This window comes from Camponotus vicinus, unplaced genomic scaffold (assembly GCF_025532165.1).
Source record: "Camponotus vicinus isolate PSW18456_S1 unplaced genomic scaffold, iyCamVici1.0 SCAF_6, whole genome shotgun sequence".
NCBI classification, from domain to species: Eukaryota; Metazoa; Arthropoda; class Insecta; order Hymenoptera; family Formicidae; genus Camponotus; species Camponotus vicinus.
Genome location: NW_028141978.1, coordinates 13,836,489 through 13,908,577, shown reverse-complemented (window position 1 = coordinate 13,908,577; position 72,089 = coordinate 13,836,489). Strand labels below are relative to the sequence as shown.

General features: G+C 31.7%; 6 protein-coding genes and 2 pseudogenes across 11 annotated transcripts in view; 6 read left to right on the top strand and 2 right to left on the bottom strand.

The window, feature by feature from the left end:
- The first annotated feature begins 2,035 nt into the window (after window positions 1–2,035).
- Window positions 2,036–3,152, top strand: LOC145973642 (uncharacterized). The gene has a single exon (XM_083103166.1). It carries the CDS (start codon window positions 2,043–2,045, stop codon window positions 3,150–3,152), a length of 1,110 nt encoding a protein of 369 aa, XP_082959292.1. The 5' UTR covers window positions 2,036–2,042.
- An 8,972-nt stretch (window positions 3,153–12,124) lies between these two features.
- LOC145973645 (cytochrome P450 4C1-like) lies at window positions 12,125–17,712 on the top strand (annotated as a pseudogene). Its single transcript, XR_014439526.1, has 9 exons — window positions 12,125–12,253; window positions 12,703–12,888; window positions 13,980–14,073; window positions 14,597–14,699; window positions 14,862–14,967; window positions 15,211–15,317; window positions 15,397–15,465; window positions 17,042–17,214; window positions 17,397–17,712. The product of XR_014439526.1 is annotated as a cytochrome P450 4C1-like (transcript).
- Window positions 17,713–20,739: 3,027 nt separating this feature from the next.
- LOC145973366 (uncharacterized) lies at window positions 20,740–25,433 on the bottom strand. 3 transcript variants are annotated; one of them, XM_083102673.1, is made up of 3 exons: window positions 24,960–25,433; window positions 23,958–24,852; window positions 20,740–21,391 (listed from the first exon to the last, which is right to left on the bottom strand). In XM_083102673.1, the coding sequence occupies exons 1-2, from the start codon at window positions 25,375–25,377 to the stop codon at window positions 23,963–23,965; spliced, it is 1,308 nt and encodes a 435-aa protein (XP_082958799.1). In that variant the 5' UTR covers window positions 25,378–25,433; the 3' UTR covers window positions 20,740–21,391; window positions 23,958–23,962. The 3 variants fall into 3 exon arrangements, with proteins under 3 accessions (XP_082958799.1, XP_082958800.1, XP_082958801.1); XM_083102674.1 differs by lacking the exon at window positions 20,740–21,391 and adding an exon at window positions 23,231–23,341; XM_083102675.1 differs by lacking the exon at window positions 20,740–21,391 and having other exon boundaries at window positions 23,963–24,475; window positions 24,614–24,852.
- On the bottom strand, window positions 21,142–23,588 carry LOC145973258 (uncharacterized). Its single transcript, XM_083102516.1, has 2 exons — window positions 22,254–23,588; window positions 21,142–22,143 (listed from the first exon to the last, which is right to left on the bottom strand). The coding sequence occupies exons 1-2, from the start codon at window positions 23,586–23,588 to the stop codon at window positions 21,142–21,144; spliced, it is 2,337 nt and encodes a 778-aa protein (XP_082958642.1).
- Window positions 25,434–27,592: 2,159 nt separating the features above from the next.
- Window positions 27,593–35,948, top strand: LOC145973641 (cytochrome P450 4C1-like). 2 transcript variants are annotated; one of them, XM_083103163.1, is made up of 12 exons: window positions 27,593–27,695; window positions 28,604–28,928; window positions 29,447–29,556; window positions 29,801–29,891; window positions 32,084–32,269; window positions 33,612–33,705; window positions 34,231–34,333; window positions 34,500–34,605; window positions 34,849–34,955; window positions 35,042–35,110; window positions 35,356–35,524; window positions 35,707–35,948. In XM_083103163.1, exons 2-12 carry the CDS (start codon window positions 28,775–28,777, stop codon window positions 35,931–35,933), a joined length of 1,416 nt encoding a protein of 471 aa, XP_082959289.1. In that variant the 5' UTR covers window positions 27,593–27,695; window positions 28,604–28,774; the 3' UTR covers window positions 35,934–35,948. The 2 variants fall into 2 exon arrangements, with proteins under 2 accessions (XP_082959289.1, XP_082959291.1); XM_083103165.1 differs by lacking the exons at window positions 27,593–27,695; window positions 28,604–28,928; window positions 29,447–29,556; window positions 29,801–29,891 and adding exons at window positions 30,219–30,278; window positions 30,871–31,120.
- A 2,737-nt stretch (window positions 35,949–38,685) lies between these two features.
- LOC145973257 (cytochrome P450 4C1-like) lies at window positions 38,686–48,988 on the top strand. Its single transcript, XM_083102515.1, has 14 exons — window positions 38,686–38,812; window positions 39,740–40,035; window positions 42,168–42,277; window positions 42,511–42,601; window positions 43,087–43,199; window positions 44,989–45,196; window positions 46,395–46,488; window positions 47,006–47,108; window positions 47,264–47,369; window positions 47,642–47,748; window positions 47,828–47,896; window positions 48,142–48,310; window positions 48,496–48,675; window positions 48,750–48,988. Exons 2-14 carry the CDS (start codon window positions 39,882–39,884, stop codon window positions 48,914–48,916), a joined length of 1,671 nt encoding a protein of 556 aa, XP_082958641.1. The 5' UTR covers window positions 38,686–38,812; window positions 39,740–39,881; the 3' UTR covers window positions 48,917–48,988.
- A 4,273-nt stretch (window positions 48,989–53,261) lies between these two features.
- On the top strand, window positions 53,262–65,049 carry LOC145973640 (cytochrome P450 4C1-like). Its single transcript, XM_083103162.1, has 13 exons — window positions 53,262–53,356; window positions 54,290–54,586; window positions 57,165–57,274; window positions 57,511–57,601; window positions 60,110–60,295; window positions 61,090–61,183; window positions 61,710–61,812; window positions 61,967–62,072; window positions 62,343–62,449; window positions 62,526–62,594; window positions 63,648–63,816; window positions 63,996–64,175; window positions 64,250–65,049. Exons 2-13 carry the CDS (start codon window positions 54,433–54,435, stop codon window positions 64,414–64,416), a joined length of 1,536 nt encoding a protein of 511 aa, XP_082959288.1. The 5' UTR covers window positions 53,262–53,356; window positions 54,290–54,432; the 3' UTR covers window positions 64,417–65,049.
- Window positions 65,050–70,616: 5,567 nt separating this feature from the next.
- Window positions 70,617–72,089, top strand: part of LOC145973250 (cytochrome P450 4C1-like) — a 9,064-nt pseudogene continuing 7,591 nt past the window's right edge. Inside the window, exon 1 of the transcript XR_014439392.1 lies at window positions 70,617–70,644. The product of XR_014439392.1 is annotated as a cytochrome P450 4C1-like (transcript). The remainder of the gene's footprint in view (window positions 70,645–72,089) is intronic.

Sequence of the window (72,089 nt, the reverse complement as noted above, 5' to 3'; positions counted from 1 at the left end):
CGTTCGAAGAAACTGCAAGCACAATTGTCCGCAGATGCTCTAATCGTAAGTTTGAACAGATGTGTAATTGTACTGTATCTTCGTTACGTTTCGTCCGAGATATCGCACCAATTCATTCGGCGGTCGAAGATTGCCGAAACTGTCGAAATATATAGCGCGATTCCCCCTCTTTGCATACGCTACCCAATGAGTACCTGGTCCTTCGACGCTATCCAAATTTACGATGCCGCTCTCGTTTCGATATATACCACCGATCGGTAAAGAATCGCGCATGAAAACACCTCTAAAATATGGAATGCGCATACGTTTTGCCAGTTGCGGCAATTGTACGTTGGTAGTTGTGCCCTGCGGCATTTTTAGCGTCTCTTTGACGTTTTTTTTTTTTTCTCGTTGAGGCTCCTCGTCCGTATTTGTAAGGAGCGAGATATAACCCGCGACCTTCCATGGCGCGATTGTGACGTAGCATCTCTTGCAACTGACGTTGCGCGGCTTTTCCGTCGTTCACCGCCTTCGCTACACCAGCCGCTCCACCGATCAGGGATCCGAGCGCACCCAACATTGGTAGAATCGGCAATACACCGCCGCATTTCGCTACCGGAAGTATCCGTTTTTTCACCGATTTTTTCTTCGTCTTCGTCTTCAGACCCATACCGAGCTTCGTCTTGGCTTTCATCGCTGCCCAGACAGTTGTGGCGGCGGCTCTCTCACCGAGAGTCGAATCTTTCGCAACGATGCGATTCCGCGCTTTCTCAGCGAGTATCCTATCCGCCGCGTGTCTCTCGGTGAGATCGTTGCTCCGAGAGTATGCTATATCGTGTTCGCGACACGCCGCGTCCAATGGGTTGACACCTCGATCGCCTCTGACTAATCGCTTTTGCAACCGCGTGCCTGGTCCGCAAAACTGATAGCCGGGAATATGGAATTCGATCGGAAGTGCGTTTATCGCGTGATTTAATAGGCCTCTACCTATTTTCGTTGACATTCGCCGCAATTCTTTATCAACGGCGCCGGACCGTCGATGTGCGTTTCCTGACACGGCTGATTGTAGTGTTCGTAACAGCGACGATACGTCTGAACCTCCGGATCCGCTTTTATGTGTTCCGGAAGTTTGTCCCACACGTAGTGGACGTAATCACCGCACGTTCTCAATAGAACTGCTTTCGACACAAATTGTAGCTGTTCGACGCTCAAATCGCGAATATCGGAAGGATTTGTTAGCAGGATGAACATTTTTTCTCTACTGAGCGACTCGTGATTTCGCGCATCTATAAATAGGCAGGCGTTCGATCCAATCAGCAGTGTTGAAAAAATGAGATTCGTACGACAACCTTTGACGATATGCGTGACAAATTGCGACGACAGATTACGATCAATGGAGGACAACGCGGAGATGCGCAGGCATGATACGATGCTACCGACTACTATACGCGCGATCGTTTGCGGCCCCTCGAATTGTGGTAAAACCAACGTTCTGATAAGTCTACTGGAAAGTCCGCATGGTGTACGTTTCGAGAACGTGTACGTGTACTCGAAGTCGCTGCAACAGCCGAAATATCGATATCTGGAGAATTTGTTGACGCCGATTGACGAAATCGGTTATTTTACGTTCTCCAATAACAGTGACGTCATTCCACCGAGCGAGGCACGTCCAAACTCGATTTTCGTCTTCGATGACGTAGCGTGCGACAAGCAAAATACGATAAAAGAGTACTTCTCAATGGGTCGTCACTCGAACGTCGACTGCTTCTATCTCTGTCAGACGTACGCGAGAATACCAAAACATCTTATACGCGACAACGCGAACCTGCTGATCTTGTTTAAACAGGACGGTAACCAACTTGAAACACGTGTACAACGATCACGTGAATACCGACATGTCGTACGGGGATTTCAGTGAATTATGTCGTACTTGTTGGCAACAAAAGTATGGATTCCTAGTGATAGATAAGGACAGCTCATTTACGAACGGGCGATACAGAAAAGGATTTAACGTGTTCGCGATACCGCAAAACGATTAGTCGCTGCCGACACACTCTATCGACATGGCTGAAAACGATAATATTCGCGAGCGTGAAAAGATTGCGAGGGAGATTGAGAAAACGAGCGAATCGATCCGCAAGAAACATCGCGCTTTGAAGACCGGTAAGATCGACGACGATATCGCGGTCAAGACCCATTTTAGGCCTATTATCGAGCCACTACAAAAAATCGTCGACAACTCTAGCTTAATCGCGGTGAAAAACGAGCCGGAGAGTAACGCTGACGCTATAATTAAAACGTTACCCATCAAGCGGTACAAGGAGGAAGAGGAAGAGGAGGAGGAGGAGGAGGATACGACACCGAAAAAGAGACAACGATTGAAGGCGAATCATTTATCGACACCGCATACATCGGATGAACCGCTGATAACCTCCACACCGTCCGCGACAACGAGAATCGTACAACCCACGATACCCGAATCACTCGCAATCGAAAATGTTTTCGAAACCACGGGCAACCCGCTCGAATCACCATCTGTTCGAAACATGTTACAAACGTTGGAAGGTCAAAAAATGTTACGAGAGCACTTCGGGCCACTGGCACAAAAGTACATGGGCGCTCTCCTTAGTGGCGATAAAAAAAACCAGATCGATCACGTGTACGGTGTCTATTTCGACGAGAATGAAATGTGGCTCGGTAACAAACGATTCGACATCGGCGCAGATGACTCTATAATCATAGACAAAGTGAGGTACATTGGTACACCTGGATTATACGAGTTGATCTTCAAGAGAATTCCCGATGATGACATATACACTGAGGACGATATGCAAAAATATAAGAGCATATTAATGGCGACGAGTGCGCATAAACGTCAATATGATGCGCAAGGTCAATTAAAGAGCAACAGGGGATACAAGTATAAACACATAATTGCACCGTTGATGTCGATCGAGTTGAAAAAGAAAAAATGCGGTACGGGAGTATTCATGCCTCGCGCGATGACGCTAACCGACAATAAGATCGATTACGTGCACTGGGACGATCCCAACGAGCTAGTGGATCGTCTACGATTGCTCGATGCATCGCGCCGAGCTGGCCACAACGCTCACGACAACGAGATCCTGTCGATTATAGAGGAACTTCGCGAAGTCGGCCTTATTATAAATTAAACGGTGTCTCGACGAAACTAATCAGTCGATCGACGTCACTCGCATCGAGAAAAAAATGCCCATCAACAAATTTGGATTATTCGAACAGAGAAATGAAGCAATTAGAACTAGCGATCATTGGGGTAAATCGGTGACAAGTTACTTGCGTCAAAACGCTCTGTGTCGCGTCGCTACGTACTATGACGCGAGGTCGCGCAAGATTCGCCGTGTAGCGCAACCTGAGGCTGATACCGATGCAGTCAACAAACTGTACGTGGAACAATGCGTTAAAACGTTGAAGAATCAGCAGAAAGAATCAGACGAGAAGCTGACTGCGTTCGAGAAGGATGTGCGAGCTTTGCAGACTGCGATAAACGAGCTTCGGCGTGCGATTAACACTAATTCAGAAACGGCTATCAACCTGTAATGAGCGGCTGTAGTGAACGGTTTAGGAACGGCTATTGTACAATTATTAAACATCTACAAAGGTTTATCGAACGGGTTGGGAACGGCTATCGAACAGCTAGAACGACTATCGAACAGCTATGAACAGCTATCGAACGGCTATCGAACGGCTATCGAACAGCTACGAACGGCTATCGAACGGCTATGAACGGCTATCGAACAGCTATGAACGGCTATCGAACGGGCCAGGAACGTCTAGCAACGAATGATAAAACGCACGGTGATACTCGAGGCACACATCGTTTGATCGACGAATCGAAACAACGATGGATCGGCGATCGGGAATAACCGAGGAAGTGAAGAAACAACATAGTTTAGAGAAACGGCAGTTGGTGAACGAATTGCACGCGCCGGCGAGAAAAAATTTTCCCCGAAGACACGTCATAGTGCGGGGATACGATGACCTGTGTCAAGCTGACATTGTCGAGATGCGTCCGTACTCTCGTTTCAACAGAGGTTACCACTACACACTCACAGTCATAGATGCGTTGAGCAAGCACGCGTGGGCCATACCACTCAAGAGTAAAGGTGGAAGCGAGACAGCTGACGCTATCGCCGAGATAATTCGAGATAGCAAAAGATGTCCGAAAAACTTACAGACTGATATGGGGAAGGAATTTTATAACGCTGACGTGCAACGGCTCATGCGGAAACATGACATCAATCACTATTCTACATATTCGGTATTGAAGGCATCGATTGTTGAGCGATTCAATCGCACGCTGAAAAACGACATGTGGAAGATGTTTACGCTGAACGGATCTTACAAGTGGATCAGCGCGTTGCCGCGATTCGTATCGGATTACAACGCGCGCAAGCATCGAACGATCGGTATGCGATCCGTCGACGTTACTCCCGCGATCGCTGAAAGACTCTTGGCTACTGTGTACAACCATGTAAATATCGCGGGTCCGGCGAAATTCAAAGTAGGTGACTCGGTACGCGTTAGCAAGTACAAGACAGTTTTCGAGAAAGGTTACACGCCAAATTGGACAACCGAAGTGTTTAAAATTGCAAAAGTACAACATACTAATCCCGTAAGCTATCTACTGGAGGATTATCGCAAAAAATCTATCGCTGGAGCGTTCTACGAGTACGAGTTGCATCGCGCGAATTATCCGAACGTGTATCTCGTGGAGAAAATACTGCGTAGGAGGGGTAACGAGGTTTACGTGAAATGGTTGGGATTTGACAATTCGCACAATTCTTGGATACATAAGGACAATGTGATTTAATTCATACAAATTGTATTTATTTTTAAATTTAAGAAAAAATATGTACAACATATAAAAAATATACATGAAATATATAAAAATACAAAAATCTTTATTAATACATCCTTTCCAATAATCCGTATATAATACAATATATGAAATACATATACATATGAGATATATATACAAAAATAATATCTGACATTATATCACATACTATATTACATTACATTATATATATTATATTATAAGGGTATCCTATAATGTCCCCATGGTAATGTGTCGGTCGAATCAGGTACGATATACCGCTTGTCATCGTACGGACTCAGAGCAATTTTCGTCTCGCGGACGGTATACACTTTGTGCAATTTCGATCTTATGCAAGATTGCTGTCGTGTCATTTCTATTTCGTCATTCAGACCGCGTGTAATCGTCGAATGTTATCGTTCTCGCAACAACGTTACTTTTGACACCTTTAACCTTCTTCGTATCCTTTTTCCCGTCCACTCTCATCGCATACATTTTTGCTCTAAGCCCGACGAATTCGGTCATTATCGCGCCATTATTTTCATCTTTCATTTCCCGGTACTTTTTTATTCACGAGCGGTATACCGTACGCGTTATCAATTGGATAATCGCTCGTATCGAAACTAGCGATATCATGTTTCATATTTTCATAGACATCTTCGCACTCAATGTGGTATATAAGACTGTCTGTGTCGGTGTACATTACCCGGCATTTATCACGATATAGCGGTGACATGTACTCATGATGAAATTCGTACAAGCACGTTTTAGAAATGTCGAGTATGCACATGCCGACATAGATTGGTTTATAAAATTTCACTTCAAGTTTGCGTAATTCTATGGCAACCAAATTTTCCGAAAAGACGCTTCTACTATGAAAATTTGGTTTCGCTATCATTGCTTCTGCTCCGTATCGTCCGTCCCACTTTGTTAATAATTTTACATCGACACGATTACGCACATTTTCCATCGTCTTACCAAATACCGCGTTATTCATCAGTTTATATAAATTTTTTTCAAAATCATTTTTCGCGAGTGTTCTAAACTGTGTATTTAATTCGATATAACTGCGAAGCCACGGAGATTGTGTAAATTGTAATATGCGATGTATTTTTGTAACGCGAAGGTCGTGTCGCGTACATTGCTGTAGGTTACGGTAGTGTATCACGTAACGCTTCTTATCGTATAGCGTTGCGAGGAGTTTGTCTTGCCGCTTGCCGGGCGGCTTGTCGCGTGTCGGGCAAAACGGCAGGTCAATGTGCGTATCGTGAAGATGTTGCGGGTACTCGAGATCGACTTCGAGGATATAACCCGTAGGCGAATCTAACGCGATCGATGCTACGTCAAAATTCGACACGTCGTCGACCCATCGAAAATCGGCATAGGGCAACGGTTGACACATTGCCCATCCCTACAAATTATTTACATCGAAATACATCAAGTACGACGATGGTTTCGATGGATCGTACGATTGTTGCATGTACTTGTTATTAGCGCGCGCGTATCTGTTGGAACACTGACTCAGACCACCGCGTATACCGCGTTCGATAAACATGACCATGTCGATGTCGGTAAGCAATTCGAATGTAATCTTTGTATGCTTTAACATGGCATCCCACGTGTATCCGGGAAGAGTATAATAATACGCGGGGTCGAGTCCGTAACTTTTGATGCAACTATCGCGAAAGTTTTCAAAAATATCGGCTAATAACAAGACGTCGATTTTCAGGTACAAATCGCTATACTCGCCTAGCGTTCGAATGGAGAATCGCGTCCAGATGTTCTCGGCGTGCGCGTAATCGCTCTCGGATATAGTTTCACCGGTCAAAGAACTGTAAAACGATTCGCGCGGTGGTAAACACGTATCTTGCAACCTATCTACAGAGTCGACGTATTCGTACGAAAAGACGCCTTTCCGTGTTAATAAACTGAAATTTTCTGCAGATAAATTTTGAAATTCTGATTTTAAAATTTTGAATTTGTCTTTGTCTAGATAAGATGCCAATTTGTCGAGACTTGCTGTAAGAAATTTGTACGAATCGATAAAACTTAATTTTATATAATTTTTCCAATTGTCTTGTGCAACTTTAACAGTTTTTGTAAACGATATATATTTTTCCTTGGTTATTGGAAGTAATTCGATTTCCCCTTCGAACGCTGTGGCTATATCCTCGATAATGAAATGCGCGTCGTAACCTGATAAATTGTGGAAGACTATCGGAATATATAATGATTCTTTGTAATTTAGATTGCAATTTGAGTGCGCGGGACCCCTATATCGTCCGGTCAAATGACAATGATCGCGTACGCGTGTATCGTCTTCTTGCGTAAACGGTTTTTTGCAAATATGGCAATGCGTTGCGCTGTGAAATTTTTCCCACTCGTCCGATGTTAAATTTACCATGGAGACATTTGTAGTCATTAAAATAGTCTTTACACGTAACGCTAAATTTTTAAGTTCTTCGGCGAACCACGCGATACAATCAATACTGCGGCGAGAATGCTACGCGGATAACGAGTCATCGAACGAACAATGCATATAATACGCTATACTAAATACCTTATGATGCTGATAATTTTTTTCTTCGTCAGTCTTTGTCAACGCACATTCCAAATCGGCATAGATCACAAATGGAAGCCGCTCTTTCCTCGTGTAGTTGTTGAACTCGAGCCACTTGTCCTTATCGCTCGGCAATCGAATAGCGCAGTCGTTTATTTTTCCGCAGTCTACCGTATGTGACTGCAACTTGTCCTCCGATCCGAAATAGTGCAAGCATCTGTAAAAGAATATTTAAATTAAAGATTTATGCAATGCATTATATTTTATAATTACATAAATTATTCAAATTATACATACCGATCACAGATATATCTTTGGCCGTTGTGTTTGCTCAGTTGCGAGCTCACGAGCCGGGATAAGTTCTTGATCCATGCGAAATGTCCGACGCTGTTACCGTCTTCCACATACAACAGGTTGACGTGTTTATCCCGTTTCTGCTCCGAAAGACGTATCGGGACAATGCTGTTTTCTTTCTCGATGCTGTACACGTTGATGGAGATATTGTTTATATGTTCAAACTTTTTTAGTTGGTTCAACGTCATCGGAAACTCAATATTTTGTACATTTAACACCGTCGTATAGTGGGGATATGAAGATTCCCGATTCGTGTCTCTTTCAGCGGGGTATAGAGCGGCCACCACTGCCCACGCGAAACACGCATTGTCTCTAGATTGTACATTAATTACAGCTCTCTTCATCATAATTTCTCGCAGCAATTTAATATAACATCCCGCGCGCATAGGATTATACTTATTTATATTTACAGTTAAATTCTGTATTCGCGACAATGCCCAGCCACTATCGCGTTCCTGAAATTCTTCTAGCAATGCTAGGGTGGGCTCGATAACGCTGCGCTCATACCACTCGTGTAAATCAGACGTGCGAAAGAGTTCACAGTTTCTCGTATTGATACTTTTATTCGCACGCTTATCACCCGACACAAATTCACCGTTGAATATAGTGTTCAATTTTACACTGTTGTATCTTCTTATAACGTCTTGCACTTGCTCGAGCACGATGTCTTTGGCGTCCTCGAGAAATTGACGAGGTTCGATATGGTTTGCGTTAATCACAGCACCGGTTAGAATACGGTTATCGAACGCGGTATCAATCTCGCGCCACACAAGTTCATTTTGATGCGCGCTACATCCGGTACCCGCGTTATTGTCGCCACTGTAATTACCACCACTGGGCATAAACTGTCTCTGCAATCGAGTCTTTGCACCTTCGAGTCGCGCGATTCGAGCAATCAGCGATTGTCGATTCCCGATCGATAATCGCGGTCGTTTGATCCGACTTTGCTCTTCCAGCGACTCAATGTACTCGTTGCATCGTTGTAGCCATGCAAAATATTCGCCCAAGGTGGCAATTTGGCGGGACCGCTCCACCAGGTCGCGTTCAGTCTGCTCGACGTTTTCCATTTCTTCACAGAGTGCAAATTGGGCACATATTGCACGGAAATCTTATATACAACGGCTCGCTACAACTTGAACAGAATCGGCCATCCATCGCATCAAGTGTCTCAATTTTATGCTTTCGAACAGCATACATCATTTGGCTATCCACGCCTTGCAATGCAATCATACACGAAGGACATACAGCTAAAGCACCACCCGTGGAATAATAAAAGTATATGATACAAAATTTTGTACTACGTGCGTTTAAAGCATTAATTTCCGCAACAGACACTATTTTCTCTCTGAATTCCGTGGAGTTCTCACTGCAGTGACTAATGCAATCACTGTCAGATGACAACGCGTGATCTTCGTCTTCCATTTTTATATTATCACACAACACTGACAGAACACTACTTTCTGACAGAACACTACACTTTTTGACTATACTTTTGCTATACCGACGTGTCGATGCGCTTTCAAATCACGTACTATGATCTTGCGCTTCGATCCTTCTTATATTCAATCAACAAACTTTCAGAGATTGTTGGAGGCACAAAAGAAAAAATTTTTTTGTAACTGAACCTAGGGTTGAAAATGTGTTGTTATCTCGCTATGATTCGAAGATTGCTCGAAAACGTCGGACCACGAAATATCTCAAAATATAAGTTTATGACTAATATTGTATACTTGCGATAATACAGAGAGAAAGAGAGATAAAAGGGATAAAGAGATAGATAGAGGGATAGAGGGATAGAGAGGGAGAGAGAGAGAGGGATAGAAATATAAAGGGATAAAGAGAGAGAGCGAGAGAGAGGGAGGAATAGAGAGAGACCCAAAATCTTCTTCATAGGAATACCGCCATTTTTGTTTATACGTGCGTCCCCCGCCCCGCAGCACCCGCGCCACTGAAATTCCCTCCGTCCCACGTGACGACATCCCCCCTCCATCCTGCGTGACGTCATTCCCCCGCGCCGCTGAGATCCCCTCGCCCCTCAACCCCCCTGAGATCCAAGCGTTAGAACTCTCCTAGTGCTAACTACTGACCTACATAAATTTCAGTTAGTTTTGTCATAAAAACATAATGCTAAAAGATTCATGCAGCAATATATAAAGTCTCATGCAATGATTGCGAAGCGTCATATGTCGGTTAGATTAGTAGACAAATAAAAAAACGAATTTCGGGATACCGAAACTATATCCAGAGTAATACTTCGAAATTTTTAGTCATAACCAATCATAGACTCAAATTTGGTCATGATTTTAATTGGGGAGAATCTGAAATTTTGGACAGAGAGTCCTGATTTGACAAAAGATTTGTCTCTGAAATACTGTTTATCAAACGACAAAAAATAGCTTGAATTTGCAGAGTAATATAGAGGACTTGCATCACGCATTTGCAACGATAATCGATAATTTATCGAAAATATGAGATGTTTGTTCACATATTTATATGTTTGCTATTATCAAGTCAACCGAGTTTGTTCTCGGTTGAGTCTATGTTTACTTCCTAACAACCGAAGACATATTTATACATTTCATCATCGAATCTTAAGCAAACTTGAAAGATACATAATGGTATAGTTAAACAGTTAATTAACGCTACAATTGACAACAATATATTGTAACACGTATATTTACGCTACGTTAATCTAACGTTATCTATCGAAGACAGATATTTTTATAATTTGATGCGTATAACACTTTGTAAGATATATTATTAAAGTTGCACCGAAGAGGGATCAAAAGATCATCCGAAACGTTCGCTTTTCTCAATGTAATTATATTTAATTTGAAATATACGAAGGATAATCAGAAGGAAGGAAGTATTGTTTCTTCCTTGCGCTCCAACTATTGCACTGTGTCTCTAATTTGCCAATTTTGATTTAATCTTTAATTATCATTATTTGAACCAATTTTCAATTTTATTTAATTTTTATATCAATACTTATAATATATTTTTCAGTGGAACAATGGAAGTTATTGTGTACAGTATCTGACAAATATTATCCTATTTTCAAACTATGGGGATTGATCGAATTTATTGTGTCTATCCGTCATCCAGATGATCTGGAAGTAATAAAAAAATTTCTGGAAAGATTTAATTCTCTATAGATATTACAATTTAGATTTACAATTTAGATTTACAAGATCTACTATTTCACAAGATTTTTGCTGACAAAAATATTTCTTCAAAGAATAAAAAGATCGATACAGAACTCCATACAGATTAGATTAAAATATGAGATACAATTAATAAATTATTTGTGTATTTGAGATTGAATGCTACTAAATAGATGTTTCCGGTGATTTTAGAAGATACTAAGCACATCGATAAAAGTCGTGCATATAATGTATTACATCCCTGGTTCGGCACAGGTCTCCTCATCAGTACAGATACCATAATAATATTAGTATATAAAAACGTACAAACTTTTTTATTACAGTTTGTTATCGTGTATTAAGGGATTATTCTAGTCTAGCGGAAAAATTAATTTTTTTTCCTATTTTGCAAATATTTGGTATGGAAAATATGCCTGTAAGAAGATTTAGTCCAATTCACAAAATTGATAAAGTTATAGCACCTGGTATGGAGCGATCTCGGCACTCGAGCCGCGCGGCGCACAATAGAGCATTTTGTCATTTATATTTCGGTTAAGTTCAGCTAATGAACTGCTTGAACGTTGTTTAGGAGCAGAAACATAAAATAGCAACGAAAATTTTTTGAATTTATTGATTTGGACTTTTGCCTCAAAACATCTTCATTCCGGGGCAAAGATGATTGAAGTAGCAACTTTTCTGACAGTTATTACCTTCAATGAAGAATTTATACCAATTTTGAAAGTTATGAACGTAATGAGAGTGACTATTGGTCATAGCAAACGAAGATGTACGCAAATTCTCGGAACAAAGCTCGTATCACCTGCTCAGAACGGCATTCAATTGACTTCGTTAGAGACGAGAGAATAAATCGCAGGGAAGAGAGAACTGCTCGGCAGGACTTCTATGAGCAGGAGGAAGGTCCCCTCTATAGTCCTGCACTAACTGATTGATCGTAAATTATCTCCATGTAAGTACTCTATATTCAGTACAAAAAACTTTAAACATGTTTTTCTCAAAATCATGTTTTTCTTTTTGGCTCTCATGATATTTCAAAAACCAGTTGATCAATTAAGCCGAACTTATGCATATGTACATCTTCAGCATGGTGAAAAAATGATAAAAATCGAAATTTAATTTTCTAAATAACGTCATTTTTTCAATATTTTTTTTTATTTTGGTACTTGCTATAGCCAAACTCATAGTAATTAAGAATCTCTTTGGTTTTTTGTTTCACATAAGAAGAACAGCCGGAATCATGAGAGCTATGGATCAATTCTTTTTTCATGATCTTATTCAATTTTATATATCGCACTTATTTAACATTATTTTTTAGTGAAAAAATTTTGAAACATACTTCAAGTATGTATAAATATTTGGGAAAAAACCATATCTTCAAAAAATTAATACATGTCTTTAAACAAATTCGTAAATATAGCATACAAAAAAATTCGAGACTGGAATACTTCATTAAATTCGCAATTTTAAATCAAACATCATTACGTAACAGACTTTTGAATAAATTTTAGTATATTTTTTATTTACCAATCTATAAAAGATTTAATTACAAAATTATAATTAAATTCAAGTTAATACTTTCAACATTTATCGTAGAAATTTCATGAAAAGATATATTTAAAGGATTATAAAAGAATTTTTTGCGACATAAAAAGAAATAAATGTAGAATAATATTGTTATTTAAGATTGGGCAATAAACATTAAACTAAGAGAGACAGTATAACATTTATAAATCTTATTCTATTATTTGTATTTTATTGTATAATTTTGCGTTATCTTGTTTTTGTTTCAGGCGTTAAATGGCAAGCACGGCGAAAGATATTAACACCTGCATTCCATTTTAATATATTGAATCAGTTCGTCGATATCTTGATCAATGAAAGTAATTGCATGACAAAATCTTTAAAGGATGTCGGAGGCACATTTGTAAAGGATTTATTACCATTTATTAGTGAATATACGTTAAATGCGATATGCGGTAATATTATATAAATGATTCATCTTTTTATCTACATTAAATACGTTATTGAGGCCGTGTTCACTGCACGTGCACGAAAAACCTGACCTATTTGCCAACATTGTACGGTGCGCATGGTGCTTGAGGCTGTACGCTATTTTATGTTTATTTTTTAATTTTTTTAAAAACAGAATCAAAATTATTCACATGTTATCTAATCTATTTATTTTATTTTCAATCATTGTTTCAGTGATATCAATTAGAAGTTGTTCTCTTATTAAATAAATTATATTCAAAATAGCGATATTGAAAAATATCATGCATAGTTCTTATAAAATCTGGGTAAATATTTACATTATCTTTACATAGCCAGCCCCAAATGACTTGACTTTGACATATATTATTAAGATCACTGCCCTGAGTAACATCCAAAAGATTTTAGGCGTCGTTCGTTGTTTATTAAAAAATTATAAACAAAAAAGACACGAATTTCACGTAATCTTTAAACATCTTGTGCATTTAATGGAATGTTTTTTTTACATATACGCGGTTATTTAATTATTTATTTTGCGTTTTTAAAAATAAGAAATAGTTATTAATAAATATTAAATTATTCAGAAGTGGTATGGAGTGGACCTCGTTTAGTGTGGAAAGTTGCAAACCTATGTGGAAGCGTACAATAATAGACCTCGCTTCGCACTGACTCAGGGGTGGTGTGGGGTGGACCTCGCTTCACGTGGAAAGTTGCAAACCTATATGAAATCAAATCTATGTGGAACTGTACAATAGAGATCTATTATTGTATGATTTCACATAGCTTTGCAACTTTCTACGTAAAGCGAGGTCCACCCCACACCATCCCTGAGTCAGTGCGAAACAAAGTCTATTATTGTACGCTTCCACATGGGTTTGTAATTTTCCTCACAAAACCAGATTCTCAATTATAATCGATGTATATGCAAAGGTCAAAGAAATTGAGATGTTTTTCAATATGCTTATTCCTTTATAACTTTAGGAAGGAAAACGTTGTTTCTTCTGGCATAGACAATCATATTGTGCATTTTATGTCCACGAATTCTGGAACACTCTCTATAATAATAAATAAATTTTAGAAACTGCCATGGGCGTCTCTTTGCAAAAACTCGGCGAGTTTCAACAACAGTATCGAAATGCAATCCACGAAATAATCGAAATGATAATTTATAGGTAATTCAATATATGAGAGTATAATAAATAACTGTGTGACATGTCTGTGACATGTCTCCCTTAAATTATTATAATGTTATAGCTATACATTTTGAAAAATAGATTGATTATTAAACAGTCATATGAACAACTAGTGTTTATATCAATGTTAAATATCGATTTGTTTAAGTCCGCAATTAGCAATTAACATGTATTGTACATACTCTATTAAATGTTTTAATTAAATTGCTTTCAATCTTGAAACTATTTAAAAATTTAAAAAATATGAATTGTATGGGCAAAATTTGTAGATTAAAAAATATTTAGCTTTGATAAAAAAATATTTAGCTAAAACGAAAATACAATGCTTTTAGAAGGATCTACATAACTTTTTCACACATAGTTTTAAATTTTTCATATATTGTCTATAATCTATGATTATTTAGAGTTAAGATTACTCTATTACTTCATGATAGCTTTAAATAATGCTTTTACAAAATAACATAATTATTGAAATTATATAACTTAATGAATTTTGTTTTAGAGCATTAAAGCCTTGGTTTCTTAGTGATTTATTATTCTCATTATCGCCACAAGGAAGAAAACAAACAAAGATCTTGAAGATATTGCATGGATTTACAGAAAAAGTACGTTATAAATCATGTTATCTCCTTAAATCCTTCGAGCATTTTAAAAAATTACAATAAATCTTGTAATATTAATAACATATTACATTATTAATATTTATAATGTAATACAATATGCCATTGCTATTTAATACAAAAATTAAATATCGTACTCGTGTATAGGTCATCGCGGAAAGAAAACTTTATCATGAACGCACAGGTAATCGATTCTTAAAGAATCTTGAAGGTGATAAAGAGATGGAGGCAGAAGATATTGAAGTATTTGGAAGTATGTAAGAAATCAGTGTTTCTCAACTTAAATTCGACTTTGCAATCTAAAATTATAAATTATACTTGCTCTATTTACACTAAATATATGTATAATTACATACGAAATGATGCAATACATGTTCGCTATAAGAATAAATGATTACTATTTGTAAGAAAGTTTAAATTTTAAACTAGAACAATGTTATATAATTAAAGCGCAATGTACGCAAAAATGAGGTAATCGCTAATTGTTTATTTCTAGTTAAAAAAAACCGACTAGCCATGTTAGACCTTTTAATAGCGGCATCTCGAGAAAGTTCTTTAACTGATTTGGACATAAGAGAGGAAGTCGATACTTTCATGTTTGAAGTACGTATATGTAATATATTTTTTAATTTTTTGTACATATTATCTAAGCACATATAACAATATGACGATCTGATTATAGGGTCATGATACTACAGCAGCGGGTATAATGTTTGCTTTATTATTATTAGCTGAACACAAAGATGTCCAGGTATACCTCAATATCTTATGACATAATATTTAAATATTTAATATTTAAATATTAAATATTTAAATATTTAATATTTAAATATAATACACTGTAAACAAGTACTTGATATTTGTACAACTTTGAATAGAAAGCGCAATTAAAATATTATGATATTGAGGTATACCTGGACATAAGATATTGAGGTATACCTGGACATCTTTGTGTTCAGCTAATAGTAATAAAGCAAACATTATATATATATATATATATATATATATATATATATATATATATATATAGGGTGGGCCATTTTAATACGTCCACGGGAATATCTCCTCAGGTAAGGGGATAGCGGAAAATGCCTCAGACAAAAGTTGTATGGTTTGAAAGGGGCTATAAGATGGTGTCATTAGTTTGACCTTGGAAAGTCGTTTGAAGGTCACGTAAAGGTCACTTTCAATTTCTTAAACGGGACTCCCTACTTTTTATTACATATTCTTGTAGCTTATTTCAAGAGCTTTCCAAAACACTATAATAAAGTATTTTTTTATTGAGTACTTTTCGAGTTATGAGGCTTGAAATCATTTCTTAATTTTACATAAATCATAAAATATCTAGCAAGACATTTTTTTTTCGTTTATCTTATCTTAATACTTTTATGTACAAAATAATGAGAGGAATCGATTGATGTAAAGAAAACACATAGTTGTTTTGAAGAAAAAATATGTAATTTGCAATTAACAATTTCATATCTTTTCTTAAAAACAACTATGTGTTTTCTTTATACCAATTCCTCTCATTATTTTGTGTATAAAAGTATTAAGGTAAGATAATCGAAAAATGAATATTTTACTAGATATTTTATGGTTTATGTAAAATTGAGAAATTATTTCAAGTCTTATAACTCGGAAAGTACTTGATGAAAAAATATTTAATTATAGTGTTTTGGAAAGCTCTCGACCTCAGCTATAAGAGAATATAATAAACAATGTGGGTTGCCATTTAAGATTTTTATGGTGACCTTGACCGCGCTTTTCGAGGGCATCCCAAGGTCAAATAAATACCATCAGCTAATAGATTTTGTTAAGCCATTCTTTTCTGTCTAAACTATTTTTTCAAAAAATTAATATTTTCTGAGATATTTAGCCGTTCCGGAACTTTTGCCCTACCCTGTATTATATACAGGGTGTCAAGCGTATATGTACCCAAAAAAAAACCATAAGTAGATCTCGTTAAACTGAACTAAAAAGTCTTTTATCATTTTGTAAAAACTACGTAAAATTTCGAGATATTAAGAAAAAATATGTAATTTGCAATTAACAATTACATTTTTTTTTTCGAAACAATTATGTATTTTTATTATATCAATTGATTCCTTTCATTATTTTGTACATAAAAATATTGAAGTAAGATATACGAAAAATGAATATTTTACTAAATATTTTATGGTTTATGTAAAAATTGAGAAAATTCCGAAAGAATTAAAACTTCTCAAGACAAATATGAACAAATATGTTTTGATTTATTATGAATTTATTTATATTTATGCATATAAAAAAAATTGAAAAATATATTTTAATTATTATCGATGATATAGGAACGTGTGAGGGTTGAAGTTAATACTATGATGCAAGAGAACGGAGGGAAACTTACCATGAAATCATTGCAAAATTTATCATATTTAGACAGATGTTTAAAAGAAACGCTACGTTTGTATCCCAGCGTGCTTTTAGTATTACGAGATACTGCGGAAGAGAGATGTAAAACTACGTAATTAATCACTTTATTTGATATGTTTTTGAATATGTCACATAACACGAAGCATAAATTATAGAACGTAAAATTTAATATACATATTATATTACATTTTAAAAATACAATATTATGTACATATTATTTTTCTCAAAAAAATCTTATTTTTATAAATTTTGAAATTTTATAATACTTTTCAGATTCATATGTCGTACCTGCTGGAACAATCTTACATCTTAATATTTATGGAGTTCACAGAGATCCTAATTTTTGGCCAAATCCAGAAGTATTTGATCCAGATAGATTCTTGCCCAAGAAGATGCAGAATCGTCATCCTTATTCCTATTTACCATTCAGCGCAGGACCAAGAAATTGCATAGGTGAATTGGTCGTGATTTTCATTTCTCTTCATGCTGATAATTTTTGACAGACTTTGAATTTTATGTATTATTAGGTCAACGATTCGGCATGTTGGAATTGAAGGCTATGATAGCTCCTTTGGTGCACAATTTTCATTTGGAGCCGGTTGAATATTTGAAGAATATTCAGTTGAGGACCGATATAATACTTCGTCCTTCTCATCCGGTTCATGTGAGATTCATCCCCATCACATGCAAATAGCCGTTTAAAACTAATGCAAATACTATATCAATGTAAGATGTGCAAATTGCGAGAAAATCGTTATATATGTTATATATGCAATTATAAACAAAATACACATTGTATATGAACATTATATTTAATTGTAAAAGTATGGAGATGGATATTGTTTGCTAAAAAAAATATAGATATTTTTCAATACTTTTAACATTTAAAAATCAATATAGTTCTCATTTAAAAAATAATTATTTGACTAGAAGGTGATTAAAATTTCTTATAAATTGCGTGGAAATGTCGTAAAAATACGATCCTATTATTCCGCGCCATCCTTGCTAAAATGGCCGACTGCTTAATCACGCCAATCGGGAGCTTATTAGACGATTTTCTTTAATTAATATCTCTAAATTTTACATGGTTGTTTGCAAAATGGTATTTAGAACTTTTCAGTTTAGTTTAGCGATATCTATTTATGGTTTTTCTCTGACACACGATAACTGGGACACTCTGCATATATATACAGAGTTATGATATTTAATATGTATTATCGTAATTATTGATTTCATATTTAGTTATGATATTTTATTTTTTAGTATTTTTTTAGGGAAATTATTTTTTGAAGTTTTATTTTTTTTAGAAAAATGATTTTTTAAGGGAAAATTATTAATTATAATAAATTATTTTTAAGGATTTTTTTCATTAAACATTTTGTTGCATACAAGGTAGAACATTTTTTATGTACTTTGCGTATTTTTTTACCTTTATAAGGTTTGTTTTTAGAGGGATTATAATAACTGAAGAAAATAATATATTTATTCAAAAAATCAATATTTTTATTCATATAACACGAATGATTTGTTAAATATTAATTACGAATTGGCAAAAAGTGTTTGCATGTTATAAAACTTGAATATGATAGGACAAGGAAATTAAGTTTTTTCGATTAAGATGTACCTATAACAAAGACATACTTGTTGTTGATACATAATATAATTTATTTTAGTATGTAATGCAGATATAATGAGCGCAAAAGATAAAAATGATATATGTAATTATGTAAAATGTAACAATATATGATTCTATTTTTATCATGAAGACCATGTTTTAATATACGCCTAATCATTCTTTTTATTCATCATTAATATTATCGATCTTTCGGTGATCGATATTTTCGGTGATGAATATTTTTGATGTATTAACGTTCCATGAGCAGACTTTTTTTCAGACGGACGCTTCATGTCTCTTTTAAAATGATAAATAAATAGAATAGAGAAAGAAGAAGAGTACATGTATGTTCGACATATTAAAAGCCACTGAAGTACTACATTTGCTCATGCATTGGCTAAAGCAGAAAATCATTAATGTAGTGATCTTTAATATCATGATTTTTTGTACAAAGTTTTTTATATAATAATAATATAATCTTTTTAAAAAAAGATAAAAAAAAGGAGTCAAGTACATGCACCAGTTGAAAAACTGCGTATTAATGATGAATTTGCATTATCCGCACTACATTACACTAGTGTATATTAAAGGCTGTTGCAATGAAGTATCTAAATTTAATGACATAATATATAAATACTTTGATAATGAAATAATAATGTATATTCTGCTAAACAAAAATGAAAAATATATCATGCAAATTTTAATCATTTAAAATGTTCATATTATTCGACTCATGCATAAATACATAAAGCGTCTTATTGTTGTTGCTCATGAACGAAATACTAACACTTTCTTAATTTGATAATATCCCATACAGCAGTGCAGCAATATTACCTTAATGTTGCTGCAATGTTGCTGCAATTTCTGTGTTGTGTGGGATATTATAATCATGGAAGTATACCTTAAACGGACAACTCAACCGAACGAATTGCTTTTCTTTTATCATTACGCGCAAAAAAAAATTTTTATATTTATTCCAATTACAAATAATAAGTGATTCAAAATATGATATTCAAAATCAGATTTTCAAAATTTTGTCTTACTTGCAGAATCTTGCGGTCTTTCATCTTAATATCGCGAGGAAATTCCTGACTACAAATGTATTGATTGATAACGAATAAAAAAGAAGAATTGATCGATCAATTATTGTTGGATCATCGAGATTGTCGTTCATACCTTGATGTAAAAATAGAGAATAAAACAGGAAGGTATATTGCACTGCACGGTGAATTCAACATTGACGAACGAGATTCTTTGACAAAAGCACAGTTTTTGTTTGTTGATTTCAATAGTGTTGATTTCACAATTTTTGTATAGTAGGGGAGACCGGGGACAAAAATAACATTTTTTGTATTATAGGTCACTAATTAATTATTATCGTTAGAGATATAAAAAAAAAGATTATATGTTAAAATACTCCATTTATTGCTCTATTATTATACCTATGTTTCAATCTCAAATGATAGATATTTAAAGAGCTATTATAGTTTTTCGCAAGTACGTTGATTGTTACTTTTATTTTGGGGGCCGGGGACGAAAGTAACATAGTCTGGGGATAAAAGTACCAGTTCTTATTTTCGAAAAAATAAAATAAATATGACTTTTTTCAATTTAAGGCAACTTTTATTATAATCTTTTATTAAGCAAGATAACTTTTTTTTATAAATTTGTATTATATTATATTAAAATAAAAAATAAAATAAATATTTATTTTTATCATCTTTGAAAAACTTAAAAGATATAATCTTCGTTAAGCAAAATAATTGTTAGATTGAACGAACTTACCTGAAGTGAAGTTCGATCATAATTATGCCCTTTGTCTCGTCCGGATGGAGACTATGTAGTCGTGCTTCCGCACGCCCTCTCGACAACAGATTTTAAAGTACCGCCAAAAAGAAAAGCTCGCGCCTCTGCGAGCGCGAGTTACCGCGCGCGCCGGCGCAGCGCGCGCCACGCCACCTCTTAAGTTCCAATCATTTCGGCAAATCACCCTTCCTGGGAGTGGGAAATAATTGATGGGTGGGTGTCCATCCGGACGAGACAAAGGGCATAATTATGATCGAACTTCACTTCAGGTAAGTTCGTTCAATCTAACAATTATGCCTCTGTATGTCTCGTCCGGATGGAGACTATGTAGCTGTTTATAGACTAGGGATTTGCCAGTGGGAGTAATATAAATATTATTATGAGAGACTGTGAGCGAGTACTATATATTATCTAAGAATAATAGATAGATGTGTAAGTATAAAGTGTCTTATAGATCTAAGTATACAAAAAGTACGCTGTGGTCTTATAGAAAAATTAAAATTGCATGTTCTAAGAGCCATATAAACTTAAAATTAAAATAAACTTCTAAGACTAATGACAACATGGTCTTACGTAGCGATCTCATGGTAGAAGTAATTAGGGTTTTAAGATCGCATCGCTAAAATCCTCAGGGTTAATAAGAGGCCTATTGTAAAAATTTGCAAAGACCCTGGACTCGCCGGTCCAACCCGCCGCGCGTTTAATAATCACGATAGAGACTCTCTTAGCGGCTGCTTGAGACGTTGAAGCGTGTCGCGTACTGTGTGCAGAGAAGAGGGAAGTATTTATGCCACATTCCTCCAAAGCCAGACGAATCCAGCGACCAATAGTTTGCGACGAAACCGCCCTATGGGGTTTAGAAAAAGAGATAAACAAAAAATCGCATGTAGAAGGGCGTAACTCCCTGGTAAGCTCTATATAATGTTCCATGAGGCGAACAACACAAAGATTTTCATGGTTTGCAAAGCGTGAAAAAAGGAAAAAGGGTTGAGAGCGACCCGGTGCTGAAGTTTTTATCCGATCTGGAACGCGAATCATCAATTTCTCTTCCAAAGAGATCTGCGACACTCTTATTAAACTAAGCGTTTGCGCTCTATGACCAGTAGCGAGAGCTAAGAGGAGTATCAGTTTTTTGGTGATATCTTTCAAAGAAACTCCTTCATATGGGTAAATAGAGGACAATTTAGCTATCACGGGGGCGGGGTCCCAAACAAAATCGTATCGCGGACGGGGCGGTTTGATTACCGAAACGCCTTTACAGAAACGTTTAACCATAGGATGATTGCCGATTTCGTTCTGCGAAATTAAGGAGATCGCTGATCTCATCGTATTCAGACATGAATAGGAAGAGATTTTGGGTAGCTCCTGGGCTAAAAATTGCAAGGTCTGAGCAGCCGACGGTGAGTAGAGCGGTGACCTATGACGCTGGCAAAATTTCCACCAGGCACGAAGTGGGTAGGAATATTGTTTGATAGTCGATTCCGATAGGGAGGCTAGTAAAGCTGGTATTGCTGTATCTGGTACTAAGCGAGCCTTGAATGCCTCCCTGATAACTTCACGACCCCCAGGGAAAGTGACCTCCATGATGGGTGACAGGTCCTGAAAGGTGACGATAAGAGTGAATAATTAGGAGGTAAGATTAATGGTTCGGAAATCACAAGACGACCAAACAACGGGAACCAGGGCTGTGAGGGCCACCAAGGCACTACCAGTGTTCCCGTTGCTTCGTCGTCAATTATCTTTCTGAGAACACGTGGTAGTAAAATGAAAGGTGGGAAAGCATAGAAGTTTAGATTTTCCCACGAAAAAGTGAACGCGTCTACAGAGATTGATCCCGGGTCAGGATACCAGGAAGCGTACAAATCACATTTGTTATTTATTGAAGACGCGAACAAATCTATATCAAAGGGACCAAAGACCCTTGCCACTCGACGAAATGCTGTAACCGATAAAGACCATTCCGTATCAGGATCCGAAGTTCTAGATTCGGCATCCGCGATAGAGTTTTCTATAGATGAAATATAAGAGGCAAAAACGAATATGTTGCGATCCTCGCACCAACGCCAGATTTGTCTAGAAATTTCAGAGAGATGAGGAAATTGAATAGAGCCAAACTTATTGATGTAGGCTATAGCAGTAGTATTGTCAATGCGGAGTAAGATGTTGCAGTCGTGAAGATCTGCTGCAAAACAAAGCAGGCCGTTAAAGGCCGCTTTAAGCTCTAATGAGTTTATGTGAAGCGTCCTCTCACACTCAGACCACCAGCCATGAGTGCGCCTGTCGCGGCAAGAAGCCCCCCAGCCGTTCAAAGATGCATCCGTAAATATTTCTTGCACAAATCTGTCTGAGCGGATTTTGTTCGTCTGTTTGGGATTGGAAAAGATGTCGATCCACCATCTGAAGTCTTCCTGGAAGTGTGAAGAAATGTCCATTTCTGCTGAGTAATCCTCATTGTTATTGACAAGAGCTAAGAACTTTTCTCTTTCAAATCTCTTCGTATGAAGAAGTCCGTACTGAACTGCAGGGCAGACTGAGACGAGAGAACCGATAAGGCTGGCAAATTCTCGAATGGAACATCTTGTTCTGAGGGCCAACGATGTTGTTAAACTTAGTAACTTTGCTCTACGTGAAGGAGGGATCGTAATTGATTGCTCATTTGAATCGAAGATGAAACCTAAATACTTGCTTTTATTTGATGGCTCCAAATGCGATTTAGCGTAATTTACCACAAACCCCAAAGAGTGAAGAAGGTTAACTGAAGCGTTGACGTTAGCCCGACATTCTTCGTTGGACGAACCTAAGAGGAGAAAATCGTCCAGGTAAGTTATTGATTGATAGCCTTTTTTACGGAGATAGGTAAATACAGGTCTAAGAATCTTTGTGAATATGTAGGGAGCTGTGGACAAGCCAAAAGGCAGAGCCGTGAATTCAAAGGTCTTATTGCGCCATTGGAAACGAAGGAACTTTCTATGGCCCTCAAAAATTGGAACTAACAGGTAAGCATCTTCCAGATCGAGGGTTGCCATATGCGTTCCAGGAAGCATGAGGCGAACCACAGTACGCCAATCCTCTAATTTGAAGTGTGGAGGCTCGATGTATACGTTGAGGTCTCGCAGATTCAAAATAAAGCGTTTCCCTCCTGATGACTTATCTATCAAAAAGAAAGATGAGAGGAACTGGTCTTTGCTAGGTTCAACCTGTGCGATGGCTTCTTTTCGCTGTAGACGATCTATTTCCAAGTCACAGGCTAGCGCAGCAGATAACGACAAGTTGGGCTCAGAAAGATGAGCCCTTGATGGAGGCGAAATAGTGAAAGGAATGCGGTAGCCTCTTATGGCACTCAATACAACAGGGTCAGAGGTGATACTCGACCAAGATTCGTAGAATTTATGTAAGCGACCGGCCGAACTTACGTTGTCTAGTGACGGCGACGAGATCTGGTCTGAGACCGGGAGCGGTGGCGTTGGCTCTGGTGATAATGAGCCCCTGTTCGGCGAGCCGACGAAGGACGGGCAGGGGCCTTCCGGTTTCCCGAAATCCTAGACGCCTGTTGGTGAGATCGATATTGTGTTGACTGGCGGACCGGTTGTAACGTCTTTTTTCCTATCGGGAGAGCTGATTTGGAGACATCACGGGCAGTTTTTTCACAGACCTGAGCCGCCTTGAGCGTTTCGGCAAAATTTTGCCCGAATAAGAACTCGTCGATCGGAGCTGATTCTGCAGCATTTTTGCCAACGATATTGAGAGAAGGCTTGGTGAAAGCTCTTCTCGCCAGTGAGAGACGGTAGTGGTGGTCCGCTAGCAGATGAATGCCTTCTGAGAAATTTGTCAGAGCCGACCTTGCCTCATTCTTGAGATCTTGCAAGATCTCCGGCTTCAGCAAGAGCGACATGCCCGAGCCGAGGGCGTTGAGGGAAGCAGCCACCTGTGCCTGTGAAGATGACTGATATTCGTCCCGTTTAATGACCGACGGGGTCAGCGCTGCGATTAGCTCCTTATTCAGCTTTGGTGGAGCCAGCGATGATAGCTCCCCCTTAGGTTCATATTTAGACAGCAGGTTAGAACGCACCTCGTTATTGAGACCGCCTCGCGACTCCGTCTGGATTGCATTCAGAACCGTAGGATTCCAGGAGGATGACGTAGGGGGTGTCTGAGTTCTCCTGAACAAATCCTCAACCAAGGTATACGCCACGGGAACAACTTCCGGAACCTGGGATTCCGGAATGTCTGTGGCAAGAGGGGAGGCAAAGGATACGCTGCCAGTTGGCGTGGCACTCACCTCATTGACGCTAGGAATCGTCGGCGAATCTATGTATGGAAAGAAGGAGACAGAATAGAAATCACATCGGTTATGTCCTCCCTTTGCCAGTTGCAGAGGGGGGGGGGGGGGGGGCTGGGTCAACAGGAGGACATACCTGGTACAACGCCTCGGTCAGCTTGTGCGACCGTGTGTTCTATTGTATTCTGCTCCACAGCGCCTGGTCTAATTGCTGCTAAGGGCGATGCTGGGCCCTCATCCTGTGGCGGAATAACCTCTATAGGCGATCTAACCTGACATAAGTCTAGGTTATGTGAGCTGTTGCGGCGCACAAGAAAATCTCGAAAATCTCTGAGAATTTCGCTATAACTTTCCCTGGATCGGGAACGCCGTACCGAAGAATCCCTCGATGAGATGCTGTCCGATGAATGAGCATCCCTAGATCTTTCTCTCCTATGTCTCTCTCCTCGAGCACATTCGCGCGATTTTTCCCTTGAGGAATGTTTACGGGACGCTCTTCTGTCCCTAGAATGCCTCGAGAAGGATCCCTTATTTGCGCTTTTGTGCTTAGGCATTATTCTAATGGGTAGAGCCTGAAAAGAGACTAAAAAAATGAAAATAATAACTACGGTACACGTTGTCGACACGAGCGAACAAAACACAATGAGGTGGCGTGGCGCGCGCTGCGCCGGCGCGCGCGGCAACTCGCGCTCGCAGAGGCGCGAGCTTTTCTTTTTGGCGGTACTTTAAAATCTGTTGTCGAGAGGGCGTGCGGAAGCACGACTACATAGTCTCCATCCGGACGAGACATACAGAGGCATAATTATAAGTAATATCATAAAATAATTATACTTAATATCACACCAGTCTTGTACTTTTTTAAGTCTAAATAATAGTTCTAAATAATAGTGTAAAAATTGCATGATAACTACTTATACAAAAGAGATTAGGATCTATTCCGAATCACAATTATGGCATACGTAATAAGAATCCCCTTTGGTACAGTTATTATGGGACCAGCCGCGCGTTACTTTAAGCATTGAAACATGTTACTTTCGTCCACAAAGTTACTTTTGTCCTCAAACACATTTTTTAGAATAAAAGCATTATAACCTAAATATGATGCAAGACTTAGCCAAATCAACTATAAAAACTTATGAATACATTTTAGAAGAATACACCGGCAAATAATTACGTCAATATATACACTTTAATTAGGCATAGATACAAAAAAACTAACACAAGAAATACGTAGGTGAATAATGCAGATACACTAATTTCACTCCTGCATGTGCAACCGGCACGATCGTTCTACAACAATTAGCTGAAAAGGAAGAGAATCGGGGCGTACGCGTTTGACTACATAGTACAAATTATTCAACATATTGTGTAGTTTATTACGAGGCTTGTTACTTTCATGACGTTGTTACGTTTGTCCCCGGTCTTCCCTAATAATGCGTCACTATCCACGGCAGTCCCATATATACATTGTTAGCCTCGCAGCGACATTGACCGAGTGATTTCTTTGATGTCACAATGATTGATAAGTATCATATCGATCGCTATCTTTCGTCCCTTTTCTCCAGCTATCAACATATAATAGAAGAGCATCAAGGTCGAAGTGATAGAGAATTGATACCAATTGCCACCCCACAGAAACGTATCATTATAGTTATTTTTAAGAAAAAATATGTAATTGTTAATTGCAAATTACATATTTTTTCTTCAAAACAATTATGTGTTTTCTTTACACCAATTGATTCCTCTCATTATTTTGTACATAAAAGTATTAAGGTAAGATAATCGAAAAATGAATATTTTACAAGATATTTTACGGTTTATGTAAAATTAAGAAATAATTTCAAGTCTTATAACCCAAAAAGTATTTGAGGGAAAAATATTTTACTATAGTGTTTTGGAAAGCCCTCGAGATAAGCTACAAGAATATGCAATAAAAAATAGAGTTCCATTTAAGAAATTGACGGTGACCTTCACGTGACCTTCAAATGATTCTCCAAGGTCAAATCGTTACCACAATCCGATGGCCCCTTTCAAGCCATATAACTTTTGTCTGAAACATTTTTTTCTACAATCAAAATTAAAAAAGTTATTCGAGGTGATCGATTAAAATGGGACACCCTGTATACAGGGTAGACCATTTTAATCAATACACGCGAATATCTCAGAAACACTGCATTAAATCGAAAAATGTTTCAGATATAAGTTGTATGGCTTGAAGGGGGACATAAGAAAGTACCATTGGTTTGACCTTGAGTGGCGTTGTCAAGGTCAGGGCAAGGTCACTTTGGATTTTTTAAATGGAACTCCCTATTTTTTATTACATATTCTTGTAGCTTATCTTGAGAGCTTTCCAAAACACTATAATTAAGTTAGTTTTCATTAAGTACTTTCCGAATTAGGAGGCTTGAAATCATTTCTTAATTTTACATAAACCGTAAAATATCTTGTAAAATATTCTTTTTTCGATTATCTTACCCTAATACTTTTATGTACAAAATAATGAAAGGAATCAATTGGTGTAAAGAATACACATAGTTATTTTTAAGAAAAAAAATGTAATTGTTAATTGCAAATTACATTTCTTTTTCGAAACAATTATGTGTTTTCTTTACACCAATTGATTCCTCTATGTATATATATATGTCATTAATCAAAGTGGAATTATTTTCAACCGTCTGTATTTCAAGACACAAAATTCTGATTATTAGTACGCTCTTGAGCTGCTGAACGGCTATATGTATAGGTCCCAGATTTACATTATCAGTTCGTGAAGATTTGTTTTACTGACATGTGTATCTGCTTGGAGAGATTTACAATTGCATTGTAAACATTCGTGTTTCAGTTGATCGTTGTATTAGAAAAGCTCTATCAGGTAATATATAAAATAAAATTTTATAATATTATTGCAAAATCCCAACAATGATTAATAATACTATAATTATTTTAAGGGCATTATTTTAACATAAATTTCTTCAAATATCACAAGCTGGTAGTTTTATATGATTTTATATGATTTTTTAAATTATAATTTTATTAAATATATATTATAACAGAAGTATTGTTATAGAAATATTAACAATTAGATACACAACAAAACAAAAGAACAAACACTAATAAGAAATCACGATAATTATACAATTTGTATATTATATGAAAATACAATATAATAGAATAATAATTTTGATAAAAATCAAATAAAAATTAATAAAATAATTCTTTGTTTATGATACAATTTGCGAATGCTTAATTAAATAGTTTTGGTTTATAACAAAAAACTCTGTTTATAAAACAATAAAAGAATATTTATAGATCTTAGATACTTTCGAACAAAAATTTGCATACAAGTGAATTTTAAGTGGATGTTGTGATGTAATCGCTCAAGATTTTTATACTTTATACAGCTATAGATTAAATAAAATTATAATTAAAATACTAATGTTAGAAACAATTTATATGTTAAATGTTTGCGACAAGAATTCATATAAGGAATAATACTCGCCCTAATTAATGACTTTGCAATAAGTTCTCGAAATTTTATCTTTTACAATAAAAAGCAATTGCAAGTAATGGTCGAAAAATTAAGAATATTTTTATTGGAGATTCATATATTTTTTTTATTACATAAATAATATTTTTTTCCTTTAAAATAAACAAATTTATCATATTTTTCCATGAATTTTTAAAGTTAATCATAAATAAAAGTTAACTATAAAAAAATATATGATTGACGCATTACAGTGATCTTTCTATTATTCTCTCTCATTATGTCTTTCTATTTAGGATAACATTTAAAATTAGACAAGATAATTATCAATTTTGTCGGAGAATTAATACTATTTATCTTGTGACACGTGTGATTCAGGAATCAAAGAAATAGAAGAAGATCAATAAATAGAAGAAGTTTAATTTGACAGTTAAGAATATCAACGTTAGATTCGTTAGAAAGGAACGATGTTTATAAATATATTGTTATTATTCATGTTTATTTTATTGATATATTATTATTACGTACATTATGGAAGAAAAGGACGACTTCTTCATCTTTTACCGGGACCCCCGAGCGTTCCGATTTTTGGTCATATATTCCTAGTCCAAGTTTCAGCAGGCAAGTACAAAAGTTTCTACTAAAATTATAAAAATATCTGTCTTTGACGCGTAAATTAGTAGAACGCACAGACATTAGATTGTATCTCGCAGATATCTGGCAAGCACACTGTTTCAAATAATTTTTCAAATTATTGTATTGTAATGTGCCAATGTGTTGAATCCCAATAAATATAACCAGTCAAATAAAAATATGAATACAAAGAAATATTAAACGTACATTAATTTTTTATGTTTCAATTACTAGTCAGAAACATGACTCACCAGATTCTGCGCTTTTTGCAAATTAATAACGGTATGCCGTTATGTATCTCTCATGTTGGTTTGAAATTCAAATGTATAAATATGTCTTCGGTTGTTCAGGACATAAACATAGACTCAACCGAGAACAAACTCGGTTCACTTGATAATAACAAATATAAATATGTGAACAAACATCTCATCTATTTTCGATAAATTATCGATTATTGTCACAAATGCAAGTCCTCCGTATCACTATATTTATAATATATTTTTTAGTGGAACAATGGAAATTATTGTGTACACTATGTGATAAATATTATCCTATTTTAAAAGTATGGGGATTATTCGAAATTACTGTGTCTATCCGTCATCCAGATGATCTGGAGGTAATAAAGAAATTTCTTTTATAAGATTTAATTCTCTATAGACTCCATAGACATTACTTTAGCTAGAGATTTAGGAATCTTGTATTTCACAAGAAGATTTTTCATGAAAATATTTCTTAAAAAAATAAAAAGAATCGATGCAAAATTTTATATAGATTAGATTAAAATATGAGATACAATTAGTAAATTATTTGTGCATTTGAGATTGAATGCTATAATAACTAGATGTTTCCGGTGATTTTAGAAGATACTAAGCAGCACTAAACACATCGAGAAAAGTCGTACATATAATATATTACATCCCTGGCTCGGCACAGGTCTCCTCACCAGTACAGGTAACATAATAATGTTAGCATATGAAAACATACAAACCTTTTTATTACAATTTGTTATCGTGTATTAAGGGAGTTTTCTAGTCTAGCGGAAAAATTGACTTTGTTTTTTGCATATTTTGCAAATATTTAGTATGGAAAATATGCCTGCAAGAAAATTTAGCCCGATTCATAAAATTGACAATGTTATAGTACCTGGGAACGATCTCTGGCATGCGCTCGGCACTCAGGCCGCGCAGTATTCAATAGAGCATTGTATCGGCATTTATATTTCGATTAGGTTTGGCTAGTGAATTGCTTGAACATTGTTTAGGAGCAGAAACACAAGATAACAATGAAAATTCGTTTAATGCATTGATTTGGACTTTGCTCCACAACACCTTCATTCTGGTAAAGATTGTTGAAATGCCAATTTTTCTGGTAGTTAAGCAAAATAGCCGGAGTCATGAAAGTGATGGACTAACTTTTCTTCATAACCTTATTAAATTTTGTATACCGCGCTTATTTATAATTATTTTTTAGTAAAAAAATTTTGAAACATACCTGAAGTATGTACATATAAATATGTGAGAGAAAACTATATCCCAATAAAACTTATTCTTTTCTTTAAACAAATTCGCAAAAATAGCATACAAATTCGACTTTTAGACTAGATTACTCCCTTAAATTTTTAATTTTAAATCAAACATCATTACGTAACTTTCTAATAAATTTTAGTATGTTTTTTATTTACCAATCTAAGATTTAAGTACAAAATAATAATTAAATTCAAGTTAATACTTTCAACATTTACCTTAGAAATTTCACGAGAAGATATATTTAAACGATTACAAAAGAATTTTACGATATATCAAGCGACGCGGTAACGTCGTGACGCCAAGTACATAAAAAACAGGATCCGAGCATTGAGAGTCACTGCTCTCGACGCGGCGCTACCAAGTAGCTTATCCGGAATTTCACATCATATAAACTTTCGATTAAGATATTTCAGAAACTAAGACCTTAAGAAAAAATCTAACGGCACTTTTATTACATAATGTGAAAATAAGCTTTCGATTGCGACCAGTTTGAATAAAATCGGTGCAGTCAATCCCGAGAAATGATGATCGTATATCAAAATTGTTACATTATCCCGCATTTTCTTCAGTCTCACGTACGTATGCTCGCACGCACACAAGCAAAGCAAGTTTGTCCCTCAAGCGGCGATCACATCGTGCGTATACGGTTATACGGTATGTAAAAGGCTTTAACAAGTTATATGTTGTGTGAAATTATTAATGTATAGTGCGGAATAGTGTATAACAAGGAAGAGAAGTGACAAGTTAAGCAGTCAGGTTATTAAACACAGATTAATAATGAATAAATAAAAATGATAAAAATAAAAATAATAATAATAAATAAATAAGTAAATAAATAAAACTATAGTGCGGAACAAGGAAGAGAAGTGACATATTAAAGGTTATTATCAAGCGACGCGGTAGTATAGCGCGACGCCAAGTACATTTATTATATAATAAAAACACAGACTTGTGTGTGTGACACTTAACAACAATCAAGTGGATTGTGAAAAATTCATCAAAAAGTAAAAATATTGTAAAATTTTTTTCATTCAATCATCTGTTTAGACATAATATATTTTGACATATTATATATTAATCTTAATAAAGAGAATAGACAGTTATCATTTTGTGGAATATAATTATGTAATTTATAATTATATATATATATATGTGTGTGTGTGTGTGTGTGTCTGTGTGTGTGTGTGCGTACACATTCTCTACTGTATAAAATTGATATTTCACGGCAAATATTATATCAAACTTACAAAGTAAAGTACTCTTAAGTACTTGGCTAATAGTAATTATTGATTTCATATTTAGTTTTGATATTTTATTTTTTAATATCTTTTGAAAATTATTTGTTGAGATTTCGTTTTTTAGGAAAATGATTTTTTGAGGGAAAATTACTATAAAAAATTATTTTTAAGGAATTTTTTTATTAAAGATGCATACAAGGTAGAATATTTTTTATGTACTTGGCGTATTTTTTTTACCTTTGTAAGGTTTTTTTTAGAGGGATATTGTTATTTAAGATTGGGCAGTAAACATTAAATTAAAGAGGCACTATAATATTTATAAATCTTATATTCTATTATTTGTATTTTATCGCATAATTTTATCTTGTTTTTGTTTCAGGCGTTAAATGGCAAACACGGCGAAAGATACTAACTCCTGCGTTCCATTTTAATATATTAAATCAGTTCATTGATATCTTGATCAAGGAAAGTGATTGCATGACAAAATCTTTGAAGGATGTCGGAGGGACAGTTGTAAAGGATTTATTACCATTTCTTAGTGAATATACGCTAAACGCGATATGCGGTAATATTCTAAATGACTATGACTTAAGAAAAGAATTTGTTTCTACACGAAGTATCACACACACACACACACACACACACACACACACACACACACACACACACACACACACACACACACACACACACACACACACACACACACACACACACACACACACACACACACACACTTCACGTAGTCACACGCACGCACATAATAGTACAGTGAAAATAAATAATATTCGATTTTTTATACTCAAAGCTATCAATGAAATATTCACCCATAATAATCTTGGATTGTTCGATCTCGACAGAGTGTCCCAGAATTAGCGGACACGAAATGCACAGCTTGACTGTCCGTGCCAGAAGAAACAACTTTTTCCTTGGGCAAAAATTTGTCTAAACACTACTTTTTAAATAAAAACAACTTTAAGCTAACCAATCAGTGCTCTAAGCTTGAAGCTCAGATACGACAGATGCGTATACATGAGTGTTAGCAGAGTCGGATTTTTCGCGCGTAGTAATGACGATTAACTAGTGATGTATCAGTTTATAGGCGAAGTTAATTTGGTTGGCTTAAGCAAACTCATCTGACTGCTTCAATTGAGTGATTAATAGTGATTATTATTTTGAATTTGTGATTTTAAGTTCAGTAAAATTGAGAAGTTAAAAGTATATATCTTCTCATATTTTCTATAAGAAATATTTTTTATTTATTTATATTTTCAAGAAACGTGTTTTGTTTAACGAATCTTTTTCTGTTCCAGTTTAATTAAATTTCTTATAATTATATACATATAAATATATATTTACATAAGCAAAAAGGTGTATCGCTACCGTTCGTAAAAAATTTTCACGGGTAAGCGGTACATCTTTTTATCTACATTAGATACTTTATTGAGACCGTGCGTCCGCATGAAAAATCTGACCTATTTGCCAACATTGTACGGCGTACATGGCACTTGAGGCTGTACGTTATTTTATGTATATCTTTTAATATTTAAAAACGTTGGAATCGAAATTATTCACATGTTATCTAATCTATTTATTTTATTTTCAATCGTTGTTTCAGTGATATCAATTAGAAAATGTTCTCTTATTAAATAAGTTGTATTCAAAATAGCGATATTGAATAATATCATGAGTAGTTCTTATAAAATCTTTAATAATGTAGTGACACGCGCGCTGTGCGCGTACTACTCCTGGTTCAAGCATAATTTAATTAATTGTTCTCGTTTAAATAGTAGTATTTAAACGCACTTTTACCACAGGCAAAAGTTATTTCTTCTGGCACAGACAATCATGTTGTGCATTTTATGTCCACGAATTCTGGAACACTCTGTATAATAAATACATTTTAGAAACTGCCATGGGTGTCTCTTTGCAAAAACTCGGCGAGTTCCAACAACAGTATCGAAATGCAATTCACGAAATAATCGAACTGATAATTTATAGGTAATTTAATATATAAGAGTATAACAAATAATTGTATGTGTGACATATCTATGATCTTTAAAATTATTATAATAATATAACTATACATTTTGAAAAATAGATTGATTATTAAAGTCATGCGAAGGTGAACAACTATTTATATCAATGTTAATATAAATATCGATTTGTTTAAGCCCGTAATTAGCAATTAAAATGTATTGTGCGTGCTCCATTAAATGTTTTATTTAAAATTGCTTTCAATCTCGAAACTATTGAAAAATTAAGAAAAATGAATTATGTGGGCAATAAAAAAACATATTTAGCTTTGATAAAAAAATGTTTAGCTAAAACGAAAATACAATGTTTTTAGAAGGATCTACATAACTTTTTCGTCACATATATGTAGTTTTAAATTTTTCATATATTGTCTATAATCTATGATTATTTAGAGTTAAGATTACTCTATTACTTTATGATAGTTTTAAATAAGGCTTTACAAAATAAAATTATTATTGAAATTATATAACTTAATGAATTGCGATTTAGAGCAATAAGGCCTTGGTTGCTTAATGATTTATTATTCTCACTATCGTCACAAGGAAGTAGACAAAAAGAGGTCTTGAAGATATTGCACGGATTTACAGAAAAAGTACGTTATAAATTATGTTATCTCAAGTCCTTCAAACACTTTTAAAAATTACAATAAATCTTGTAATATTAATAGCATATTACATTATTAATATTTATAATGTAATACAATATGCTAATACTTTGCTATTTAATACAAAAATTAAATAAATCGTACTCGTGTATAGGTTATCGCGGAAAGGAAACTTTATCATGAACACACAGGTAATCGATACTTAAAGAATCTTGAAGACGATAAAGAGACGGAGGCAGAAGATGTCGAAGTATTTGGAAGTATGTAAGAAATCAGATCTTCTAACTTAAATTCGACTTCGCAATCTAAAATTATAAATTATACTTGCACTATTTACACTAAATATCTGTATAATTACACGAAATGATGCACTATACGTCCACTATCAAAATAAATTATTACTATTTGTAAGAATGTTTAAATTTTAACGAGACCAATGTTATATAATTAAAGCGCGAAATGCAAAAATGAGATAATCGCTAATATGCCTTGCTTATTTCTAGTTAAAAACAAACGGCTAGCCATGTTGGACCTTTTAATAGCGGCATCGCGAGAAAATTCTTTAACTGATTTGGATATAAGAGAGGAAGTCGATACTTTCATGTTCGAAGTACGTATATGTAATATTTCTTTAATTTTTTTGTACATATTATCTAAGCACATATATCAATATGATCTGATACAATCTGATTACAGGGTCATGATACTACAGCAATAGGTATAATGTTTGCTTTATTATTATTAGCTGAACACAAAGATGTTCAGGTATAACTCAATATCTTGCGATATATTATTTAAATTGCGATTTTTATTCAAAATAGTACAAATATCAAATTTTTGTTTACAGTGTATTTTTCTATATATATATATCAATATATAAATTGCAAAAAAATTAAAACATCTCAAAACAAATATGTACAATATGTTTTGATTTATTATAAATTTATTTTTATTTATGCGTATAAAATCCTGAATTGAAAAATATATTTTGATTATTACCGATGACATAGGAACGTGTGAGGGCTGAAATTAATACCGTGATGCAAGAGAACGGAGGGAAATTTACCATGAAATCATTGCAAAATTTATCATATTTAGACAGATGTTTAAAAGAAGCGTTACGTTTGTATCCCAGCGTGTTTTTAATATTACGAAATACTGCAGAAGATGTAAAACTACGTAATTAATCACTTTATTTGACATGTTTTTGAATATGTCACATAACACGAAGCATAAATTATAGAACGTAAAATTTAATATACATATTATATTACATTTTAAAAATACAATATTATGTACATATCATTTTTCTCAAAAAAATCTTAATTTTATAAATTTTGAAATTTTATAATACTCTTCAGGTTCATATGTCGTACCTGCTGGAACGAACTTACATCTTAATATTTACGGAGTTCACAGAGATCCTAATTTTTGGCCAAATCCAGAAGTATTTGATCCAGATAGATTCTTGCCCGAAAAGATACGAAATCGTCATCCTTATTCCTATTTACCATTCAGCGCAGGACCAAGAAATTGCATAGGTGAATTGGTTGTGATTTTCGTTTCTCTTCATGCTGATAGTTTTTGACAGACTTTGAATTTTGTATTATTAGGTCAACGATTCGGCATGTTGGAATTGAAGGCTATGATAGCTCCTTTGGTGCACAATTTTTATTTGGAGCCCGTTGAATATTTGAAGAATATTCAGTTGAGGACCGATATAATACTTCGTCCTTCTCATCCGGTTCATGTGAGATTTATCCCCATCAAATGCAAATAGCCGTTTTAAACTAACTCAAATATACATGAATGAAAGATGTGCAAATTGCGAGAAAATCTTTATATATATTATATATGCAATTATAAACAAAATACACACTGTATATGAACATAATATTTAATTATAAAAATATGGAGATAGATACTGTTTGCTAACAAAAATATAGAAAATTTTTAACATTTTAAAATTTAAAAATCAATATGGTTCTTATTTAAAAAATAATTATTTCACTAGAAAGTGATCTCTGCAGGAAGTAGGAGTTACATACGTCGATTTAACTTCGTTTGCCTTGATGCGCCACATCTTTGTTCAGGATTAAAATAGTCAAAGCCTTTTTGTAGGATCTTTGAAGCTACAGTTGAATTTTTGTGGACTGTCAATAGGGCTGTCTCATCTGCGTATGTTGCGGTCATTACACGGACGTTTATAATTACTAAGTCCGCAGTATATAGTAAGTACAGCACTGGGCCAAGCACGCTGCTCTGAGGAATTACACCGTAAAGTTGAGAGACCGCGTCTTGTTTCATAAAATATCGAGCTTAAAGGTAAGATTGTAGAATATTAAAATAATGGATTGACAGATTTTGTTTTATCTTGTAGGATAGTAGGATAATATGATAGTAAAATAACAGATTGATAGATTTTGTTTTATCTTATATTGCAATTCGCCAGACTCTATCAAACGTCTGAGTAATATCAAGAATGACTTCAGAGCATTAACTTTTTGCGACGATTCCTTTTCGGATTCTCCTGGCCAATTTATGTACTAAGCAGTGTATATAATGAGATTATTATATATTATATAATTATATAGAATGAGAGAAAATGAAAAAAATTGGAAAAGAATAAAAAGAGATATGAGAATATGAGAAAAAAGGAGAGAACATTGTATAGAATAAGAGAAAATAAAAAGGATCGTGCGAAGAGATGTGCGAAAATCAGAATGATTGAAAGAAAATGAAGGAAAATAAATTAAATTAAATTACAGGAAGATTAATCACTTTTAAAATATGAATTAATTAATTTTAATATTATGGTATTAATTTTAAAAGCTTAGAAAAATAATAATAATAATAATAATAATAATAATAATATATCTATATAAATATAAATATAAATTAATTTAAATATAATAAATTTAAATATAATAATAAATATAAATAAATATAATAATATATTCTATCATTATAAACAAAAGACAATTGATCATAACCATTGATGCATCGATAAAATAATTATTTGATCTCTGATTGACTAAACAATCGCTCATGTTTTGTGAACGTTGCTAATGGATTTTTACAATCGATCAGTTCATTTATTGTTATGTATTTGGCATCACGATACTATCGCGTCGGTTGATTAGTTTCTATGATTCTTACATATATCTTTATTATATAACATTTTTAATATTTCGAAACATGATAAATCAAGAATATAACTTTGTAATCCTTGTATTTCTAATAAACGTAATTTTCAAAAGTTATATAATTATTTTCATAGAAAAAAAAGCAGACTTAATCAATATATACACTTATATACATATATATGCACTATAAACACTTCAGCAACAATTTTTTTGGCGTGGAAGTGACATCTCGTTTTATTATCATATTGTTTTTAATATCAATCTTCTTAATGACACGAACTAATCGAGTCATTAGATTACTGATATATAAATGATATTTATTAATGATATATATATATGATTAATGATATGTAATATTTATAATACTGACTAGAACAACATTGACTTGATTTATTTAATATTCTAAATCCCAATGAGAGATCCAGATTATTAAACAAATTATTTTTGAGGAGAGGATCCCTCATTGGGATTCGTAATATTAAACAGATTTTTCTCAATTGGATTGGTAAATGGGAAGTAGTCCATTTATTGTACGTATTAAAATATTCTGTAATTTGCAATTAACAATTCCATATTTTTTCTTAAAAACAACTATGTGTTTTCTTTACACCAATTGATTCCTCTCATTATTTTGTACATAAAAGTATTAAGGTAAGATAATCGAAAAATGAATTTTTTTCAAGATATTTTATGATTTACGTAAAATTAAGAAATTATTTCAAGCCTCATAACTAGGAAAGTACTTAATGAAAACTAACTTAATTATAGTGTTTTGGAAAGCTCTCGAGATGAGCTACAAGAATGTGCAAAAATAGGGTATTCCATTTAAAAAAATTGAAGTGACCTTCACGAGACCTTCAAATGACTCTTCAAGGTCAAACCAATGGTACCATCTTATGGCCCCCTCGAAACCAAACAACTTTTGTCTGAAACATTTTTCTCTGAAATGCTTAGTTTTTGAAAGAAAAGGGGTGTACCGGTGGTCTAGGACACCCTGTATATATATATATATATATATATATATATATATATATATAAATAAATTAATGATACACACGTGCGTGTGTGTGTGTATGTGTGTGTGTGCGTTTGTGTCATTAAGCAAAGTGGAATTATTCAACCGTCGGTATATCAAAACATAAAATTCTGATTATTAATATGCTCTTCAGCTGATGAACGGCTATAAGTATAAGTCTGAGATTTACATTATCAGTTCAAGAAGATTCGTTTTGCTGACATGTATATCTGCTTGGCGAGATTTACAATTGCATTTTAAACATTTGAGTGTTCTAATTGATCGTGTTATTAGAAAATTTATCAGGTAATATATAAAATAAAATTTTATCATACTATTGCAAAATCCCAACAATGGTTAATAATACTATAATTATTTTAATAGCATAATTTTAATATAAATATTTAATATAAATTTTTCAAATATCACAAGCTGTCAGTTTTATACGATTTTTTTTGTTATAATTTTATTAAATATATATTATAACAGAAGTATTTTTATAGAAATATGTTTAACAATTAGATACACAACAAAACAGAAAGAGAAATTCTTTTAAAAAATCACGATAATTATACAATTTGTATATTATATAAAAATACAATATAATAGAATAATGATTTTGATAAAAATCAAATAAAAATTAATAAAATAATTCTTTGTTTTGACACAATTTGCGAATGTTAAATTAAATAGTTTTGGTTTATAACAAAAAACTCTGTTTATAAAACAATAAAAGTTTATTTATAGATCTAAAATATTTTCGAACAAAGATTTGCATACAAGTGAATTTTAAGTGGATATATTGTGATGTAATCGCTTAAGATTTTTATACATTTATACAGCTATAGATTAAATAAAATTATAACTAAAATACTAAAATGCTAAAAACAATTTATATGTTAAATGTTTGCGACAAGAATTAATATAAGAATTGATATAAAGAAAACTCTTGAGATAAGGAATACTCGCCCTAATTAATGATTTTGCAATAAGTTCTCGAAATTTTATCTTTTATAATAAAAAGCAATTGCAAGTAATGGTCAAAAAATTAAAAATATTTTTATTGGATTCATACATATTTTTATTATATAAATAATGAACAAATTTATCATACTTTTTCATGAATCTTTAAAGTTAATCATAAATAAAAGTTAATTATAAAAAAATATACGATTAACGCATTTCAGTGATCTTTCTATTATTCTCTCCCTCTTTATATCTCTTTCTATTTAGGATTACCATTTAGAATCACAAGATAATTACAATTTTGTCGAAGAATTAATACCACTTATTTTGTGACACGTGTGAAGAATTAAAGAAACAATAAAGAGAAGAAGCTTAATTTAACAGTTAAGAATATCAACGTAAAAAAACGATGTTTATAAGTATATTGTTATTATTCATGTTTATTTTATTGATATATTATTATTACGTACATTATGGAAGAAATGGACGACTTCTTCATCTTTTACCGGGACCTCCGAGCATTCCGATTTTTGGTCATTCATTCCTATTCCAAGTTTCAGCAGGCAAGTACAAAATTTATACTCTATTTACGTTAATTGACAAATGACGCGTCATTCGTGCATACATTCAAGCAAAAATATTAAATTTATAAATCCTTTGCTCTAAACGTATACCAAGATTATTGCATACAGATTACATATCTGAGCACTTCCCTTTGGAATAATAATTTGTAATTAATTTTTTTTTATTATTTGTCTGTCTTCAAGATTAAGATGCGTTAATATTAAAAATAACAATAAAATTAGCACTAAAATTTTTGAATCGATAATTAAAGATTAAATCATAATTGGCAAATTAGAGATACGGCGCAGTAATTGGAGCTCAAGAAGGGGACAACACTTCCTTGCTTCTGATTACTCGTATATTTTAAATGAAATATAATTAAATAATATAATTACATTAACAAGAATGAACATTTCAGATGATCTTTTGATCCCTCTTCAGCGCGATATTAACAATATGCATTACAAGGTATTATATAAGTGTTTAACGCATCAAATTATAAAAATATCTGCCTTTGACCAGTAGATAAGTTAGAACGCATAGACGTTAGATTGTATCTCGCAGATATCTGTTTTAAATAATTCTTCAAATTATTGTATTGTAATGTGCCAATGTGTTAAATCCCAAGTAAATCTAACAAGAAAAAATATGAATACAAAGAAATATTACATAATATACGTAATTTATGCAATATACGAAATATACGTAAATTAACTCTTTACATTTTAATTACTAGTCATAAACATGACTCATCAGATTCTGTGCTTTTTACAAATTGATAATGATATATCGTTGTGTATCTCTCATGTTGACTTGAGATTCAATTGGACTTGAGATGAAATTGGACATATTTCTTTCAATTTGCTATTTTATTACAGGTATGTCGATGATATATCTTTGGCGGTTCCCTTTTCCATGTTCAATGGAATCTTGGATATCTTCAACTCTGTTCATCCGAGATTTCAGTTTATGGAGGAAGGAATAATAAATTTAATTTCTTCGATGTTACGATAGTCGCGAACAATAATTTAATTGAATTTGAGATCATAAAACCACTTTTTCTGGGAGATATCTAAATTATAAATGGAATCATCCACTATGCTATAAGAGAGGAATAATTGTAGGACTGATGGATATCGTGCCTTTTTATTGTCACATCCCAGATTTCATCAAAAAAACTTTGATCTATGATAATGAGCATTCTCTTGGACAATGGTTATCCTCTGGCTTACATTTTCAATGTAATACGAGAACATCTGAGATTGCTATTAGCCAAGAATCAATCAAATTTAGAGTTTAATGAGAACCATCCCTAGAAAAACCCTCTTCATATTTCAATACCTTACATATCAATAATGATTTTCGGAACAATTTAAACGAATTCTTAGCGATCATCACACGAGATTTATTTTATTTCGGCCTAGATAAATTTCGTAGTTTTGTCATAAAAACATAATGCCAAAAGATTCATACAGCAATATATAAAGTCTCATGTAATGTATTGTTGTCAATTGTAATGTTAAACAATTAATTAACACTACAATTGACAACAATATATTGTAACACATGTCTTCAAGCGTATTTGATCTATCGTTTTTGATCCAGTATATTGATTTTTTCGGAAGATAGTTCATATTATTTGAAAGCAGACTTCTAGATGGCGTTACTAACGCTGATACAAATACTAACAAAGGAGTTTACAGACCATGGATTTAACACATTGGCACATTACTGTACAATAATTTGAAGGATTATTTGAAATAATGTAAAATGTACCAGATATCTGCGAGATATAATTTAACGTTATCTACACTACGTTATTCTAACGTTATCTATCGAAGACAGATATTTTTATAATTTAATGCGTTATCGCATTGAACTGAGGGGGGATTAAAAGATCATCCAAAACGTTCGCTTTTGTTAGTGTAATTATATTTAATTTGAAATATACGAATAATCAGAAGGAAAGAAGTGTTGTTTCTTTCTTGCACTCGAACTACTGCGCTGCGTTTCTAATTTGCCAATTTTGATTTAATTTTTAATTATTATTATTCGAAATAATTTTCAAATTTATTCAATTTTATTTAATTTTATTTAATTTCTGTATCGATATTTATAATATATTTTTTAGTGGAACAATGGAAATTATTGTGTACACTATATGATAAGTATTATCCTATTATGAAAATATGGGGATTATTCGAATTTGGTGTGTCTATCCGTCATCCAGATGATCTGGAGGTAATATGGAAATTTCTGGAAATATTTAATTCTTTTTAGACATTACTTTAGCTAGAGATTTAGGAATCTCGTATTTCACAAGAAGATATTTGCTGAAAATATTTCTTAAAAACATAAAAAGGATTGATACAGAAATCTATACAGATTAGATTAAAATATGAGATACAATTAATAAATTATTTGTGCATCTGAGATTGAATGCTATAATAAATAAATGTTTCCGGTGATTTTAGAAGATATTAAGCAGCACTAAGCACATCGAGAAAAGTCGTTTTTATAATATGTTACATCCCTGGTTGGGCACAGGTCTCCTCACCAGTACAGGTAACATAACACTGTTAACATACAAACTTTTTTATTACAGTTTATTGTCGTATATTATAAGGGAGTATTCTAGTCTAGCGAGTCGGATTTTTTTGGATATTTTGCAAGTATTTGATATGAAAAATATGCCTACAAAAAGATTTCCAATTTACAAAATTGACACAGTTATAGCACAGTTATAGCTCCCCGGTAGAGAGCGATCTCCGGCGCGCACTCGGCATTCGGGCCGCACGGTGCACAATAGAGCATTGTGTCGGCATTTATATTTCGGCTAGATTCGGCTAGTGAATTGCTGGAACGTTATTTAAGAGAAACACAAAATAACAACTAAAATTTTTTGAATTTATTGACTTTTGGACTTTTGCTCCAAAACATCTTCATTCTGGAGCAAAGATTGAAGTATAGCAACTTTTCTTATTATCTTCAATGAAGGATTTATACCGATTTTGAAAGTTACGAACTTAATGAGTCACTATTGGTCACAGCAAGCAAAGATGCAAATTCTCGGAACGAAGCTCGTATTACCCGCTCGAAACGGCGTTCAACTGATTTCGTTAGAGACGAAAAACTAAATCGCAGGGAAGAGAGAACAGCTCAGTAGGACTTTTATGAGCAGGAGAAAGGTCCCTTGTATGGCCCTGCACTAGCTCGATTGTAAGTAAAATTATCTCTATGTAATCAATGTGAAAATCTGTAAATACTTTTTTTGCTTCTCATGATATCTTATATCTTATGATGTCTCAAAAACCGGTTGATCAATTTGATATGAGTTGATCAATCAAATATGTACACATCTTCAGCATAAATATAGTTAAAGCCCCTCCCAAAATCAAGTCAAAATATTATTCTTTTAATTTTTACAGCTTTTTAATGGTGAAAAAGAATGGCAAAAATCGAAATTTAATTTTCTAAATGACATTTTTTTAAATTTTCAATATTTTCTTCATTTCGATATCTATAGCCAAACTCATACTAATTAAAAATCTCTCTGGTTTTTTTGTTTTAGATTTTAGAAGCAGAACAGCCAGAATCATAAGAGCCATGGACTTTGGAGCCAAATTTTTTTTTATTATCTTATTCAAATTTGTGTACCGCACTTATTTATAATTATTTTTAAGTAAAAAAATTTTGAAATATACTTCAAGTATGTACATATAAATTTTTGGGATGCGGTGAGAAAAACCGCATCCAAAAGAAACACACTTTTTATTTTTTAAATTTGCGAAAATAGTATACAAAATTTCGGCTTTTAGACTAGAATACTCCCTTAATACCCCCTTGTGTGAACATAATAACGCAAAGTTGAAAACAAATAATGAACCAAATAAATAAAAAAATAATAAGAATTGCTATACCGGTCGAAACGTTAAAGTTGTAAAAAATAAAAATAAATAAATCCGGTCGAAGGTGACGCAAATATGATTTTTTGAAGTAACAGAATTTTCGTGTGACAAATAAATTACGCATTGTACAAACACATTCAATTTTAATAAGACTCACATCCTTTTGAAATAATTTTTCTCACTTTCACTCGAAATATTTAATACTTAATTATTTCGGTTGCACTGAAGTTTGTTATCAATTTATCTCTATCACAAAAAAATCAAATAACTACAATGAAATATTACAATTAGATTTAAATATTATCTTTCTTAAATGGTGAACTTATATAATATAACTTATATAACTTCTCGTTTTATAAATTAATAAATTTAAAAGAAACCTGCAAATGAAATCATATCGAGAGATAATTTTGCCGATAATACATATATTCTCAACTAACTAAAAATAATAGAGATGATCTCTCTATAAGATATTTCAGTTAAAAATTTTCAAATGTAAATCAAACATCATTATGTGACAGACATTTTTAATAAATTTTAGTATATTTTTTATTTATCAATCTATACAGATTTAAATTTTTATTTATGTTTTTATATTTTTTTATGATACTTTCGCTCATATTTTATAATATTTTTGTATTGACATTGATGAAACAAGGACCTGAATTAGGCCGAAATGTTTGTATCTCGATCTTTTATTTGATTTATTATAATTTAATATGAATTATTGATAATAATTGCATATATTTTGTTACGCTCGTACATCAGCGCTTGGTTTTTAACCTTCTGCAATTTGTTTTTGATATAAAGATTTAATTACAAAATAATAATTAAATTCAAGTTAATACTTTCAATACTTACCTTTTGTAATAATTTTATGAGAAGATATATTTAAAAGATTATAAAAGAATTTTGCGATATAAAAAGAAAAACGTAGAATAATATTGTTATTTAATAATGGGCAGTAAACATTAAACTAATTGTAAGAGAGATACTATAATATGTATAAATCTTATATTCCAGTATTTGTATTTTATCGCATAATTTTATCTTGTTTTTGTTTCAGGCGTTAAATGGCAAGCACGGCGAAAGATATTAACTCCTGCATTCCATTTTAATATATTAAATCAGTTTGTTGATATCTTGATCAAGGAAAGTGATTGCATGACAAAATCTTTGAAGGATGTCGGAGGCACAGTTGTAAAGGATTTATTACCATTTATTAGTGAATATACCCTAAACGCGATATGCGGTAATATTCTAAATAACTATAACTTAAGAAAAGAATTTGTTTCTACACGAAGTATCACATGAACACACACACGCACACACACATACCGCGACGTAGATACACACACGCATACGATGAACGGTACAATGAAAGTAAATAATATTCGATTTTTTATTGTCAAAGGTATCAATTAAATATTCACTCGTAATAATCTTCGATTGTTCGATCTCGACACAGAGTGTCCCAGAATGGACGGACACGAAATGCACAGCTTGACTGTCCGTGCCAGAAGAAACAATTTTTCCTTTGGCAAAAATTTGTCTGAATACTACTTTTTAAATAAAAACAACTTTAAGCTAACGAATGAGTGCTCTAGGCCAGATAGGCAGTTGAATCAGATATGGTGCGATGTATGAATTTATAGACGGAGGATAGACTTTGGCAGACTTAAGCAAACTCATCTAACTGTTTCAATTGAGTGATTATTATTTTGAATTTGCGATTTTAAGTTCAATTAAGTTGTGGAATTGACAATATATGATTCCCATACTTTCTATAAAAAATATTTTTTATTTATTTATATTATCAAGAAATGTGTTTTGTTTAACAAATTCTTTTTTGTTCAAGTTTAATAAATTTCTTATAATTATATACTTATAAATATATATATATGTATATCGCTAATCGTACAATATTTTCTAAAAAAAAAAAACTTTCTTATTTTCACCGGTACATCTTTCTATTTATATTAAATACGTTACTAAGGCCGTGTTTATTGCGCATGCACCAAAAACCCGAGCTATTTGCCAATTGTACGGCTACATGGCGCTTGAGCCTGTACGCTATTTTATGTTTACTTTTTTTTAAAAACGTTGTATTCAAAATTATTCACATGTCATCTAATCTATTTATTTTATTTTCAAACGTTATTTCAGTGATATCATTTAGAAAATGTTCTTTTATTAAATAAATTGTATTCAAAATAGCGATATTGAAATATCATGCATAGTTTTTATAAAATCTTTAATATTATAGTAAAACTCTGTGCGCGCACCACTCCTGTGATTTATGCGTAATTTAATTAATTGTTACCGTTTAAATAGTAGTATTTAAATGCACTTTTGCCAAAGGAAAAAGTTGTTTCTGCTGGCATGGACAATCATACTGTGCATTTTATGTCCACGATTTCTGGAAACTCTGTATAATAAATACATTTTAGAAACTGCCATGGGCGTCTCTCTGGAAAAATTCGGCGAATTCCAACAACAGTATCGAAATGCAATTCACGAAATAACTGAATTGATAGTTTATAGGTAATTTAATACATGAAAGTATAATAAATAATTGTGTGACATATCTATGATCCTTCATTATAATGATACAGCTATACATTTTAAAAAATAGATTGATTATTAAACAATCATGTGAAGGTGAACAACTGTTTATATCAATGTTAAATATTGATTTGTTTAAGCCCGTAATTGGCAATTAAAATGTATTGTGCATGCTCCATTAAATGTTGTATTTCGAATTGCTTTCAATCTTGAAACTATTGAAAAATTAAGAAAAATGAATTGTGTGGGCAAAATTTGTAGATTAAAAAATATTTAGCTTTGATAAAAAAATATTTAGCTAAAACGAAAATACAATGCTTTTAGAAGGATCAACATAACTTTTTCACACATAGTTTTAAATTTTTCATATATTGTCTATAATCTATGATTATTTAGAGTTAAGATTACTCTATTACTTCATGATGGCTTTAAATAAGGCTTTACAAAATAATAACATTATTATTGATATTATATAACTTAATGAATTTCGGTTTAGAGCATTAAGGCCTTGGTTGCTTAATGATTTAGTATTCTCACTTACGCCACAAGGAAGAAAACAAAAAAAAATCTTGAAGATATTGCATGGATTTACAGAGAAAGTACGTTATAAGTCATGTTATCTCAAGTCCTTCAAACACTTTTAAAAATTACAATAAATCTCATAATATTAATAACATATTACATTATTAATATTTATAATGTAATACAATATGCCTTTGCTATTTAATACAAAAATTAAATATTTCGTGTATAGGTTATCGCGGAAAGAAAACTTTATCATGATTGCACAAATAATCGATTCTTAAAGAATCTTGAAGATGAAAAAGAGACCGAGGCAGAAGATGTCGAAGTATTTGGAAGTATGTAAGAAATCAGAGCTTCTAACTTAAATTCAATTTCGCAATGTAAAATTATAAATTATACTTGCACTAAATTATACTATTTACATTAAATATATATATAATGACACGAAATGATGCGTTATATGTCCGATATAAAAATAAATTATTGCTATTTTTAAGAATTACTATTTGTAAGGAAGTTTAAATTTTAAACGAGAACAATGTTATATATAGTTAAAGCGTGATATACAAAAATGTGATAATCGTTAATATGCCTTGCTTATTTCTAGTTAAAAAAAAACGGCTAGCCATGTTGGACCTTTTAATAGCCGCATCTCGAGAATGTTCTTTAACTGATTTGGACATAAGAGAGGAAGTCGATACTTTCATGTTTGAAGTACGCATATGTAATATTTTTTTTAATTTTTTGTACATATTATCTAAGCACATAAAACAATATGATGATCTGATTACAGGGTCATGATACTACATCAGCGGGCATAATGTTTGCTTTGTTATTATTAGCTGAACACAAGGATGTTCAGGTACATCTCAATATTTTATAATATATTATTTAAATTGCAATTTTTATTTAAAGTAATACAAATATCAAGTTTTTCTTTACAGTGTATTTTTCTATACGTAAATCAATATATAAAAATTCCGAAAAAATTAAAACATATCAAAACAAATATGAACAATATATTTTGATTTATTATAAATTTATTTATATTTATGCATATAAAAAAAATTGAAAAATATATTTTAAATATTATTATCGATGTCATAGGAACGTGTGAGGGTTGAAGTTAATACCGTGATGCAAGAGAACGGAGGGAAACTTACCATGAAATCATTGCAAAATTTATCATATTTAGACAGATGTTTAAGAGAAGCGCTACGTTTGTATCCCAGCGTGTTTTTAATATTTCGAAATACTGCGGAAGATGTAAAACTACGTAATTAATCACTATATGTCACATAACACGAAGCATATTATCGAACTTAAAATTTAATATATTATATTACATTTTAAAAATACAATATTATGTACATTTTATTTTATTTTTTTCTCAAAAAATTCTTATTTTTGAAATTTTTTAATTTTTTATTTTAAATTTTGAAATTTTGTAATACTTTTCAGATTCATATATTGTACCTGCTGGAACGAACTTACATCTTAATATTTACGGGGTTCACAGAGATCCTAATTTCTGGCCAAATCCAGAAGTATTTGATCCAGATAGATTTTTGCCCGAAAAGATACGGAATCGTCATCCTTATTCCTATTTACCATTCAGCGCAGGACCAAGAAATTGCATAGGTGAATTGGTTGTGATTTTCGTTTCTCTTCATGCTGATAGTTTTTGACAGACTTTGAATTTTATGTATTATTAGGTCAACGATTCGGCATGTTGGAATTGAAGGCTATGATAGCTCCTTTGGTGCACAATTTTTATTTGGAGCCCGTTGAATATTTGAAGAATATTCAGTTGAGGATCGATATGATACTTCGTCCTTCTCATCCGGTTCATATCAGATTTATCCCCATCAAATGCAAATAGCCGTTTAAAACTAACTCAAATACTATATGTATGTAAGATGTGCAAATTGCGGGAAAATCTTTATATATATTATATATGCAATTATAAACAAAATACACACTGTATATGAACATTATATTTAATTATAAAAATATAGAGATAGATATTGTTTGCTAACAAAAATATAGAAAATATTTAACATTTTTAAAATTTAAAAATCAATATGGTTCTTATTTAAAAAATAATTATTTGACTAGAAAGTGATCTCTGCAAGAAGTAGGAGTTACATACGTCGATTTAACTTCGTTTGCCTTGATGCGCCACATCTTTGTTCAGGATTAAAATAGTCAAGGCCTTTTTGTAGGATTTTTGAAGCTACAGTAGGATTTTTGTGGACTGTCAATAGGGCTGTCTCATCTGCGTATTTTGCGGTCATTACACGGACATTTATAATTACTAAGTCCGCAGTATATAGTAAGTACAGCACTGGGCCAAGCACGCTGCTCTGAGGAATTACACCGTAAAGTTGAGAGACCGCGTCTTGTTTCATAAAATATCAAGCTTAAAGGTAAGATTGTAGAATATTAAAATAATGGATTGACAGGTTTTGTTTTATCTTGTAGAATAGTAGGATAATATGATAGTAAAATAACAGATTGATAGATTTTGTTTTATCTTATATTGCAATTCGCCAGACTCTATCAAACGTCTGAGAAATATCAAGAAAGACTTCAGAGCATTAACTTTTTGCGGCGATTCCTTTATGGATTCTCCTGGCCAATTTATGTAGTAAGCTGTGTATATAATGAGATTATTATATAATATACATATATTATATAATTATATAGAATGAGAGAAAATGAAAAGGATTGGAAAAGAATAAAAAGAGAATATGAGAATATGAGAATATAAGAGAAAGAAAGAGAGAATTGTATAGAATAAGAGAAAATAAAAAAGAGCGTGCGAAGAGATGTGCGAAAATCAGAATGATTGAAAGAAAATGAAGGAAAATAAATTAAATTAAATTACAGGAAGGTTAGTCAATTTTAAAATATTAATTAATTAATTTTAATATTATGTTATTAATTTTAATAGCTTAGAATAATAATAATAATAATAATAATAATAATAAATCTAAATAAATATAAATATAAATAAATTTAAATAGAATAATAAATATAAATAAATATAATAATATATTCTATCATTTTAAACAAAAGACAATTGATTATCATAACCATTGATGCATCGATAAAATAATTATTTGAGCTCTGATTGACTAAACAACCACTCATGTTTTGTGAAAGTTGCTAATGAATTTTTAGGACCATCACACACGAAATTGCATAGCATAAGACCATATGAACCAATGAGCATCGAGTATTAAGTCGCCATATTAACTTACATAACATAATACTCGATGCTCATTGGTCCATGGTCTTATGTTATGCATATGCAGCTATGCAATTTCATGTGTGATGGCCTTTACAATCGTAAATCATAATGTTGCGATTGCCATTAGAGACAAAATCGCTTTGCATGTATGCGTGCAAGAGTATGTGTGTAAATGTTGAAAAATGTCACAACTGGTACAGGATTATCATACCTCAGAATTGATAGCACCAATTTTATTCAAACTCAAAAGTCGCAACCCAAAATTTGCATCAATATTGTATTAGAATATTGCTGTTAAATTTTTGATTATGACTTTAGTTTCTGAGATATTTTAATCGGAAGTTTATTTATGAAAAAATTCGGGATAAACTATTTGATAACGCCCTGATATGTCGAAAATAGTGACTCTCAACGGTCGGGTCCGGTTCATTTATTGTTATGTACTTGGCATCACGATACTACCGCGTCGCTTGATTAGTTTCTATGATTTTTACATATAGCTTTATTATATAACATTTTTAATATTTCAAAACATGATAAATCAAGAATATAACTTCGTAATTCTTGTATTTCTAATAAACGTAATTTTCAAAAGTTATATAATTATTTTTATAGAAAAAAAGAAGACTTAAACAATATATACACTTATATGTATACATGTGCACTATAAACACTTCAACAACAATATTTTTGGCGTGGAAGTGACATCTCGTTTTATTATCATGTTGCTTTCAATATCAATCTTCTTTAATGACACGAACTAATCGAGTTATTAGATTAATGATATATAAATGATATTTATTAATGATATATATATATATGATTAATGATATGTAATATTTATAATACTGACTAGAACAACATTGACTTGATTTATTTAATATTCTAAATCCCAACGAGAGATCCAGATTATTAAACAAATTATTTTTGAGGAGAGGATCCCTCGTTGGAATTCGTAATATTAAACAGATTTTTCTCAATTGGATGGGTAAATGGGAAGTAGTCCATTTATTGTACGTATTAAAATATTCTGATGTCGAGTGTATGCAAGATAATTGTACATATATTATCGAAATAAGTATTTATAAAAAACATTTAATAAACACTAATTAATAAAATTAATGGACGTTTTTCAAAGTCGTTTTTTCTTATACCTCTTAAACATCTTTTTATATTTTCAAAGTTTATTTATAAAATATGAAGCGTTCTGCACTTGTAGCAAAACACGTTTTAATATTATAAATACATTGTAGCATAATGTTACTATTATATTACAATGTTTCAATGTTAAGTCTATGTAACGTTTTTGCAATCTTTCGGTGTTGTATGGGATTATACTTAAGATAAGATTATTTTTGATAATTTTATTTTTTTTTACACAAACTGTCAAAATTGAAAATTAGCTAATTTGTCAACTGCAAATAATATAAGTGAAGCAAGTCGCAACGCACATATCGGTATCAAAAAAAAGAAGCAACGATAAACTTCGAGACTTTCGACATAATATACCTTTTTCAAAAAGAATTAAAGAAATAGTTGTAATTACTATAAATATAGTTATTTTCAATGTCAATTATAAAGTTAAAGTTATTATTACTAGGCACAAGGTTATTATTCTATTCTGAATCACAATTATGGCATACATAATAAGAATCGCCTTTGGTACAGTTATTATGGGACCAATCCTTACAATATGTTACTTTCGTCCACAGAGTGTTACTTTTGTCCTTAGACACATTTTTTAGAATAGAAGTAATATAATCTAAATATGATTCAAGACTTATCCAAATCAACTATAAAAATTTATAAACATATTGTAAAAGAATGCACCGGTAAATAATTACGTCGATATATATACTTTAATTAAGCATAGATAAAAAAACTAAAACACAAAATACTTACATGAATAATGTAAATACACTAATTTCACTCCTGCATATGCAACCGACGCGATCATTCTACAACAATTAGCTGAAAAGGAAGGGAATCGGAGCGTACGCGTTTGACTATATGTATAGTAAAAATTATATTCAACATATTATGTAGGTTAGTAAGAGGCTTGTTATTTTCATGACGCTGTTACCTTTGCCCCCGGTCTGCCCTATAAATATATATACAGGGTGTTGAAAAAAAAGGGTCACATATTTTGATAGCAGGTAGTATTGATCAAAACAAGAAGAAAAGGTCTAATTAACATGGGTCCTAAGATTAATATCTTCAAAGATACAAGCTATTTTGTTATTTGAGCTCTTTGTCATTTTCTTATTAGTCGTGTCATCTTTAGAATGTAATGAACAAAGGAGTAGGGGAGAGTGGGGTACAATGGGGATATCTTTTTTCTATGTGCCTTAAAAAATAAAAAATAAACAAAGAGAGATAAAGGAAAAATTTTTATTTTAATATGAAATGTAATCATTTATCTTCCATAAAAAAACTGAAGTAAAGAAACTGAATGTATGATAACAAAATAAAAACTCTTTTTTTACAAAAAACAAAAAATTTTAATGCTGACTCAGCATTAGAGGAGGTGCTCTATGTGATTGCCATTCACTCTCACGCATCTTTCAGCCCTACGTCTTAGAGAATCACGCACTTGTTCATTACATTCTAAAGATGACACGACTAATAAGAAAATGACAAAGAGCTCAAATAACAAAATAGCTTGTATCTTTGAAGATATTAGTCTTAGGACCCATGTTAATTAGACCTTTTCTTCTTGTTTTGATCAATACTACCTGCTATCAAAATATGTGACCCTTTTTTTTCAACACCCTGTATATAGAGAGAGATTAATGATACATACATGTGTGTGTGTGTGTGTGTTTGTGTCATTAAGCAAGGAGGAATTGTTCAATCGTCTGTATCTCAAGCATAAAATTCTGATTATTAATATGCTTATTAATATGCCCTTGAGCTAAAGAACGGCTATAAGTATAAGTCTGCGATTTACATTATCAGTTCAAGAAGAGTGATTTTACTGGCATGTGTATCTCCTTGGTGAGATTTACAATTGCATTTTAAACATTGGAGTGTTTCAATTGATCGTCGTATTAGAAAATTTATCAGGTAATATATAAAATAAAATTTTATAATACTATTGCAAAATCCAAACAATGGTTAATAATACTATAATTATTTTAAGAGCATGATTTTAATATAAATATTTAATATAAATTTTTCAAACATCACAAGCTGTCAGTTTTATACTATGTTTTTTGTTATAATTTTATTAAATATATATTATAACAGAAGTATTTTTACACAAATATGTTTAAGAATTAGATACACAACAAAACGATAAAACAAACACTTATAAGAAATCACAATAATTATAAAATTTGTATATTATATGAAAACACAATATAAGAATAATAATTTTGTTAAAAAGTCAAATAAAAATTAATAAAATAAATCTTTGTTTATGACACAATTTGCGAATGCTTAATCAAATAGTTTTGGTTTATTACAAAATGCTCTGTTTACAAAACAATATAAGTATATTTATAGATTTAATTGTAAGATACTTTCGAACAAAGATTTGCATAGAAGTGAATTTTAAGTGGACATTGTGATGTAATCGCTTAAGAATTTTATACATTTATACAGTCATAGACTAAATAAAATTATAATTAAAATATTAATGCTAAAAACAATTTATATGTTAAATGTTTGCGACAAGAATTGATACAAGAATTGATATAAGAATTGATATAAGAATAATACTAGTCCTATTTATGATACTATTAATAGTTTTACAATAAATTCTTACGAAATTTTATCTCTTACAATAAAAAGCGATTTGCAAGCAATGGTCGAAAAATTAAAAATATTTTTATTGGATTTATATATTTTTTATTACATAAATAATATTTTTTTTCCATTTACAATGAGCAAGTTCAACATATTTTTTCATAAAAGTTGATTATAAAAAATATACAATTAACGCATTTCAGTGATCTTTCTATTATTCTCTCTCTGTTTATGTCTCTTTCTATTTAGGATTAACATTTAGAATAACAAGATAATTATCAATTTTGTCGGAGAATTACTACCATTTATTGTGTAATACATGTGAAGAATCAAGGAAACAATAAACAGAATAAGCTTAATTTGACAGTTAAGAATATCAACATTAAGGAACGATGTTTATAAATATATTGTTATTATTCATATTTATTTTATCGATATATTATTATTACGTACATTATGGAAAAAAAGGTCGACTCCTTCATCTTTTACCGGGACCCCCAAGCGTTCCGATTTTCGGCAATATATTCCAGCTCCCACTTTCAGCAGGCAAGTACAAACTATCTATTCTATTTAATTGACAAATAACTCATCATTTATGCATACATACACAAGCAAAAATATTAAAACCATAAATCCTTTGCTCTGAAACATATACTTATCAAGATTATTATTATATATGCAGATTACATATTGGAGCACTTCTCTTTGGAATAATCATTTGTAATTAACTTTTTTAATTATTTTTCTATTTTCAAGATAAAGATGCGTTAATATTGAAAATAACAATAAAATTAATTGTACTAAAATTTTTCGATAATTAAATATTAAATCAAAATTGGCAAATTAGAGACACAGCACGGTAGTTGGTGTGCAAGAGAGAAACAATACTTCCTTCCTTCTGATTATTCGTGTACTTCAAATTAAATATAATTATATTAACAAAAATGAACGTTTCGAATGATCTTTTGATCCTTCTTCAGTGCGACGTTAACAATATGCGAAACAAAGTGTTGCACATGACTCATCAAATTATAAAAATATCTGTTCTTAATGCATTGATTAATAGAACGCATACATGTTAGATTGTATCTCGCAGATATCTGGTAAGCACATGTTTCAAATAATTCTTCAAATTATTGTATTGTAATGTGATAAATCTAACAAGTCAAGTAAAAATATGAATACAAGGAAATATTACGTAATATGCGTAATATACGAAATATACATAAATTAACTCTATATATTTTAATTACTAGTCAGAGAAACATGACTCATCAGATTCGGCGCTTTTTACAAATTGATAATGATATGTCGTTGTGTATTTCTCATGTTGACTTGAGATTCAATGATGGAATTAGACATATTTCTTTCAATTTGCTATTTTATTGTAGGTATGTGGATAACTTTGGCGATTCCTTCTTCTATGTTCAATGAGGTCTTGGATATCTTTAACTCTTTTCATCCGAGATTTTAGTTTACAATGGAAGAAGGAATAATAAACTTAATTTCTTTGATGTTACGATAGTCATGAACAATAATTTAATTGAATTTGAGATCATAAACCCACTTTTTCTGGGAGATATCTAAATTAAAAATGGAATCATTCACTATGCTATAAGAGAGGAATAATTGTAGGATTGGTGGATTCTTATTGTCACATCCCAGTGCCTTTTTATTGTCACATCTCAGATTTCACTAAAAATACTTTGAGCTAATAATCAGTATTTCCTTGGATAATGGTTATCCTCTGGCTTACATTTTCAATGTAATACGAGAACATCTGAGGTTACTATTAGCCAAGAATCAAACAAATTTAGAGTTTAATGAGAACCTTTAAAGAACCCTCTTGATATTTCACAATACCTTACATATCAACAATAATATTCGGAACAATTTAAATGAATTCTTAGCGATCATGACACAGGATTATCTTATTTTGACCTACATAAATTTCAGTTAGTTTTGTCATAAAAACATAATGCTAAAAGATTCATGCAGCAATATATAAAGTCTCATGCAATGATTGCGAAGCGTCATATGTCGGTTAGATTAGTAGACAAATAAAAAAACGAATTTCGGGATACCGAAAGTATATCCAGAGTAATACTTCGCAATTTTTAGTCATAACCAATCATAGACTCAAATTTGGTCATGATTTTAATTGGAGAGAATCTGAAATTTTGGACAGAGAGTCCTGATTTGACAAAAGATTTGTCTCTGAAATACTGTTTATCAAACGACAAAAAATAGCTTGAATTTGCAGAGTAATATAGAGGACTTGCATCACGCATTTGCAACGATAATCGATAATTTATCGAAAATATGAGATGTTTGTTCACATATTTATATGTTTGTTATTATAAGTCAACCGAGTTTGTCCTCGGTTGAGTCTATGTTTACTTCCTACCAACCGAAGACATATTTATACATTATATCATCGAATCTTTAGCCAACTTGAAAGATACATAATGGTATAGTTAAACAGTTAATTAACACTACAATTGCCAACAATATATTGTAACACGTGTCTTCAAGCGTATTTGATCTATCGTATTTTGAGCCTTCATATTGATTTTTTCAGAAGATAGTTCATATTATCATCTTAAAGCAGACTTCTAGATGGCGTTACTAACGCTGGTACAAATTTTAACAAAGGAGATTACAGACACTGGATTTAACACATTGGCACATGACAGTACAATAATTTGAAGAATTATTTGAAATAATGTAAAATGTGCTGCCGGATATCTGCAAGATATAATTTAACATTATCTACACTACGTTATTCTAACGTTATCTAACGAAGACAGATATTTTTATAATTTAATGTGTCATTGTATAACACTTTGTAACGCATATTATTAAAGTTGCACTGAAGGGGGATCAAAAGATCATCCAAAACGTTCGCTTTTGTTAGTGTAATTATATTTAATTTGAAATATACGAATAATCAAAAGAAAAGAAGTGTTGTTTCTTTCTTGCGCTCGAACTGCTGCGCTGCGTTTCTAATTTTCCAATTTTGATTTATTTTTTAATTATTATTATTCGAAATAATTTTCAAATTTATTCAATTTTATTTAATTTTATTTAATTTCTGTATCGATATTTATAATATATTTTTTAGTGGAACAATGGAAATTATTGTGTATAGTATGTGATAAGTATTATCCTATTCTGAAAATATGGGGATTACTCGAATTTGCTGTGTCTATCCGTCATCCAGACGACCTGGAGGTAATAATGAAATTTCTGGAAAGATTTATTTCTCTACAGATATTACAATTTAGCTAAATTTAGAAATCTTGTATTTCACAAGAAGATTTTTGCTAATAAAAATATTTAAAAAAAAAATAAAATAAATCGATACAGAACTTCATACAGATTAGATTAAAATATGAGATACAATTACTAAATTATTTGTGCATCTGAGATTGAATGCTATAATAAATAAATGTTTTTGGTGATTATAGAAGATACTAAGCAGCACTAAACACATCGAGAAAAGTCGTACATATAATATATTACATCCCTGGCTCGGCACAGGTCTCCTCACCAGTACAGGTAACATAATAATGTTAGCATATAAAAACGTACAAACATTATTACAGTTTGTTATCGCATATTGTGGGAGTATTCTAGTCTAGCGGAAAAAATGATTTTTTTGCATATTTTGCAAATATTTGGTATGGAAAATATGTCTGCAAGAAGATTTAGCTCGATTCACAAAATTGACAAAGTTATAGCACCTGGTAGGGAGCGATTTCCGGCGCGCGCTCAGCACTCCGGCAGCGTGACGCACAATAGAGCATTGTGTCGGCATTTATATTTTGATTAGGTTCGGCTAGTGAATTGCTGGAACGTTGTTTAGGAGAAACATAAAATAACAACTAAAGTTTTTTAAATTTTTAAATTTATTGATTTGGACTTTTGCTCCAAAACATCTTCATTCTGAGGCAAAGATTGAAGTAGCAACTTTTCTGGTAGGTATTATCTTCAATGAAGGATTTATACCAATTTTGAAAATTATGAACTTAATGAGTGACTTTTGGTCACAGCATGCGGAGAAATACGCAAAATTTCGGAACGAAACTCGTATCATCCGCTCGAAACGACGTTCAACTGATTTCGTTAGAGATGAGAGACTAAATCGCAGGGAAGAGAGAACAGTTCAGTAGGACTTTTATGAGCAGGAGGAAGGTCCCCTGTATGGTCCTGCACTAGCTGATTGATCGTAAGTAAAATTATCTCTATATAATCAATATCAAAAACTTTAAATACGTCTTTTCTTTTTGCCTTTCATGATATCTCATGATATCTCATGATATCTTATGATATCTCATGATATCTTATGATATCTCATGATATCTTATGATATCTCATGATATCTTATGATATCTCATGATATCTTATGATATCTCATGATATCTTATGATATCTCATGATATCTCTAAAACCAGTTGATCAATTGAGTCGAATATCCACACATCTTCAGCATAAGTATAGTTAAAACTCTTCCCAAAATCAAGTCAAAATATTTTTTTTAATTTTTACAGCCTTTTAATGGTGAAAAAAATGGCAAAAATCGAAATTTAATTTTCTGAATGCCGTCATTTTTTCAGTATCTTTTTTTCATTTTGTTACTTGCTATAGCCAAACCCATAGTAATTAAGAATCGCTTTGGTTTTTTGTTTCAGATAAGAAGTACAGCCGGAATTATGAGAACCATGGATTAACTTTTTTTTTCATAACATTCAATTTTATGTTGCACTTATTTATATAATTATTTTTTAGTAAAAAAATTTTAAAACATCAAGTATGTAGAAATATGTGAGAAAAAACCATATCCCAAAGAAACTTACACATTTCTTTAAAAAAATTTGCAAAAAAAGCATACAAAAATTCGGCTTCTAGACTAGAATACCCCTTTAATACCCCCTTGTATGAACATAACAACGCAAAGTTGAAAACAAATAATGAACTAAATAAATAAAAAAATAATAGGAATTGCTATACTGGTCGAGACATTAAAGTTGTAAAAAATAAAATTAAATAAATCTGGTCGGAGATGACGCAAATTTGATTTTATAAAGTAACGGAATTTTCGTGTGACAAATAAATTACTCATTGTACAAACACACACTCAATTTCAATAAGACTCACATCCTGTTGAAATAATTTTTCTCACTTTCACTCGAAATACTTAATACTTAATTATTTCGGTTGCACTGAAGTTTGTTATCAATTTGTCTCTATCACAAAAAATCAAATAACTACAATGAAATATTACAATTAGATTTAAATATTATCTTTTTTAAATGGTGAACTTATATAATATAACTTATATAACTTCTCGTTTTATAAATTAATAAATTTAAAAGAAACCTGTAAATGAAATCATATCAAGAGATAATTTTGCCAGATACATATACTCTCAACTAAATAGAAGTAATAGAGATGATCTGTCTATGAGATATTCCGGTTAAAAATTTTCAAATGTAAATCAAACATCATTACGTGACAAACATTTTTAATAAATTTTAGTGTATTTTTTATTTATCAATCTATATAGATTTAAATTTTGATTTATGTTTTTATATTTTTTTATGATACTTTTGCTCATATTTTATAATATTTTTGTATTGACATTGATGAAACAAGGACCTGAATTAGGCCGATACGTTTGTATCTCGATCTTTTATTTGATTTATTATAATTTAGTATGAATTATTGATAATAATTGCATATTTTTTTGTTACGCTCGTACATCGGCGCTTGGTTTTCAACTTTCTGCAATTTGTTTTTGATATAAAAAAATTTAATTACAAAATAATAATTAAATTCAAGTTAATATTTTCAATACTTACCTCTTGTAAAAATTTTATGAGAAGATATATTTAAAGGATTATAAAAGAATTTTGCGATATAAAAAGAAAAACGTAGAATAATATTGTTATTTAATAATGGGCAGTAAACATTAAACTAATTGTAAGAGAGACACTATAATATGTATAAATCTTATATTCTATTATTTGTATTTTATCGCATAATTTTATCTTGTTCTTGTTTCAGGCGTTAAATGGCAAACACGGCGAAAGATATTAACTCCTGCATTCCATTTTAATATATTAAATCAGTTTGTTGATATCTTGATCAAGGAAAATGATTGCATGACAAAATCTTTGAAGGACGTCGGAGGGACAGTTTTGAAGGATTTATTACCATTTATTAGTGAATATACCCTAAACGCGATATGCGGTAATATTCTAAATAACTATAGCTTAAGAAAAGAATTTGTTTCTACACAAAGTATCACATGCACACGCACACACACATACCGTGACGTAGACACACGCATGCATACAATGGAACAGTGAAAATAAATAATATTCGATTTTTTATTGTCAAAGCTATCAATAAAATATTCATCCGTGATAATCTTCGATTGTTCGATCTCGACACAGAGTGTGCCAGAATTCGCGGACACGAAATGCACAGCTTGACTGTCCGTGCCAGAAGAAACGACATTTCATTTAGCAAAAATTAGTCCGGACACTATTTTTGAAATAAAAATAACTTTAAGCTAACGAATGAATGCTCTAGGCCAAATAGGCAGTTGAATCAGAGATGGTGTACGGCATGATATTAGGAAAGTCGGATTTTTCGTGCGTAGTAATGACGATTAACCAGCGATGTATCAATTTATAGACGGAGAAAATTTGGCAGACTCAAGCAAACTCATCTAACTGTTTCAATTGAGTGATTAATAGCGATTATTATTTTGAATTTGTGATTTTAAGTTCAATGAAGTTGAAAGATTGAAAGTATATAATTCCCATATCTTCTATAAAAAATATTTTTTATTTATTTATATTTTCAACAAATGTGTTTTGTTTTCAACAAATCCTTTAATTAATATTGTTCCCGTTTAAAAAGTAATATTTAAACGCACTTTTGCCAGAAGAAGAAGTTGTTTCTGCTGGTACGGACGATCATACTGTACATTTTATGTCTACGATTTCTGGAAACTCTGTATAATAAATACATTTTAGAAACTGCTATGGGTGTCTCCCTGGAAAAATTCGGCGAATTCCAACAACAGTATCGAAATGCAATTCACGAAATAATTGAATTGATAGTTTATAGGTAATTTAATACATGAAAGTATAATAAATAATTGTGTGACATATCTATTCTGATCCTTCATTATAATGATATAGCTATACATTTTGAAAAATAGATTGATTATTAAAGTCATGCGAAGGTGAACAACTATTTATATCAATGTTAATATAAATATCGATTTGTTTAAGCCCGTAATTAGCAATTAAAATGTATTGTGCGTGCTTCATTAAATGTTTTATTTCAAATTGCTTTTAATCTTGAAACTATTGAAAAATTAAGAAAAATGAATTGTGTGGGCAAAATTTGTAGATTAAAAAATATTTAGCTTTGATAAAGAAATATTTAGCTAAAACAAAAATACAATGCTTTTAGAAGGATCTACATAACTTTTTTTTCACACATAGTTTTAAATTTTTTATATATTGTCTATAATCTATGATTATTTAGAGTTAAGATTACTCTATTACTTCATGATGGCTTTAAATAAGGCTTTACAAAATAATAACATTATTATTGATATTATATAACTTAATGAATTTCGGTTTAGAGCATTAAGGCCTTGGTTGCATAATGATTTATTATTCTCATTATCACCACAAGGAAGGAAACAAAAAAAAGTCTTGAAGATATTGCATGGATTTACAGAAAAAGTACGTTATATGTCATGTTATCTCAAGTCCTTCAAACACTTTTAAAAATTACAATAAATCTCGTAATATTAATAACATATTATTAATATTTATAATGTAATACAATATGCCACTGGTATTTAATACAAAAATTAAATATCGTTCTTGTGTATAGGTTATCGCGGAAAGAAAACTTTATCATGATCGCACAAGTAATCGATTCTTAAAAAATCTTGGAGATGATAAAGAGACGGAGGCAGAAGATGTCGAAGTATTTGGAAGTATGTAAGAAATCAGAGCTTCTAACTTAAATTCAATTCCGCAATCTAAAATTATAAATTATACTTGCACTAAATTAAACTATTTACATTAAATATATATATAATGACACGAAATGATGCGTTATATGTCCGTTATAAAAATAAATTATTGCTATTTTTAAGAATTACTATTTGTGAGGAAGTTTAAATTTTAAACGGGAACAATGTTTGATAGTTTAAGCGGGATATATAAAAATGTGATAATCGTTAATATCCCTTGCTTATTTCTAGTTAAAAAAAAACGGCTAGCCATGTTGGACCTTTTAATAGCGGCTTCACGAGAAAGTTCTTTAACTGATTTGGACATCAGAGAGGAAGTCGATACTTTCATGTTTGAGGTACGTATATGTAATATTTTTTTTAATTTTTTGTACATATTATCTAAGCAAATATAATGTGAGGATCTGATTATAGGGACATGATACTACAGCAGTGGGTATAATGTTTGCTCTATTATTATTAGCTGAACACAAAGATGTTCAGGTACGTCTCAATATTTTATGATATATTATTTAAATTGCGATTTTTATTCAAAGTAATACAAATATTAAGTTTTTCTTTACAGTGTATTTTTCTATACTGTTCGAAAATCATAAAATTATTCCGGTTCAAAAATTCGCATAGGCAAAAATCCGCATTGTTCGACGTTCTAAATCCGAGAATTCAAAATTAACGGGCGTCAAGAATCTTCTCGAGCTTTCGATCCTTCAGAGAAACTCGACCGTTCCCGTTATCTCGCATTTTTTCATCTCTCAAGAGACGCTGGTCATAAACATTCACAATAACATTGTCAACCGTCGACAAAATCAGCGTAGCGTACGGGCATGCGTCACGATCAGCTGATTGGCAATCAGCTGATCGAAAAAGGTTGCGCGCATGACAATTAAAGAATTGTCAACGTCAGACCTCATCGGCGGCCAATGGTACGCGGCGCCCTGAGGTCACCGCTAAAGTATAAAATTTATTGGTCCACGTCGCAAAGGGCCCAAAATTCCGCTCGCTATATAACGGGCACCGCACGTGGGCACTTCGAAGTCTCGCACTTTTCTCTAAACCGCTTTTGTCAAACCGCTTCGCTTTGTTAAAACCGCTATTCTGTTATACGACCGCTTACTCACTCGGATTTCCGCTATCTCTTTTGTTAATCCGCAAATCAAACCGCTTATAACGACCACAATTCCGCCTTGACTACGATTAACCGCTTACGAAAACCGCTCTCACTGTGTTGCACCGCTGTTTCGCGAATCATAATCACTGCACTAAACACTGTTTTTTTAATTTTGACTCTAATAAACGTCAGTCTTTTTTGTGTGAACGAGGCGCACTTTTTTCACTGAAAAACCTTCCGCTCCTACTGTCCACTGTCGGATTCGTACGCGAACATATACGTAAATCAATATATAAAAATTCCAAAAAAATTGAAACATCTCAAAACAAATATGAACAATATGTTTTGATTTATTACAAATTTATTTATATTTATGCATATAAAAAAAATTGAAAAATATATTTTAATTATTATTATCGATGTCATAGGAACGTGTGAGGATTGAAGTTAATACTATAATGGAAGAGAATGGAGGGAAACTTACCATGAAATCATTGCAAAATTTATCATATTTAGACAGATGTTTAAAAGAAGCGCTACGTTTGTATCCCAGCGTGTTTTTAATATTACGAAATACTGCGGAAGATGTAAAACTACGTAATTAATCACTTTATGTCACATAACACGAAGCATATATTATCAATCGTAAAATTTAATATATTATATTACATTTTAAAAATACAATATTATGTACATTTTATTTTTCTCAAAAAATTCTTATTTTTGAAATTTTTTATTTTTTATTTTAAATTTTGAAATTATATAATACTTTTCAGATTCATATATTGTACCTGCTGAAACGAACTTACATCTTAATATTTACGGGGTTCACAGAGATCCTAATTTCTGGCCAAATCCAGAAGTATTTGATCCAGATAGATTTTTGCCCGAAAAGATACGGAATCGTCATCCTTATTCCTATTTACCATTCAGCGCAGGACCAAGAAATTGCATAGGTGAATTGGTTGTGATTTTCGTTTCTCTTCATGCTGATAGTTTTTGACAGACTTTGAATTTTATGTATTATTAGGTCAACGATTCGGCATGTTGGAATTGAAGGCTATGATAGCTCCTTTGGTGCACAATTTTTATTTGGAGCCCGTTGAATATTTGAAGAATATTCAGTTGAGGACCGATATAATACTTCGTCCTTCTCATCCGGTTCATATCAGATTTATCCCTATCAAATGCAAATAGCCGTTTAAAACTAACTCAAATATTATATGAATGTAAGATGTGCAAATTGCGGGAAAATATTTATATATATTATATATGCAATTATAAACAAAATACACACTATATATGAACATTATATTTAATTATAAAAATATAGAGATAGATATTGTTTGCTAACAAAAATATAGAAAATTTTTAACATTTTTAAAATTTAAAAATCAATATGGTTCTTATTTAAAAAATAATTATTTGACTAGAAAGTGATCTCTGCAAGAAGTAGGAGTTACATACGTCGATTTAACTTCGTTTGCCTTGATGCGCCACATCTTTGTTCAGGATTAAAATAGTCAAGGCCTTTTTGTAGGATTTTTGAAGCTACAGTAGGATTTTTGTGGACTGTCAATAGGGCTGTCTCATCTGCGTATTTTGCGGTCATTACACGGACATTTATAATTACTAAGTCCGCAGTATATAGTAAGTACAGCACTGGGCCAAGCACGCTGCTCTGAGGAATTACACCGTAAAGTTGAGAGACCGCGTCTTGTTTCATAAAATATCAAGCTTAAAGGTAAGATTGTAGAATATTAAAATAATGGATTGACAGGTTTTGTTTTATCTTGTAGAATAGTAGGATAATATGATAGTAAAATAACAGATTGATAGATTTTGTTTTATCTTATATTGCAATTCGCCAGACTCTATCAAACGTCTGAGAAATATCAAGAAAGACTTCAGAGCATTAACTTTTTGCGGCAATTCCTTTATGGATTCTCCTGGCCAATTTATGTAGTAAGCTGTGTATATAATGAGATTATTATATAATATACATATATTATATAATTATATAGAATGAGAGAAAATGAAAAGGATTGGAAAAGAATAAAAAGAGAATATGAGAATATGAGAATATAAGAGAAAGAAAGAGAGAATTGTATAGAATAAGAGAAAATAAAAAAGAGCGTTCGAAGAGATGTGCGAAAATCAGAATGATTGAAAGAAAATGAAGGAAAATAAATTAAATTAAATTACAGGAAGGTTAGTCAATTTTAAAATATTAATTAATTAATTTTAATATTATGTTATTAATTTTAATAGCTTAGAATAATAATAATAATAATAATAATAATAATAAATCTAAATAAATATAAATATAAATAAATTTAAATAGAATAATAAATATAAATAAATATAATAATATATTCTATCATTTTAAACAAAAGACAATTGATTATCATAACCATTGATGCATCGATAAAATAATTATTTGAGCTCTGATTGACTAAACAACCACTCATGTTTTGTGAAAGTTGCTAATGAATTTTTAGGACCATCACACACGAAATTGCATAGCATAAGACCATATGAACCAATGAGCATCGAGTATTAAGTCGCCATATTAACTTACATAACATAATACTCGATGCTCATTGGTCCATGGTCTTATGTTATGCATATGCAGCTATGCAATTTCATGTGTGATGGCCTTTACAATCGTAAATCATAATGTTGCGATTGCCATTAGAGACAAAATCGCTTTGCATGTGTGCGTGCAAGAGTATGTGTGTAAATGTTGAAAAATGTCACAACTGGTACAGGATTATCATACTTCAGAATTGATAGCACCAATTTTATTCAAACTCAAAAGTCGCAATCCAAAATTTGCATCAATATTGTATTAGAAAAATGCTGTTAAATTTTTGATTATGACTTTAGTTTCTGAGATATTTTAATCGAAAGTTTATTTATGAAAAAATTCGGGATAAACTATTTGATAACGCCCCGATATGTCGAAAATAGTGACTCTCAACGGTCGGGTCCGGTTCATTTATTGTTATGTACTTGGCATCACGATACTTCCGCGTCGCTTGATTAGTTTCTATGATTTTTATATATATCTTTATTATATAACATTTTTAATATTTCAAAACATGATAAATCAAGAATATAACTTCGTAATTCTTGTATTTTTAATAAACGTAATTTTCAAAAGTTATATAATTATTTTTATAGAAAAAAAGGAGACTTAAACAATATATACACTTATATGTATACATATGCACTATAATCACTTCAACAACAATATTTTTGGCGTGGAAGTGACATCTCGTTTTATTATCATGTTGCTTTCAATATCAATCTTCTTTAATGACACGAACTAATCGAGTCATTAGATTAATGATATATAAATGATATTTATTAATGATATATATATATATATATATATATATATATATATATATATGATTAATGATATGTAATATTTATAATACTGACTAGAACAACATTGACTTGATTTATTTAATATTCTAAATCCCAACGAGAGATCCAGATTATTAAACAAATTATTTTTGAGGAGAGGATCCCTCGTTGGGATTCGTAATATTAAACAGATATTTCTCAATTGGATGGGTAAATGGGAAGTAGTCCATTTATTGTACGTATTAAAATATTCTGATGTCGAGTGTATGCAAGATAATTGTACATATATTATCGAGATAAGTATTTATAAAAAACATTTAATAAACAATAATTAATAAAATTAATGGACGTTTTCCAAGACATTTTTTCTTATACTTCTTAAACATCTTTTTATATTTTAAAAGTTTATTTATAAAATTTGAAGCGTTCTGCACTTGTAGCAAAACACGTTTTAATATTATAAATACATTGTAGCATAATATTACTATTATATTACAATGTTTCAATGTTAAGTCTATGTAACGTTTTTGCAATCTTTCGGTGTTGTATGGGATTATACTTAAGATAAGATTATTTTTGATAATTTTATTTTATTTTACACAAACTGTCAAAATTGAAAATTAGCTAATTTGTCAACTGCAAATAATATAAGTGAAGCAAGTCGCAACGCACATATCGGTATCAAAAAAAAGAAGCAACGATACACTTCGAGACTTTCGACATAATATACCTTTTTTAGAAAGAATTAAAGAAATAGTTGTAATTACTATAAATATAGTTATTTTCAATGTCAATTATAAAGTTAAAGTTATTATTACTAGGCACAAGGTTATTATTCTATTCTGAATCACAATTATGGCATACATAATAAGAATCGCCTTTGGTACAGTTATTATGGGACCAACCCTTACAATATGTTACTTTCGTCCACAGAGTGTTACTTCTGTCCTTAGACACATTTTTTAGAATAGAAGTAATATAATCTAAATATGATTCAAGACTTATCCAAATCAACTATAAAAATTTATAAACACATTGTAAAAGAATGCACCGGTAAATAATTACGTCGATATATATACTTTAATTAAGCATAGATAAAAAAACTAAAACACAAAATACTTACATGAATAATGTAAATACACTAATTTCACTCCTGCATATGCAACCGACGCGATCATTCTACAACAATTAGCTGAAAAGAAAGGGAATCGGAGCGTACGCGTTTGACTATATGTATAGTAAAAATTATATTCAACATATTATGTAGGTTAGTAAGAGGGTTATTTTCATGACGCTGTTACCTTTGCCCCCGGTCTGCCCTATAAATATATATACAGGGTGTTGAAAAAAAGGGTCACATATTTTGATAGCAAGTAGTATTGATCAAAACAAGAAGAAAAGGTCTAATTAACATGGGTCCTAAGACTAATATCTTCAAAGATACAAGCTATTTTGTTATTTGAGCTCTTTGTCATTTTCTTATTAGTCGTGTCATCTTTAGAATGTAATGAACAATGGAGTAGGGGAGAGTGGGGTACAATGGGGATATCTTTTTTCTATGTGCCTTAAAAAATAAGAAATAAACAAAGAGAGATAAAGAAACAATTTTTATTTTAATATGAAATGTAATCATTTATCTTCCATAAAAATACTGAAGTAAAGAAACTGAATGTATGATAACAAAATAAAAACTCATTTTTTACAAAAAACAAAAAATTTTAATGCTGACTCAGCATTAGAGGAGGTGCTCTATGTGATTGCCATTCACTATCACGCATCTTTCAGCCCTACGTCTTAGAGAATCACGCACTTGTTCTGAAGGTGACACGACTAATAAGAAAGTGACAAAGAGCTCAAATAACAAAATAGCTTGTATCTTTGAAGATATTAGTCTTAGGACCCATGTTAATTAGACCTTTTCTTCTTGTTTTGATCAATACTACCTGCTATCAAAATATGTGACCCTTTTTTTTCAACACCCTGTATATAGAGAGAGATTAATGATACATACATGTGTGTGTGTGTGTGTGTTTGTGTCATTAAGCAAGGAGGAATTGTTCAATCGTCTGTATCTCAAGCATAAATTTCTGATTATTAATATGCCCTTGAGCTAATGAACGGCTATAAGTATAAGTCTGCGATTTACATTATCAGTTCAAGAAGAATGATTTTACTGGCATGTGTATCTCCTTGGTGAGATTTACAATTGCATTTTAAACATTGGAGTGTTTCAATTGATCGTCGTATTAGAAAATTTATCAGGTAATATATAAAATAAAATTTTATAATACCATTGCAAAATCCAAACATTGGTTAATAATACTATAATTATTTTAAGAGCATGATTTTAATATAAATATTTAATATAAATTTTTCAAACATCACAAGCTGTCAGTTTTATACGATTTCTTTTTGTTATAATTTTATTAAATATATATTATAACAGAAGTATTTTTACACAAATATGTTTAAGAATTAGATACACAACAAAACGATAGAACAAACACTTATAAGAAATCACAATAATTATAAAATTTGTATATTATATGAAAACACAATATAATAGAATAATAATTTTGTTAAAAAGTCAAATAAAAATTAATATAATAAATCTTTGTTTATGACACAATTTGCGAATGCTTAATCAAATAGTTTTGGTTTATTACAAAATGCTCTGTTTACAAAACAATATAAGTATATTTATAGATCTAATTGTAAGATACTTTCGAACAAAGATTTGCATAGAAGTGAATTTTAAGTGGACATTGTGATGTAATCGCTTAAGAATTTTATACATTTATACAGTTATAGACTAAATAAAATTATAATTAAAATATTAATGCTAAAAACAGTTTATATGTTAAATGTTTGCGACAAGAATTGATACAAGAATTGATATAAGAATTGATATAAGAATAATACTAGTCCTATTTATGATACTATTAATAGTTTTACAATAAATTCTCACGAAATTTTATCTCTTACAATAAAAAGCAATTGCAAGCAATGGTCGAAAAATTAAAAATATTTTTATTGGATTTATATATTTTTCATTACATAAATAATATTTTTTTTCCATTTACAATGAGCAAGTTTAACATATTTTTTCATAAAAGTTGATTATAAAAAATATACAATTAACGCATTTCAGTGATCTTTCTATTATTCTCTCTCTCTTTATGTCTCTTTCTATTTAGGATTAACATTTAGAATAACAAGATAATTATCAATTTTGTCGGAGAATTACTACCATTTATTGTGTAATACATGTGAAGAATCAAAGAAACAATAAACAGAATAAGCTTAATTTGACAGTTAAGAATATCAACATTAAGGAACGATGTTTATAAATATATTAATATTATTCATATTTATTTTATCGATATATTATTATTACGTACATTATGGAAAAAAAGGTCGACTCCTTCATCTTTTACCGAGACCCCCAAGCGTTCCGATTTTCGGCAATATATTCCAGCTCCCACTTTCAGCAGGCAAGTACAAACTATCTACTCTATTTAATTGACAAATAACTCATCATTTATGCATACATGCACAAGCAAAAATATTAAAACCATAAATCCTTTGCTCTGAAACGTATACTTATCAAGATTATTATTATACATGCAGATTACATATCGGAGCACTTCTCTTTGGAATAATCATTTGTAATTAACTTTTTTAATTATTTTTCTATTTTCAAGATAAAGATGCGCTAATATTGAAAATAACAATAAAATTAGTTGTACTAAAATTTTTCGATAATTAAAAATTAAATCAAAATTGGCAAATTAGAGACACAGCACGGTAGTTGGTGTGCAAGAGAGAAACAATACTTCCTTCCTTCTGATTATTCGTGTACACCAATTAAATATAATTATATCAACAAAAATGAACGTTTCGAATGATCTTTTGATCCTTCTTCAGTGCGACGTTAACAATATGCGAAACAAAGTGTTGCACATGACTCATCAAATTATAAAAATATCTGTTATTGATGCATTGATTAGTAGAACGCATACATGTTAGATTGTATCTCGCAGATATCTGGTAAGCGCATGTTTCAAATAATTCTTCAAGTTATTGTATTGTAATGTGATAAATCTAACAAGTCAAGTAAAAATATGAATACAAGGAAATATTACGTAATATGCGTAATATACGAAATATACGTAAATTAACTCTTTATACTTTAATTACTAGTCAGAAACATGACTCATCAGATTCTGCGCTTTTTACAAATTGATAATGATATGTCGTTGTGTATCTCTCATGTTGACTTAAGATTCAATGATGGAATTAGACATATTTCTTTCAATTTGCTATTTTATTGTAGGTATGTGGATAGCTTTGGCGATTCCTTCTTCTATGTTCAATGAGGTCTTGGATATCTTCAACTCTTTTCATCCGAGATTTTAGTTTACAATGGAAGAAGGAATAATAAACTTAATTTCTTTGATGTTACGATAGTCGTGAACAATAATTTAACTGAATTTGAGATCATAAACCCACTTTTTCTGGGAGATATCTAAATTAAAAATGGAATCATTCACTATGCTATAAGAGAGGAATAATTGTAGGATTGGTGGATTCTTATTGTCACATCCCAGTGCCTTTTTATTGTCACATCCCAGATTTCACTAAAAAAACTTTGAGCTGATAATCAGTATTTCCTTGGATAATGGTTATCCTCTGGCTTACATTTTCAATGTAATACGAGAACATCTGAGGTTGCTATTAGCCAAGAATCAAACAAATTTAGAGTTTAATGAGAACCTTTAAAGAACCCTCTTGATATTTCACAATACCTTACATATCAACAATAATATTCGGAACAATTTAAATGAATTCTTAGTGATCATGACATAGGATTATCTTATTTTGACCTACATAAATTTCAGTTAGTTTTGTCATAAAAACATAATGCTAAAAGATTCATGCAGCAATATATAAAGTCTCATGCAATGATTGCGAAGCGTCATATGTCGGTTAGATTAGTAGACAAATGAAAAAACGAATTTCGGGATACCGAAACTATATCCAGAGTAATACTTTGCAATTTTTAGTCATAACCAATCATAGACTCAAATTTGGTCATGATTTTAATTGGGGAGAATCTGAAATTTTGGACAGAGTGTCCTGATTTGACAAAAGATTTGTCTCTGAAATACTGTTTATCAAACGACAAAAAATAGCTTGAATTTGCAGAGTAATATAGAGGACTTGCATCACGCATTTGCAACGATAATCGATAATTTATCGAAAATATGAGATGTTTGTTCACATATTTATATGTTTGCTATTATCAAGTCAACCGAGTTTGTTCTCGGTTGAGTCTATGTTTACTTCCTAACAACCGAAGACATATTTATACATTTCATCATCGAATCTTAAGCCAACTTGAAAGATACATAATGGTATAGTTAAACAGTTAATTAACACTATAATTGACAAAAATATATTGTATAACACGTATATTTACGCTACGTTAATCT

What these genes read in the sequence shown, in the direction of transcription:
- LOC145973642 (XM_083103166.1), top strand. Translation starts at nt 2,043, where the DNA reads ATGGCTGAAAACGATAATATTCGCGAGCGTGAAAAGATTGCGAGGGAG.
- LOC145973258 (XM_083102516.1), bottom strand. Translation starts at nt 23,588, where the DNA reads ATGCTTCCTGGAACGCATATGGCAACCCTCGATCTGGAAGATGCTTAC. An exon ending in ACGAAGCAACGGGAACACTG is followed by an intron (nt 22,144 to 22,253) that starts GTAGTGCCTTGG and finishes GTCACCTTTCAG; the next exon opens with GACCTGTCACCCATCATGGA.
- LOC145973366 (XM_083102673.1), bottom strand. Translation starts at nt 25,377, where the DNA reads ATGCCTAAGCACAAAAGCGCAAATAAGGGATCCTTCTCGAGGCATTCT. An exon ending in TGACCGAGGCGTTGTACCAG is followed by an intron (nt 24,853 to 24,959) that starts GTATGTCCTCCT and finishes TTCCATACATAG; the next exon opens with ATTCGCCGACGATTCCTAGC.
- LOC145973641 (XM_083103163.1), top strand. Translation starts at nt 28,775, where the DNA reads ATGTTTATAAATATATTGTTATTATTCATGTTTATTTTATTGATATAT. An exon ending in AGGTCTCCTCACCAGTACAG is followed by an intron (nt 29,892 to 32,083) that starts GTAACATAATAA and finishes TTTTTGTTTCAG; the next exon opens with GCGTTAAATGGCAAACACGG. An exon ending in TGCAGAAGATGTAAAACTAC is followed by an intron (nt 35,525 to 35,706) that starts GTAATTAATCAC and finishes AATACTCTTCAG; the next exon opens with GTTCATATGTCGTACCTGCT.
- LOC145973257 (XM_083102515.1), top strand. Translation starts at nt 39,882, where the DNA reads ATGTTTATAAGTATATTGTTATTATTCATGTTTATTTTATTGATATAT. An exon ending in AGGTCTCCTCACCAGTACAG is followed by an intron (nt 42,602 to 43,086) that starts GTAACATAACAC and finishes TATTGGTCACAG; the next exon opens with CAAGCAAAGATGCAAATTCT. An exon ending in CTGAACACAAGGATGTTCAG is followed by an intron (nt 47,897 to 48,141) that starts GTACATCTCAAT and finishes TCGATGTCATAG; the next exon opens with GAACGTGTGAGGGTTGAAGT.
- LOC145973640 (XM_083103162.1), top strand. Translation starts at nt 54,433, where the DNA reads ATGTTTATAAATATATTGTTATTATTCATATTTATTTTATCGATATAT. An exon ending in AGATGTCGAAGTATTTGGAA is followed by an intron (nt 62,073 to 62,342) that starts GTATGTAAGAAA and finishes GCTTATTTCTAG; the next exon opens with TTAAAAAAAAACGGCTAGCC. An exon ending in TGCGGAAGATGTAAAACTAC is followed by an intron (nt 63,817 to 63,995) that starts GTAATTAATCAC and finishes AATACTTTTCAG; the next exon opens with ATTCATATATTGTACCTGCT.